The following is a 64,226-nucleotide window of genomic DNA, read 5'->3' as shown; positions in this document are numbered from 1 at the left end:
AAGAAAAAAAATTATAATTACAAATACAAATATGAACATAAAAATAATAATAATAATAATAAAAAGTTTAAACATAGGTAGGGTGGCTCCTACAACCACTAAATCTTGACCTATAGGGGGTGGCTCACATGGTCACTCCCATTTGGGATGGCCATGCTGGTCACGCCAAAGGTGCATGGTAGTGGCCCGGGCGGCCACCTCACCTCTGTTTTTTTTTTTTTTTTTTTTTTTTTTTTTTTTTTTTTTTTACATTATACTTTCTATTTTTTCTTCTTTTTATTTATAATTATAATTTTATTTTTTATTAATTGGAACATATGTCACCTTTTGATTGGGTATAACATAGTAATACCATTAGAAATTTAATGAAATATAGACAAAATGATCTATTTGATAATAATTGAAACCTTATGTTTGGGTACTCAAAAACAAATTCATTTCTCTTTATTTCACTTCTAAAAATAAAAAAAATCAACTTCAAAACATTCAAACTCTTTCACTTTTTATATCACATCAATAATTTTATATTATTATTCAAATAAAAAATTAATTCACTACAGTACAAAACTTTTTCACTTATTTATACAAATTCGTTCTACTTTATATCACATCAATAATTTCTTACTACTACTAAAAAAAAAAAAAAAAAAATAAACTCAACTATCTTTACCCATACATACCATAATTAATAACTTAACTTTTTAACCTCTAAAGCATTTTTTTTTTCCCAATCTTTTTCAGGTTCAATTGTGATTTAGTGGTACCTAGCTAGAAGCCATTTCAAGGGTTCTATGATTTGATAGCATATCTATATATACTAACAATACTATAGCATAAAGTAAAAAAGGAACTTTGAATCAAGATATATAATGTTCTTAATATATCATGAATTAGGAAAAAATAATTGTAATTTGGAATATATAATTATACTTTATTTACCTATTGAGTACTGCTATATATTACTAATTTACTATAAATCTCTTATAAATTGATATGACACATTTATCATGACATTAAAGTATTAAAATATAAACACGACACTTAAGATATTTATAAACTGATGTGATAATCTACGTGATCGTGGCCCTTATCACCTTCACGTAATTTATGATGAAAAATTCACGAGGCTCGCTTCTATGTGCATATAGGGAAATGATTTTTGAAGGATGATAAATCATCCCCTGCCAATTACTGCTCGTGCATATATAGCAGTACGTGTGGGTAGGCGAATTGACCGGTGCTCCGATCGAGTTGCTTTGCTTCCCAATCTGCATGGCCCTTGCTATGATGAGGAAGCTGACTCTTGTGTGCAGAAATGAATGGCTGCACTTCAACGTGGTGGTGCGGTTTGTTCAAGCACGACAATGGGGGTGTTCGGGTTTGCCACATCAAATGACGGCAGTTCTATTTGTAGCTGCTGGGGCTGACATGGTGTCAAAGTGTCAAGCCATGTTGTCATGGCTATTAACTCATCCTTCATTTATTAACATTTTGGAGTTTTTAAATAGACACTTAAAAAAAAAAAAAGATAGATATGATATAACATCCAACGTACGTAATGATAAACTTAATTTTAAAATAATGATAATAAAAACTAATCTTAAGCCTAATTGATAAAAACTAATAATAAAATTAAATAACCATTAATCGTTATGAAATAAAAACCATACTTTAAGGCAGCTTCTAAGTATTTCCGTCAAGTATAATCTGGCCGGATTGATCGAGTTCAAATTGTAAACCTATGGTTTAAAAACTTATATATCCTTCAAAATCCGAATAAAAAAGAAATATTATTTATGCGGAATAAAGAAGTGGGTTAATCAATATATACAGCCCATACTCATATAATTATGAGGCTCTTTTTAGTTTTTAGTACTACACATGATTGGAATCCGGTAGGTGGTCAATTTGTTGGATCCCAATCATTTGTTTCAACGTTAAATACAATCATATATAGAAGTGTTTATACGACTTAAGATTCTTACATAATGATATATGGTCAAGGGAAACCATACAAAGGAGTAGGTGAAACCTGAAAAATCATTGAGTTGGCCCCCCATGGGGATTAACCCATCCAATGCAATAACCTAATCTTCCTCTTATAATTACTAAACCATGGAATTTTCTCAATGATTTATAATTCAACTGTACATCAACAAGAGAGAACAATTAATTGTGTTACAACACAAGATGAGATAACTATGATTTCAAAATATATATACACGTACAGTTGTTGGAACTAGTAGCTTTAATTATATTTTTTTGGGCATAAAGAGTAATACTGAAATATTAGTATAGCTGGCCCGTTGTCGGAGTTTAAATAGTGAAATATAGTCGCACTCTCTTATGGATGTAAGAACATTGTCGAATCACGTAAATCTGTGTCACGATTTTTCTTTTACTCTCTCTTTTCGATTTTGCATTATTCATCATTATTGTACACGATAACAACAACAATGTTGTAATATTTGCAGAATCATGTTCTGCCAATATTTCATCTGTAGACACATCAGCAACTAGATCATCATTCATCTGCCACTCATCTTCCACATCAGCAATTGGTTCAAAGTTGTGCTGAATGAGAGGCCCAATAAATATCACAGGCCTCTCATTATACAAACAACGTACCCAATTGTATTAGCGACTGCCCAGCCCACTTGAATGCCAACTAAACTCAATTTGTTATCTACAACACTCACGTGTATGCTCTTGAACGGATTCTCACCAGCAAAACAACAAAAGCAGATTTGAGAGCAACCCCGAAACCTTGCGATTGAAACGAAAATCAAACACAGACTGAAATAAAAAAAATCAAGGTTGAATCAAAGTGCAGAAATTGGAAAGCGTAGCACTTTTTCTCTGATCTGTGCGGTGATTACGCCACCACTGTCTCCTCCATTGCCGCCCTGGCCTCTATGTGTTCGCGTCCCAGCCTCTTTTCTTTCTCGTTTGACCTCTTTCATGATGGAAGAGCTTAGAGCTGAATAGGGGATAGAAGACTCCCGTTAAAATTAGAACTTGTTTGAGATTGCTTAAGCAACTTAAAAAATGCTTTTAGTACCCCCCCCCCCCCAAAAAAAAAAAAAAAAAAAAAAAAATAGTTGTGCTAGACAACAAATTTAGGCCCCATGGATAAAAACTTAAAATCACTTATTTTACTTTTTTGTTCAAAAAAAGCTCAAAATTATGTTTTATAAAAAGCTCTTGATTTTTATTTTTTTTATTTATTTTTTATTCTGTAAACAAAAGCTCTATTTCAGAAAGCAATTTGAAACAAGTTTTTAGACATTTTTTTTTCTTAAATGGGCATCACATATCTTTTTACTATGCGGAAATTTTTAAGTCTTTGAACTTTTACAAGAGATCCTGACCCTTAATTTGCTCCTCTCCATTTGAAATGGATTACTAAAGATCATTTGTGCTTGATTTGTGAGATAGAGATGGAGAATATATGTCATATTTGGTAGAAGAATAATGCTATATACTCAAATTTTATCTTACTGGGCTAATGTGGTAGTACCATCAATATTTATTAAAAAATAAATAAAAAATTCAAGGGCTGATAGATATTGTTACATCAACCTAAAAGAATGAGAGAGGTGAAAGTTAAATATTTAGAATTACTCTTGATGAAGATGGAGAATACATGTCATATTTGGTGGCAATGTCCATCATCAACTGATAAGTGGGGAAATTGTATCAGAACAATTCAAAAAGTTTCAACAAAGGAGAGGATTTTCTACGAAAATCATGTGAGTTATTAGAAAAGCTTGAGAATGAGGAGTTTGAATTAATGGCTACAGTAGCCAGATAAATTTGGCTTCGCAAAAATACAATAGTATTCGGAGGAGATCTCACCCATTCCGTCCAACTTGTACGAAGTGCGAAGGAAACAGTGATGAAATTTTATGAAGCGGAACAAAAGAAGAAAAATAATGTGGAGCGTACCCCAGCCACATTTGTACCAAAATGGATGTTCGTCTTGTATAATGTGATCAAAACTAATTGGGATGTGGTGATTGATAAAAACAAGAAAGAAGATGGGTGTAGGAATAATTAAAGATCACGAAAGAAAGGTCTTGGCGACCAAGTGTTCGTCCAAGCTGCATATAATTAACCCAACTGTAACGAAGGCCTTTGCAACATATATAGTTGAGGAATTTGACAAAGATTTGAGAATACAAAATATTATATTAGAGGGTGATGCATTGAAAATAGGAAATGCTTTACAGAAAGAGGGCCAATCTTGAAATCGGTATGGAACTTTGATTAACGATTTGAAGACAATGTTGCACATCCAATCATTGTATAAGAAGCATGTTAAAAAGGAAGCAAATATTAGAGCACATCATTTATTGGAGGGGCACTCTAACAAATTTCAAAGCAAATATGAATGAGTCCATAATGGCCATAGTTAAATTTTTAGCCTAAATATAATAAATATTTGTAACTATACCCCCTGTGTCCCTCGGAATTGAATCATCTCCAATTCAAATCAACTAGAGAGGAGTTGGTTCCTTAAAAAATTGGTTAAAATTGTTATTTAATATTTTTTTGGATAATTTTATTCCACCTTTTTAAGGAACTGACTCATCCTCTTCCGTTAAAATGAATTGGAGAGCATCCGATTTCGTGTCAGATTACAGTTTGATGAGTTTAATAAAAGTTAGAAATTTTGACTCCAACAAGAAGGGAATAATCTAAGTGTGATCGCTGGTGTGTTTAGTAACCACTTTCCTCTCCCCTTTCCTTATTTCTACTTCTTCCCAAAATAGTCAACTTAAAAACATTAACCGGATTAACACATTTTTATATCACATTAATTATTTTTTTATTACTATTTAAATAAAAAATTCACCACAAAACAAATAATTTTCATTTTTTCATACAAATTCTTTATACTTTATATCACATCAATCACTCCTATACTATTCAAAAATAAAATTCATCTAATTTTTTTTTTACCAAACATACCCGGGCCCTCTCAAATTATCTGTCCGAATTTGAGAGAATTCGAACAGGTGATTGTGAGAGACCACTTATGGAACCCGCCTGACCAAATAAAAATGGGGCTGCTCAACCACTTATCCGGTCAGATGAGTCCCATAAAGTGGTCTTTCACAATCATCTGCCCAAATTCTCTCAAATTCGGGCAAATAATTTGAGAGGATCTCGATCCGCTCCAATGCTAGTCAATTTTGGCTACCACTGTAGCTCAACATAAAGATACTAATTGAAAAAAAAAAAAAAAATGATTCTCTCTCTTATTTGAGAATAATGAAAGTGGATAAAAAAATATTTAAATAAAAAAGTGAAAGTAGATAGTTAAAATAGAGATATATATGTGTTTTGAAAAAGTAGGTAGCTAAATTAGTAAAAAACAAAGGTGAGTCTTTAGCTAAACTTGGATGATTGCTTTAATGAATGAAAAATCCTTTTTATCTCGCCCTTCTACAAAACTATTATTCGTGGCTTTAAAAGTAATCATTGATGGAGGGCCTGGATACCACCATATTCATAATAGCCCAACCAGCCCCTGAACAATAGAAGCTAGGCTCGCCTGCCCCTAACAGCCAGGTAGCTCAATGATTCACGGCCCATGAATTCTGCTAACCACCAGGATCCGCCCTCCAGGCTCCAGCCACCTAGACCCGGATGCACCTTCAATGAAGGAAGACTAACAACCAGGCAATCCTTTCTTCATGCTTGGCTGACCCTTCTAACAAATTGGAGGCAGAAATCACAAGTTAGAAACCAACTTTTGGTGGGATCCTCCTCCTAAACCCTAGGCCTAGAGGAGTAGAGGGCACCAACTTACATAACGAGCTCAAGGTGAGAACAAAAGCCAAAGGTATGCAATTCTATCCTCCCTAGCCTTCACTAACTTGGGCGTCAGAGTGGTTCACCGCCTCGGTTCTTGCCGGTGAACCTTTCTAAACCCTCTTATTCTAATTTGTAGGCTCCTCCCTAGAAGGTGGCCGGTCTTGACATCACGGTAGGTCTGAGCACCGATAATTGATGTTTTTATTTGGTAACCTTTTTCTTTCATTAGGTTAATTATCAGCTGTCTTATAATGCATAATTTATAGTTTATTACATTATATGGTTTCTTGTTTCACTGCCTTGTTTTTTAGTTGATGAGCAAAATGTTCCTGATACATCGTGCCATTTACCGTTCATACTGCATTCGTTCTACCCACTGCCTTGTTTGTTTTGTTCAGGCCTTCTTAGTTTGTATCATTCTATGCTTTAGCAAATAGACTTTCGATGTGTATTCAAACTTTGATCAAACAAAAGTTTATTTTATTTCACCAGCTTTGACCATGCTAAATGCTGGTTAAAGTTCATATTTAAACCAAAAAAGAAAAAATTCAAGTCATAGATCGGCAAAACATTATTAATCCATCTTCGGGTTAATCTTTTCAAAATTACCATCTAATAATTATCACGTCACTATCCTTCAAAATCGGAACAAAAAAGAAATAGGGAGAACTTCACTTATAACCCTCGATCTTTCATCACTTTTCAAAAAAGATACCCAAAGTTTAAAAAGTGTTAATTTAGAATATCCATCTTTCAATTTTTTTTAATTTCAATACTCCGTTGGAATTTTTTTTTAAATCCTGTCAAAATTTTCAAAATACCCCTATTTTTATTTTAGAAAAAAAAAAAAAAATTGCAAGGATTTAGGTATTCGTTAGAATTTAACAGAATTTGCAAAAATACCTATGCCTGAATCTTTGAAAATGTGTGTATATATATTTTACAATAAATAAACATGGTTATTTTGGAAATTTTGATAGGATTAATGAAAAAATCTAATGAAGGGTTGAAATTGGAAAAAAAAAAAATTGAGAGATAAATACCTTAAATTGACACTTTTAAAGTTTGAGTACATTTGAGCGTGTGTGAAATAGAGAAGTGGGAGAAATTATATATGAGATAACTCAATACAGCCCATACTCATATAATTATGAGGCTCTTTTTAGTTTTTAGTACTACACATGATTGGAATCCGCTAGGCAGTTAATTACAATAATAGAAGTGCTTACACATGCACACATATATAGTTTATACGACTTAAGATTCTTACATAATGATATATGGTCAAGGGAAACCATACAAAGGAGTAGGTGAAACCTGAAAATCATTGAGTTGGCCCCCCATGGGGAACCCATCCAAGTACGTGTAATCTTCCACTAATAACTAAACGATGGAATTTTCTCAATGATTTATAATTCAACCGTACATCAACAAGAGAGAACAATTGTGTTACAACACTAGATGAGATCAATTTCAAAATATATATACACGTACAGATGTTGGAACAATCATAGAAAGTAATACTGAAATACTAGTATAATTGGCCAGTTGTCAAAGTTTGAATAGTGAAATATTCTCATGTAATCGTAGAAATATTATAGAACCACGTAATTCTGTGTTTCGATTTTTTCTTGCTCTCTTTGTGCCAATATTTTTTGCAGAATATTTCATTTGTAGACACATCAGCAACTGGATCATCCATCATTCATCTGCCATTCATCTTCCACATCAGCAATTGGTTCAAAGTTGAGCTGAATTTATGCAACTTGCAAAATCTTAGCTTGGTCTGATTAGCTGGAGGCAGTAGGAAAGCCAGTTGATGATGATAATTTGATTTCAGATGTGATTGGTGGTTTGATTAATCCTTCCTTTCATTCTTTTATCACTTGTTTCGTTTGATGAATTCCAAACTGAATTGCTAAATTTTGTGATGTTGGTTAATAACCATCGACAACAAAATGAGCAGGAAGTAGGTAATTTTGCTTTGTATTCTCATAAGCCAAAAACATAACATTAATCGAAGAAACAAGTATTTCCATGATTCTTCCAAACAGAACATTGGGAATAATGCTAGAACTATCTATGACTATGAGAATACCAAGGTTCTGAATGAGAAGCCCAATAACACAGGCCTCTTTTTATGCAAAGAACGTACTGCCCAGCCCACTTGAATGCCAACTAAACTCAATTTCTTATCTACACGCTCACCGACTCACGGGTATGCTAGCTCTTGATCGGATTCTCACTAGTTGTGTGATGCAACCGAACATTTCAAAACAAAAACAACAAAAGCAGATTTGAAAGCAACCTAAAACCTTGCGATTCAAACGAAAATCAAACACATACTGAAATGAAAATCAAGGTTGAATCAAAATGCAAAAATAGGAAAGCGTACCGCTTTCTCTCCAGCCTGTGTGGCGATTATGCCATCACCGTCTCTTCTATCACCACTCTCTATGTGTTCACCGCCTCTTTTCTTTCTCGGTTGACATCTTTCACGATGGAAGACTTCCGTTAAAGTTAGATTCTGTTTGAAATTGCGTTAAAGAACTTAAAAAATGCTTTTAGAACAAAAAATAGAAAGTTGTGCTAGGCAAAATTTAGGTTCGTTTGGTCAAATAAACTTAAAACCACTTATTTTACATTTTTGTTCTAAAATAGCCCAAAACTATGCTTTCGAAAAAGCTTGAAAAATGATGTTTTTTCTAATTAAAATGCTCTTCATTTCTTTTTCTTTAGATGAAAGCTCTATTTCCTAACGCAATATCAAATAAGTTTTTAGATATTTTCTTTTTCTTAACGGGCGTTAAGTATCTGTTTACTCTGTGGCAATTTTTAAGTCTTAGATTTTTTACAAGAGATCCTAACCCTTAATTTGCTTCTCTCCATTTGAAATGGATTACTAAAGATCATTTGTGCTTGATTTGTGGGGTAGAGATGAAGAATACATGTTATATTTGGTACATGAATAATGTTAAATATTCAACTTCTATCTTACTAGACTGATGTAGTAGTGTCTATCAATCTTTATTACAAAAGAAAAAAAAAATTTAAAGACTGATGAGCATTGCAACGTACATTAGCCCAATAGGAATATGAGAGTGAGATTATAGTTAAATATTTAGAATTACTCTTGATGGAGATGATGAATACATGTCATATTTGGTGGCAATGTCCATCAAATGATACATGGGGAAATTGTATCTGAAAAATTCAAAATGTTCCAGCAAAGGTGAGGTTTTTCAACAAAAAGCATGTAGGTTATTAGAAAAGCTTGAGAATGAGGAGATTGAATTAATACCAATAGTGGCTAGAAAAATTTGGCTCCTTATAAATACAATGGTATTTGGAGGAGATCTCACCCATCCTGCCCAACTTGTAAGAAGTGCGAAGGAAGCAGTTGTAGAATTTTATGAAACGAAACAAAAGGCAAAAAATAATATGGAGCGTACGCCAACCACATTTGTACCAAAATGGATGTTCATCTCTTATAGTGCGATCAAAATTAATTGGGATGCGATGATTGATAAAAACAAGAAAGAAGATGGGTGTGAGCATAATGGAAATCACGAGAGAAAAGGTCTTGGCAACTAAGTGTTCATCCAAACTATATATAATTAACTCAATTGTAACAAAGGCCTTTACAACATAGATAGTTGTGGAATTTGACAGAGATTTGAGAATACAAAATACTATACTGGAAGGTGATGCACTAAAATAGAATATGCTTTTCAGAAAGAAGACAATGTTGCACATCCAATCATAGCACATCTTACATTCTTTTCCATGATAATTTCGTAGAACATAGTCGTATGTTAACCACATCACAAGTAATTGTTTTGTCCGACCACCAATAATTTAGGACCCAATATCTAATAAAAATTTTCCCAATAATGAAGGCTTTAAAGCATATGATAATTTTAAGGGCATTGAAGAGCATATGATGCAATAATTAGGTGCAAGACAGAAACATGTCTTTATATATATATATGTATTCTTATTCTTTCTAAAATTCTTCCAACCAATTTTATTTTATTTTATTTTTCAAAACTTTCAAGTTTTTTTAATAATCACTGTTTAATTTAGTATAAAATTAATCTTAGTACTGATGAGAGAGAAAGATGACATTTTAGAGTCTTCCAATAATGCTAAGCTGGTTAAAGTCTTCACAGGAACATGCTTGTATGTCTCTGTACCTATAATTAAGGATCGTATTGGCGGAGGGGAGAGAGTGACAGGTTGACTAATGAGATTGCTCGTTACTTGTGATCTAATTAAGATCCCCTGACACACGCAGAGGACTCCTGACTTCAATTGAGGCTTTTCTTTTTTTCTTTTTTCTTTTTTTTAGTAAAGCTTCCCATTGCCGAAGTTTCATATTAAGCGCACATAACTTCTGTGCAGCCTATAAATTAAAGCTCGATCTCCTATAGCTTCACTTCCAAGCATATCTAAGACCAAATAGAAAAACAGTAGTACAACCATTATGGGTTTACCGCTTCCTCTCTTCATTTTCATGCCCTTCCTTCTCGTGCTTTCACTGTTGCATCTTGTACTCACTCATTCTTCTCCTTTTATGCAACCCCCGTGCCATCACGACGACAGCTCTGCCTTGTTGCAATTCAAGGAAAGCCTTGTTATAAACCAGTCTGCTTCTCCTTTTCTTTATTGTAAAAAAAATGTTTCGTCTTGGACAGTAGAAGGGGACAAAAGTGATTGCTGCTCATGGGCTGGGGTGGAGTGCGATGAGGACACTGGTCATGTAATTGGCCTCGACCTCAGTAACAACTGTCTATATGGCTCTATTAACTCCAACAGTAGCCTTTTTCGTCTTGTTCACCTCCAATGGCTTGACCTTTCCTGCAATGACTTTAACCAGTCTCATATCCCGTCCCAGGTACGTGATCTCACAAAACTAATAAATCTCGATCTCCATTGGTCTAGTTTTTCTGGTCAAATCCCGTTAGAAATTTCACAATTGTCGCACTTGTCATCTCTCGACCTGTCCAATAATTTTATGGGCTCTCCTGACTACCCCACTTTGGATCTCAAAAAGCCCACCCTCAGAAGACTAGTTGCAAATCTGACCCGCCTACAAAAGCTTGATTTGAGTTTTGTGAACATTAGCTCTACGGTGCCTAACATTTTGGCAAATTTGTCTTCTTTAACATCCCTCACTCTTGCTGATTGTGGTTTGCAAGGGGAATTTCCAATAGGCATCTTTATGCTACCAAATTTAGAGCATCTTAATGTAGGTGGCAATGAAGGCCTCACTGGCTATTTGCCTGACTTTACATGGAGTAGTCCGCTTGAGACATTAATCCTCAAAGACACGAGTTTCTCAGGTGAGCTACCAGCTTCTATAGAAAACCTTGGCAACTTGACGGAGTTGGATATGAGTAGTTGCAATTTCTCGGGGTTCATTCCATCTTCAATTGGTAACATCACTGAACTCTTTGCTCTTCACCTTTCAAGTAATTCTCTCATGGGTAACATCCCGCCTTCACTTGGAAAATTTGTTCAACTCTTTGACTTAGACGTTTCTCACAATCAATTGACAGGTCCAGTCCCTTTTGAGGTTATAAACTTACCACCACTGATGTTTGCTGATCTTAGCTATAATCTTTTGCACGATGAAATGCATTTTGAGCTTTTGAACGGGACAGAATTGATCTTCCTTAAACTGAACAACAACCGGTTAAGTGGCCCAATACTTACTTTTGTGCCTACAACTCTACTATATCTTGATCTTTCTAACAACTTTTTCACAAGCTTTGGTCATCATCCAACTTTTCTTCCATTGACTGAACTAATATTTCTTGATCTCAAGTCCAATTTGCTTCAAGGATCACTTCCTATTCCACCGATCTCCACTGTACATTTTGATATTTCCAACAACTTATTGACCGGAAATGTTCCAGAATTGTTTTGCAATCTTAGGTCCCTTCAAGTCTTTGATTTGGCTAATAACAGCTTAAGTGGTTCACTTCCTCAATGCTCGGACAACTTTGATGCTTCTCTATCAGTACTTAATTTGCAAAGGAACAAATTTCAAGGAAGCATTCCAAAAACTTGGATTAAAGGAGGCCAATTGAAGATAATAAATTTAAGTCAAAACAAATTTCAAGGGCATTTATCGAGATCATTGGCCAAGTGTACGATGCTCAAGGTCCTAGATCTAAGCAATAACGAATTCAATGACAGATTTCCCTCTTGGTTGGAAAATCTTCCAAGTTTAGAGGTTCTCATTTTGCTGTCAAATAAATTCCACGGCCCAATAAAGACTTCTAAGAGTGAATACATGTTCCCAAACTTGCGAATCATTGACCTCTCTCACAACAATTTTGTTGGAAATCTACCACTAAAACTTTTCGGCAATTGTAATGTTAAAACATCCGAGACTGCAAATCATTTGACATATATTCAAGTAAACTCACTTCTTACTGGTTTCAAGAGTTTTGAATATAATTACTCCATGACAATGACAAACAAAGGCGAGATTATGTTCTATGAGAAGGTCCAAGAATTACTCATGGTTGTTGATATCTCAAGAAATAGATTTGACGGTGAGATTTCAAAATTTATTGAAAATTTAAGGGGGTTTCAGTTGCTCAATCTTTCTAATAATGCTCTTACCGGTCACATCCCACCATCTTTAGGGAGCCTTACGGAGCTTGAAGCATTGGACCTTTCTCAAAACATGTTGTCGGGGAAGATTCCACAACAGCTAACACAGCTTACTTTCTTAGAATTCTTCAACATTTCTCATAATAATTTCACTGGACCGATACCACGAGGGAAACAATTTGATACATTTGAGAACAATTCATTTGAAGGGAATCCAGGGTTGTGTGGGAGACCATTGACAAAGACTTGCGAGAATTCTGATGAGCTGCCTTCTCAACCTTCCATCTCTCAAGAAAGTCAAGACTTTGAATCACCATTTGAATTTGGTTGGAAAATAGTTGTGATTGGGTATGGATTTGGATTTGCTCTTGGAGTAATCATTGGGCCCATTGTGATCGCAAGGAAGCATGATTGGTTAATGAAGACCTTCCGAATAAGGCCACTGAGTAGGAGAAGAGGCCGAAATTAAATAAAACAGTCTGGACAGGATGCCTTCCCAAAGCAATATATGTAATATTATACTCGTGTTTTTTTACTTGTAATCTTATTTTTCTGTGTAATGTGTTTCTTTCTATTTTTATTATTGTTTTGTGTATTTTGGATTAGCGTGGCATTATGATGTTGTATGTAAAATGTTTTGGTAAGATTTTTTATATATATGCTCTTTCTATATTGTTTTTGCAAGTTAATAATGAACGTGAAATCCTTTTTATCTCACACTTCTAATTGGAAACCTTTTTTTTTTTTTTCTTTACACTAATTATCAACTGTCTTAAATACTGGCTGAAGTTCAAATCTAATTTCTTTAGAATAGAAAGGAGATTTGTAATTTTCAAATTGTGAGTGAATTGTTTGTGCTATGTATTTCGTATGTGTAATTTAATTGCTGAACACCCTGTACTTTGTTTTCGCTCGGTATTCTCTTCAGTATATTCTTTGAAAGTTGTGGTTTGTTCAGCTAAGCGTTTGCTAGAGCTAACGGCGTTGAGCGTTGCTGAATGTTTGTATAGTTAATTTACATCTTCTATATGCAAAAATGTTGTGATAGTTTGCTCGAAAATCAACACCACTCCAATACCCATGATTCTCGGTCCTTTGCTCTATTGACCAACAAACCTCCAAAATCACTAGGCTTTTTTTTCCACACTTTACAGTTTTTCTATATTCTCCTTGTCCTTCTAGAACAATATACAACCATTGTGACATACCCGAATCTTGTCATATCAAAGCCCAACTCCGTCGTGTATTTTTTAGCCATGTATGTGCTCTTCAGCAACGACGCATCCAGTGGAAAACCTCATGCAACATTTCACGCATCTTGCTGAAATCATCATGTACTGACTTCCTATGAACGGGGGTGTTTGTAGCTTGATTAGAAGTAGCCCCAAATTGTTCACCATGAGCATACCAACAAGTGTAACCCTAACAATTCTCATAATTTATCAAATGGGCATGTACCATACCTCATACCCATGCTAAGCCATTGGCACACTCGTACATGGTCAACGAATCATCCCATTAACAATCCCATTGTTAAATGTGAACTCCAAAAAGTCATTGACCTCTCTAACATACTCTTTCGACCATTTGTTCTCTGTCATTTAACTCTTGTTCACTGCTTAACTACATCAAACGTGTAGAAACTTATTAACCATCGTCTCAAAGTTGAACCCCAATACACATTAAATCTTTTTCTTTTTCTTTTTTTCTAATTTTATTAAACAATAAACACCTACTACCTTTGATGTTTGAGTGGTTAATGAAGTTTAAGACATGTTAGAGAATGAAGGCATAGGGATCGATGTAAAATCTCCAAGATATGAAGATTTGAGCAAATCTAAAAGTTGCCTCAAATAGGTTCTTTTTACCTTTGATGAATGGGTTAAGTGCGATGAGGACATAAGTCATACAACTGGGAGTAATGTTGTCCGTCAATTTTTTATTACTCTTATGTCCCTTCAAGAATGTTGTGACTTTTAAAATCACCATTGAGCTTGTGATAAGTAATGCTAGAAATCTCTCATGTATCCCTCTATAAATGAAGTGGCCTTCAAAATTATCATTGAGTTTGTGATTGATCACTATTGAATTTTAATCAAATGGTGCTCTTAAAAGCCACCTTATTTTTGGAATGATACAAGAGTGACATATGAGGGACTTTAAAAATAAACTCGTTTGTTATTGATCACTATTTAATTTTAATCAAGTTGTTATTTTAAAAGCCACATCATTCTTAATTGGACACAAGAATAACACAAGAATGACTTCTAAAATTACTCTATAGTTGACCTTGGCCTTTGTAGAAGACTTTGTAGAAATTAACTCTAACACTAGCCTTTTCCGCCTTTTTCACCTCCAAAGGTTTGACCGTGCCAAAAATTACTTAAAAGGATTCTCAAATTCCATCCACTAATCTCCAAATTATTATCTTTCGAACAATTCCTCATTCACTCGAAATATTCCAGAATTGATTTGCAATCTACGTTCACTTGAAATCCTTGATTTGATAAATGTCTTCTTAATGGTTGACTTCATTGATACTTGCAACAATTGGTGATTCTTTAGTAATTCTTGATACACAAAGTAATAAATTTCGAGGAAGCTAAGCAATTCAGAAACTTGGACAAAAGGAAGCCAATTAAGTCTAATAAATTAAATCAAAACAAATTTCAAGGGTGGTTACCAAGATCATCGGCCAATTGTACCATGTTAGAGGTCCTTGACGTCTATATATATAATAACCAATAATTATTAGAAATTCAATTTGTCATGCCCCAATCTCATCTTGTCTCATTATTGAGTTGACGTAATAATATTCATTTTCTTCTTAAACAAGGGCTAACATGGTAGAAACAAGGGCTAACAAATAACAGAGAGTTCAATTATATGTTCCCTCATTGGTTGGAAAATCTTCAAAATTTAAAGGTTGTCATTTTTTTTTATCAGGTAAAGGTTGTCATTTTGCATTCAAACAGATTCAACTTCTACTACTGATCAATATAATTAAATTCCCTTAGAAGTTTTTTATTTTTATTAAAAGATCCCTTCCAATATATTATATATATAAATAGACCAAACGGCCTAATGTTCAGGGTTACAACAATTCTCTAATAAATTAAGTCAGAGGCAAGAAATAGAGTTTTTTCAATCCATGCACAGTCAGACTGAGATCATAACAGACCAAAACTGCTAAAAAGTAACCTAAACAATAAAAGATACATCTACATTACATGAATACCTATAAAGATCTCGGAAAGAGCAAACATTCTGAACAATAAATGATTTTTACAGACCAGATTCGAAACTAAAACCAACAGAGCAGACCGAAAAAAACAAGAAAGCAAAAAAAAAAAAAAAAACCATGGTTATCTCCCGAGAATTCTTCCCGTTGGAAATATCCCAAAGCCAGTTTGACCCATAATAGAAATGTCCCAAAACAAAGACCCGAAACCATGTTGTACCAGACGGTTGTGCCACCAGTAGGCAACAAAACCGCATCATTAGCCTTTGAACATGACGTTAGTTTATACGCAAATAGTTACGGCCCAAAAGCGTTCACACCCACAGAGACCCAAAACCAACACTTTCTCACAGCCCATTGTAGCTATACAATGCCAATAATCATTGTTTAAGCTAAGCTTGGCAATTTGGGATGACGGGTCGGGTACGTGTCGACCCGTCAGGTTGGCGGGTTGAAGTGCAACCCGATTAGCAACCTGAATACAGCTCGATTAATAATCGGGTTGGAACGGGTCAACCTGTCGGGTTGACGTGTCAACCCGATTGTGTTTATTTTTTTTTTTTTAAAAAAAAAAAAAATGTCATAAACGGGTTGATGTGTCGTAAACAGGTTGGTGAGTTGGAAAAAATTTAATCGGGCCGTAATCAGGTTGGCAGGTCGACCCACCAGACACGATTCTAATCGGGGTCATAATCGGGTTGACCCCATTATGACCCAAACCCGATTAGCCCAAACCCAAACCCTATATTTTTATGTCATGTTCGTGCTGGGTTTGCGGGTCGTGTCGAAAATTGTCAAACCTTAGTTTAGGCTTTAGCTTCTATGATAATGATAGATATAATGGGTTTAACTTTTCTACGAAGATACAATTTTTTCCTTTATTCTCTAACTAACATTCTTATATTTTATTATACAATTCTCCTCATTTATATTTAAATATGAAAACTAATTAATTAAAATATTAGGAAAAGTACCCACACATAGCCCTCAAACTACAAAATTTACAATGTACCCCCCTCTGTACCAAAAATAGCAAAAATACTTTTATACAAAGTTTCAAAAAACAAAATGAAAAAAAAAAAAAAAAAAAAAAAACAGAAAAATATTTATAAAAGTATTTGTCTTTTTGAGAAGTTTTAAAAGTATTTTTAGGACAAAAACGGTACGTTGCTATTTTATGGTAATTTGAAGGCAGCAATTAATTAAAAGTTTTGGAGGACATTAAAAATTGCCTAATAATTAAAAAAGGGTACTTATAGTTTCTCCTAAAACATTTAGGTTCGTTTGATTCGCATAATAGACCCATAAAATGGAATGACTATTCTCATGGAATAGTTTTTCTTTTATTTGGTAGAGTTCTATTTCTTGAAATTGAAATAACTATTCCCTTATGAAGAGAAATATTTATTCCTCTAAAAAATATCTATTGCTCAAGCTTTTTGCTCGGGGCTGCATGCCGCATGGATCAGTTATCATGCTCCACCAAATGCAGTGAGTGAACATAATAAAATAGTGGGAAAATAATTTTTGAGTTGGTAAAAAGTGATAGACCGTGATATAAATTAAAGTAAAAAAAATTTGTATAGAAAAGTGAAAAAGTTTTGTATGTAGTAGATTTTTTTATTTGAATAGTAATAAAAAATTATTTATATAATATAAAAAGTAAAAAAAGTTAAAATGTTTTCATGTTGATTGTTTTAGAAAAATGTGAATAAAGTAAGGAAAAAGACACGCACTACTCTGTTATGGTCTGTGCGTTGCCAAACACTGCCCTTGCTATATCCTTGAGGCAGGTGCGGAGGAAAAACCATGCTAGTTATGGAAACAACAGTCGCGGGCAAACAGTAACTGCTCCTTCTCGGATACCCTGTTTTCTAGAGCAAAAACTTGGCCCTCCAACAATTGTTAGGAGCAGATGATCCTACTATCGCCATCGCTGCAAGCCACCATGTGCAATCAAAGTATAGGGACCACCATTTAGTCCACCAGCATCATCTCCTTGGACACTAGATGGCATATCTACTATCTTCCCCGACTTGGCAACCAGCAAACTTCTGCACTACCTGCTTGACCACCCTGGAATAAAATCTATTTTCACCCAAGACCGTGAAAACATTCGTCCCAGATTGGGTGTCCTTCCTCGGAGAATAACCACAACCAAAACATAAAAACTACATCTCCATTCCAAAAAAGGACGAGACAAAACTACCTTCTTCTCCAAAGGAAAAAACGTCGCCCCAAGAAAGAAAACACGCTACCAATTTTGAAGAAGACAAACACGTACAAATCACCATGCCCTCCTCCTCAACAAACAAGGCTTTTTTCTTTAGATTCTCTTCCAGGAAATAACTGCTACAGAGTGTTTTTCTTTTACACTGGATTAGGCTCATATGAGTTACCTTAATTCCCTTAGAAGTCAGAACGTCCTTCTTTCCCCTTTGTTAAATTTTTATAAGTTATCAAATGCAACGCTTGCCTCCAATTTTTTTCTCCTTACCTTTCACGAATTATTCCTTGGCATTAATATGTTTTGTTAAGCATCTCCAAATTTTGTCTTCGTAAGGTTTCCACCCTCGTGCATTTGATATAGAAATTGGGGAGTGATCCTTACATTCACAATACACAACAATGACACAACACCAAAGCACAATGGAGTGGGGTTCATGTGTGGGTCTCACTCCATTGTGCCTTGGTGTTGTGTCATTGTTGTGTAGTGTGAGTGTTTTAATCATTTTTCTTAGAAATTACAAATTTACAAGCCACCGTAATATAAGAAGGCTAGGTCAATATATAAGAGTATTCTCATTAGAACATTTGGCTAGCCTAGCCTCCAAGTAAAAAATTGGCAAAAGTTCATCTCCATCCAACTAGCCAATTTAGCCAAAAAGATGTCTAGCTGCTTCAATAGAATTAGGATTCTCTCAAGTTATCTGTCCAAATTTGAGAGAATTCGAGTAGTGATTGTGATAGAGCACTTATGAGACCCACTTAACCTAATAAAAACTGGGCAGCCCAACTTTTATTGTTAGCGAAATAAGCTTAGACACAGCGGAGGACTTCATTGTTTTCAGAGTGGAAGACTTCTTTCGAAAGCTAGATTAGTTCGTAATAAATAATCAGCATTTCATAGTGTGGAGGACTTGTATAGTAAAAGTAATTGACTAATTTCCACGTCTCCCATTATCACCACTTCTGTCGAAAAATTCATTTTAAAGACTCCATTAATAATAATCACTTTTTAAATATATATATATATATATATATATATTAATAATATGAAAGGAACAATGCAAACTCTACTCCAACGTCGCCAAGGGTTACACTTTTTCCATAACCAAGTTGTGTTTTTTTTTTTTTTTGGTGAGTAACCAAGTTGTGTTTTTAATGCTGGAAAGTCGATCATTTCCATAATTCCATGTCTTCCAAGGTCATCTCTACGAAATTACTGCCTTGCTTCAGTTAGTCTTTTGTCCTAAAATTCCTGCGCTACATGCGCTACATTGCTGTGGACTCTTTTCACATTATTTTTTCTCCTCTTTCTTTCCACAAAATCCTCGAATCTCTGGCTAATGATGTGGCATCTTGACCACGTTCCCAAAGTCCATTGTGCTTGCTCTTAAACTCTTTCAAGTCAATAAAAAAAAAAAAAAAAAAAAAAAAAAAAAAAAAAAAGTGTCACTTGAGGTCAAGTCGTTTGCGTGTCAAGGGATGGATGTTAGATCAATGAGTTATGTAGCGCATGTAGCGCAGGAATTTTAGGACAAAAGACTAACTGAAACAAGGCAGTAATTTCGTAGAGATGACCTTTAATTTCTCCACTACTTGCGCGCGAGCATCTCACCAACGGGAAGAGAAAAATGTGCGCATATATTTGGAAGACATGGAATTATGGAAGTGATCGACTTTCCAGCATTAAAAACACAACTTGGCTATGGAAAAAGTGTAACCCTAGTTGGCGTAGAGTTTGCGTTGTTCAAATAAAGTTTAGCGTGCATCCCCCGCCATGACTCAAACACAAGTGGTTTGGAGTCTTTAAAATGAATTTTTCAACAGAATTGGTGATAATGGGAGACATGGAAATTTCTTTTACCAAACAAGTCCTCCACGCTATGAAATGTTGATTATTTATTACTAATCTAGCTTTCCAAAGAAGTCTTCCACTATGAAAACGATGAAGTCCGCCTCAATTTAAAGATATTCTTAAATAAAACATATTTTTTTTTTTAATTTTAAACGTTTTATTTTTGGAAATAATAGAGAGACTAAAAATAATAGTAATATTAAATTACGTTATGGGTAGAGTTTTTTTAGCCTTGTGATGAGCATTGACATTATTGAGCAACCAAAATTCCAATTAGAATTTAAAAGGAAAACAATTTTGTATCCCAAAAAGGGAAAAAAAATAATTTTTGAATAAAAAATATAATATTAATATTAAAATAAATATTATTTAATTAATACTTGAAAATAAAAAAGGCATCACTTAAACTTGTCACCTTAAGCCTCAAAATGTATTGAGCTGGCCCTACTTATACTCATGGCTCGACATGACTTAAACACAACATATGAACACGAATTGCTTACCCCAATAACCAAAAATGAAGTCGAAGCATCCTTTATTGACTGAACGAACGAACAAGTACGCATAGGAGTTATTTAATCCGTGTAGTTTATGAAGAGAAGACTTGGAAGAAGAACGGTAATTACCACATGACAAGTATTGTTATAGTTCTACACACGTGTCCTTTTAACGACCACAAGTTAAGTTTGCCCAATAACGAAGTGAATAAAGATTCTTTATAATTATTTACCCGAATTTGAAAAAATTCGGACAAGTAATTGTGAGAGACCGCTTATAAGACTCATCTGATCAAAGAAGTGGTTGGGTAGCCCAATTTTTATTTGGTAAGGTGGGTTCCATAAGTGGTCTCTTACAATTACTTGCCCGAATTCTCTTAAATTCAGACAAATAATTGTAGAGGATCTTAATCAATTATTTTTTTTTTGCTTCATCAACTTTCTTATTCTTTCTCTATTTTTCCTAAAATTTCTTCCAACCAATTTAATTTACTTTGAGTTCTTTTAATCATCAGAATTATCAGGTTTTACTTTTAGTATAAAATTAATTTACTCTCTGTCCGGTCTATAAATTAAAGCTCTCTCCAAGCTTCACTTCCAAGCATATCTAAGAGTGCCAATCACAAAAACATCATGGGTTTATCGCTTTCTCTCTTCATTTTCATGCCCTTGCTTTTATTACTTTCACAGTTCCATCTTATTCTCGCTAATTCGCAACCCTTGTGCCATCATGATGACAGCTCTGCCTTGTTGGAATTCAAGGAAAGCTTTGTCATAAACAAGTCTGCTTCTCCTTATGATCCTTCGGCTTATCCAAAGGTTGCCTCTTGGAGAGTAGAAGGAGACAAAAGTGATTGCTGCTCATGGGATGGGGTGGAGTGCGATGAGGACTCGGGTTATGTAATTGGCCTTGATCTCAGTAACAGCTTACTCTATGGTTCTATTAATTCCAGCAGTAGCCTTTTCCGCCTTGTTCACCTCCAAAGGCTTGACCTTTCCTACAATCACTTTAACTACTCTCCTATCCCACCCCAGGTACGCAATCTTTCAAGACTAACGTATCTCAATCTCTCTGGATCTTCCTTTTCTGGTCAAATTCCGTTTGAGATTTCACAATTATCGCACTTGTCATCCCTCGATTTGTCCGATAACACTTATCCCTTTTTGGAACTTAGGCCCAGCCTAAGAAGTCTGGTTGGAAATATGACCCGCCTACAAAAGCTTGATTTGACTCTGGTGAACATTAGCTCTTCGGTGCCTAATATTTTAGCAAATTTGTCTTCTTTAACGTTCCTCTCTCTTTCTGATTGTGGTGGTTTGCACGGGGAATTTCCAATCGGCATCTTTAAACTGTCAAATTTACGGTATCTTAACGTAGGTGGAAATAAAGGCCTCACCGGTCATTTGCCTAGCTTTACATGGAGTAGTCCGCTTGAGATATTGGAGATCACAGGCACGAATTTCTCTGGTGAGCTACCCGCTTCCATGGGAAACCTTGGCTTCCTGAATAAGTTGTTCTTGTGGGGTTGCAATTTCTCGGGGTCCATCCCATCTTCGCTCGGTAACCTCACTAAACTCACTTTACTTGACTTTTCAGAGAACGCTTTTGTGGGTAACATCCCACCTTCACTTGGTAACCTCACTAAACTCACTTATCTTTATCTTTCAAGAAATGCTCTTGTGGGTAACATTCCGCCTTCAATTGGAAACCTCCCTAAACTCTTTACTCTTTATCTTTACAAAAATGCTTTTGTGGGTAACATTCCGCCTTCACTTGGAAACCTTGTTCAACTCTTTGATCTAGACATTTCTCACAATAAATTGACAGGTCCTATACCTTTTGAGCTCATAAACTTGCCACAACTGACTAGTGTTGATCTAAGCAACAATCTTTTGAGTGGTGAAATTCATTTTGGGCTTAAGAACAACACACAATTGGCCTCCATTGTCCTGAGCAACAATCGGTTAACTGGTCCAGTTACTTTTGGGCCTATGAACCTCACTCAATTATCTAACTTGGACCTTTCAGGCAACAAGCTTCATGGTCAAATTTCAAACTCAATCTTCAACCTCAAGAATCTTGAATTTCTTGATCTCTCTAAGAACTACCTTGATGGCATTGTGGAGTTTGTTGAGTTTGTTAAGGTCCCAGTTTTACATTCTTTGGATATTTCTGGTAATCAATTGAGCGAGTTTCCGAATTTTCTAAGAAACCAACATGAATTGGAGTATTTGAACTTGTCCAACAACGAGATTCATGGCCAAGTCCCAGAATGGATGTGGAACACAAGCAGCACAAGCCTACAAATTCTTGATCTTTCCAACAACTTTCTCACAGGCTTCGGTCATCATCTAATTTTTCTTCCATGGACTCGTCTACAAGTTCTTGATCTCAAGTCCAATTTGCTCCAAGGATCACTTCCTATTCCGCCGGTCTCCACTTTTATTTTTTCTATTTCCAACAACTCATTGACTGGAAATATACCAGAATTGTTTTGCAATCTGAGTTCTCTTAAAGTCCTTGATTTGGGAAATAACAACTTAAGTGATTCACTTCCTCAATGTTTGGACAACTTTGGAGCTTCTCTATCGGTTCTTGATCTGCGAAAGAACAAATTTCAAGGAAGCATTCCAGATACTTGGATAAGAAGTCAATATTTGAGTATAATAAATTTCAGTCAAAACAAATTCCAAGGGCATTTATCGAGATCGTTGGCTGAGTGCACGATGCTAACGGTCCTTGATCTTAGTGATAACCAATTCAATGATAAATTTCCATTTTGGTTGGGTCATCTTCCAAATTTTGAGGTCCTCATTTTACGGTCAAACAAATTCAATGGTCCAATGGAGACACCTCAAACTTATTTCAAGTTCCCCAACATGCGAATCCTTGACATCTCCAACAATGATTTGATGGGAAAGCTGCCATTAGGACTTCTTGAAAATTGGAAGGCCATAAAATTTGAGAATGTGGCTTCTTCAACATATATTCAAGAAGACTTATACCTCAACATACCAAAAAATTCTGACTGGGAGTATCATCAACATCAAAGTACTTATACTTACTCTATGACAATGACAAACAAAGGCAATATTATGTTCTACGAGAAAGTCCAAGAATTGTTCACAGCCATTGATTTCTCAAACAACAAATTTGTTGGTGAGATTCCAAAATCTATTGGAAATTTAAAGAGAGTTCAGTTGCTGAATCTTTCGAATAACTATCTCACCGGTCACATCCCTTCGTCTTTAGGAAACCTTACAGAGCTGGAAACATTAGACCTTTCTCAGAACAAATTGTCAGGAGAGATTCCTCAGCAACTAACACAACTTACTTTCTTAGAAGTCTTCAATGTTTCTCATAATAGTCTCACAGGACCTATACCACAAGGAAAACAATTTGATACATTTGATAACAATTCATTTGAAGATAATCCAGGATTGTGTGGGAAACCATTGACAAAGAAATGTGGGAATTCTGATAAAGCGCCTTTTCAACATTCAATCATTGAAGCAAGCCAAGACTCTGGATCACCATTTGAATTTGGTTGGAAGATAGTTATGATTGGATATGGATTTGGATTTGTTGTTGGAGTAATAATTGGGCCCATTGTGATCGCAAGGAAGCACGATTGGTTAATGAAGACCTTCCGAATAAGGCCACCGAGTAGGAGGAGACGCTAAAATTAAGTAAAACAGTCTGGACATGATGCCTTCCCAAAGCAATATATGTATTATTATTCCCGTGTGTTTTTACTTGTAATTTTTTTTTCTTTTTTTTTGTGTAATGCGTTCCTTTCTATTCTCATTATTGTTTTGTGTATTTTGGATTAGCGTGACATTACAATGTTGTATGTAAAATATATGCTTTAGTAAGATTTTTTATATATATATACTCTTTCTATATTGTTTTTGCAAGTTAATAATGACCTCATGGTAATAAAGAAGGTAAAATCCTTTTTATCTCACCCTTCCATATAAGAGTATTATCTGTGGTTTTACAAGTTAATAATTGATGTTTACTTGGAGTTAAAACTTTTTTTTTTTCTTTACATTAATTATCAGCTGTCTGAAATGTATTATTTATAGTTTGAGGAATGCTAGACATCCAAACACTTTTTTCCAGAATTTGATTTCAACCTGCTGATGTGTCACAATCCCATGAGATCTATCATTTTTGGAAAGTGTGCCACAATCTCATAGGATTATGACACATTAGGTTGGAACCAAATTTTGAAAAAAAGTATTTGGATGTCTAGCATTCCCCTTATAGTTTCTTTACATTCTTTATATGGTTTCATGCTTCAATGCCTAAGCTTTTTATTTAATGAGCAAAATGTTGCTGATCCATCATATCGTGCTATTTAATTACCGTGCATTAGATATATATTAGGGCAAAAAATTGTACAGGGTAAAATATGTTCTCTAGATTATTGAGGATCTTTATTTGTTCAGGTCTTCTTAGTTTTTTTTTATCCTTCTAAGTTGACTACAAGCCGATTTAAATGATTTGATCGTGTAAAAAAAATGGAAAAGAAAATTAATTATAGCATATGTACTGTTAAAGTATTGACCAAATACACTCATTTTGGCGCATTCTTTAGCCAGACTCATTTGGCTACGTCGAAATGGTTTTGTGTTTGGGAACTCCTTTAATTCTCCCATGCAGGTGGCTCGTCAAGCATAAGAAGATCTCTACTCGTTTTTTGAGGCAAACTCTATGGAGGGGGAGTTATCCAGCCGCGTGCCCAGTGAGCCAAGGTGGTTGAAACCTTCACCGGGATGGGTAGAACTGAATTGGGATGCAGCGATTTGCTCCTCTACTAAGCTTGTGGGTACGTGTCGGGGTGGATGGGCCGAAATGAGAAGGGTGAGTTTCTAGTGGTTTTGGCAGCCCGGCCCCAATCCCTTTCGTAACGGACCCTTTGTTAGATGAGATCCTAGCGGCTTGGAGGGCAATGGAATTGGGAAGAGAGATGGGCTATCTGCAAATGGTTCTGGAAGGGGATTCGCTGGCTACTGTAGCACCTATAAACCAGGAAAATCCTTGCTTCAACAGGTACGGTCAGGTGGTGGATGATATCCGGACAAGGCTCTCTTCTTCTCCCAATTTTGTTATTCAACATGTGAGTAGAGGTGCAAATTCTGCAGCACACACTTTAGCCAAGTTGGCACTTACTTTGCCTTCTGATGTGGTGTGGATGGAGGAGTGTCCTCTTCCTATCCATTCTATTGTATTCAATGTTATCTTTGTCTGAGCAATGCAAAGTAGCATTTCATTCCAAAAAAAAATTACTAAATTTACACATTTCTATCAATTTAAGTATTTTGGACAAGTGATAATATAACATGGTATCAAAGTAAATGTCATTTTTCTTTTTTATTTATTTCATTTTCCGTAGTAAGAACCCATGTTCCGTCAAAAGATGTTGAATGTTGTATAACTAATGTCTTTACAAATTCATTTATAAATCTCAATTTGAATGACAATTGTTTTTAAAAAAATTGATAACAAATATTATCCCAAAACAAACGTCAAGCACAGAGTTAGGGGAAAGACTAGTGTGAAAAAGACTAGATTTTGTTAGGGAAAAAAGGAACAAAAATTTCAATAACTTCTAATCTTTCAAATAACTATCTCACCGGTCACATCCCTTCATCTTTAAGAAACCTTATAGAATTGGAAGCATTAGACCTTTCTCACAACAAATTGTCAGGAGTGATTCCATAGCAACTAACACAATTTACTTTCTTAGAAGTCTTCAGTGTTTTTCATAATAATCTCACAGGACCTATACCACAAGGAAAACAATTTGATACATTTGAGAACAATTCATTTGAAGATAATCCGGGATTGTGTGGGAAACCATTGACAAAGAAATGTGGGAATTCTGATAAGGTACCTTTTCAAAATTCAATCTTTGAAGCAAGCCAAGACTCTGGATCACCATTTGAATTTGGTTGGAAAATAGTTATGATTGGATATAGATTTGAATTTGTTGTTGGAGTAATAATTGGGCAGATTGTGATCGGAAGAAATATGATTTGTTAACGAAGACCTTTAGAATAAGGCCCCCGAGTGGGAGGAGATGCATAAATTAAATAAAATAGTTTGGACAAAATACCTTCCCAAAGTAATGCATGTATTATTATATATATCGGTGTTTTCTACTTTTAGTATTGTGTTCCTACCCTTTTTTGTTGTTGTCTTTGTGTATTTTGGACTAGTACTGTGGCATTAAGGTGTTGTATCTAAAATGCTTTGGTGGGATTTATATATATGTGTTATTATGTTCTTTCTTTCTTTCTTTTTTCTTCTTTTTTATTTTTTATTTTTTATATTTTTTATTTGTAGTAGAGTGCATTGCTTATCCTGTGATTCTGTATGTGATTACTTGAACTTGTAATCGAAAATAAAAATAAAATTAAAATTAAAAAAAAAAAAAAGGACTAACCTGTGTTAAGGTTGATTGGTGCTAGCTGCAAAAGAAATGTACGTAATTAACCATTTTTATATGAAGAAAAAAATTATTTATTTCTTTTGTAACATCAAAAGGAAAATGTATAAGCCTCGGAAAAGAATTACCACTTGGACAAATGTTGATCCTAATTTTCAATATGATTATATATTCAGGTGCCACCTCAAACGACCTCTGACATTGCCATTGATGTTCAGTCATTCTAATTAATAGATTCAACTAAAAGAAGTGGAAAAAAAAAAAAAAAAAACGCACGTGACAGATCACATGAGTGTCATGTGGTATAAGATGGGTTATAAAATATTAAAACAACAAATGTGCTGCTAGGGATACTACAATTTTTATATATTACAAGTCTTTTACAAATTGAAGTGGTAGTTCACATGAGTTTTTAAAGTAACAAAGTTTTTAACGTAGTTCACATGGTAGTACTTCACGCGTTTTCTAAACAATAAAATTTAACAGAATAATTTAATTGTTTAGTAATTGATATGATAAGTAATATATGGATTGGTGCATCCACAATGGCTTAATCTGGTTGCTTTGGGTAAAATTTATTTTTTAGATTTTAATTTATAAAATATTAAAGATATATTATTTTAAGGAGATGTGGCAAAAAGGCTAATGTAGCATGAACGGATGTAAAAAATTTCAAAAAATTTTAAGTGATTGGATGATTTCAAATCGCGCGTTGACTCAGAAATTTATGATACATTTATCCTTTATGGCAATCAAATAAACGAGTTTCCAAATTTCCTATGAAACCGACATGAATTAAGGTATTTGAACTTGTCCAACAAGAAGATTCATGGCCATGTCCCATAATGGATGTGGAACACAAGCAGCACAAGCCTAAAAATTCTTGATCTTTCCAACAACTTTCCCACAAGCTTTGGTCATCACCCAATTTTTCTTCCTTGGATTCGTCTACAAGTTCTTGATCTCAGATCCAATTTGCTCCAAGGATCGATCACTTCCTATTCCACCAGTTTCCACCCTTCTTTTTTATATACCCAACAATTCACTGAATGGAAATATACCATAATTGTTTTGCAATTTGAGTTCTCTTCATGTCCTTGATTTGGCTAAAACAACTTATGCGACTGAAGCCGGATCCATCTATTAATACTTGATCTACGAAGAAACAAATTTCAAGAAAGCATTCCAAAAACTTGGATAAAATGAGGTTAATCTAGGATACTACTTTCCAGTCAAAAAAAAAATTCCAAGGGCATTTACCGAGATTGCTGGCAAAGTGTGCGATGCTAAAGGTCCTTGATCTTAGTGATAACCAATTCATTGATAGATTTCCACTTTGGTTGGGACCTCTTCCAATTTTGGAGGTCGTCATTTTACGATCAAACAAATTCAATGGTTCAATATGGATTTAAAGTTTCTCAACATGCGAATCCTTGACATTAAGACTCATTGAAAATTGGAAGTTCAAAAAATTTGAGCTAGAATGTGCATCCCTTAACATATATTCATCAAAACACGGGCGTTGCATTTAAAAGGTGTAGTTTTAGCTGCAGGATATAGACTAGTATTATGACTGAGTGTTCCTTTAAGAATGTTCCGTTGGATTGGGACAATATTGAAAGTTGGGGGGCTGTTGAGCTACAAGGAAAAAGCCTTAAGGCTAGCTTGGGAAGACTGTGTCTTGGTGCTACTGTATACCACTTATGGCGGCAGAGAAATGATTTGCTGCACTGTAATAAGCCACGCACGGAGGAAGCTATTCTGAAGCAATCAGGTGGGATGTTTGATCTAGAATGTTGGCCAAAAGCAGATTTAAGTGTATAGGAAAGAACCTAGAGCTTGTGCATCGATGGAATCTGCATTCGTAGTTGGTCTAATGTTGTTCTGCTGCTTGTAGCAGCTTGAGTGTTCTGTTTTCTGCAGAATCTTGAGAACTGAGAAATGCTTAGTTGTTGTTTTTAGACCTGCATGGCTTTGTTTTCATTCTTAGCCTTATGTGATTGTAGTTGTTTGTTTGTTGCTGTTTTGGCCTTTGTTGTGAGTGGCCTGTGTTGTTGGGTGTATTCCTTGTCGGATTTGTGTTCCAGTTTTTTTTTTTGGTTTGTTGCTTCTATAAAAGCTTTTACTCATCGGAAAAAAAAAAAAAAAAAAAGGTACTCTTGGGTATTTCAATTTGGCGGAGACATACATGTCGCCGCTAATGCTCTATTATTAGCGGCGACACCAAAGTGGCCGCTAATCCTCTATCACTAGCGGCGACATACAGGTTGCCACTAATGATATTATATATATATATAAAAGCAAATCCCAAAAATAAAAAATAAATCCCAGTTGATCTTCCATCTTTAGAATTAACAGCCACATGTTGGAAAAATTCTTTGGTAGCATGTGCACATATCAACAAGCATGATAATGAATGATATGAGAGAGGTACTTACCAAAAACTTCATAGCTAATCTGTTTTCACATATCAAGTGTTAAATTTGAGAGCAAAATATATATATATATATATTAATTTTTGAAAAATCCGTGGTCATAAAATCAGGATATTTGACATATATTACCAACTCAAGCTTGATGTGGTTCAAAAATAGATCCAATAGTCATTTATCATCCTAAATTGTTTCTATACCTTCCGGCAACAAACATGGACCCAATATAGTTGCTACAGAGAAATTAAGAATACTTATGAAGTCCACCTTTTACCCGGGGCGACGTTTTTGTTGGACCAATCTAATGCCTTGATAAAGATTCCTATGTTTTTCATGTGACTGCTGCTATACATTAGTTTAGCACAAAGCAACTAGTCTTTCAACAATAGGTGTTCCAGATTCTAGGAGACAGAACCATTGCAACAGATTAGGGAAGTAGCCCAACTATATTACATAAAACAATATGGGCTCAATTAATATAGGTTTCGTCCCTTTAAGCTATTTGCTGCCTTAGAATAAAGATAGATCCTAGTTTTCCGGTTAAATGCAGAAAACAAATGCAAGTTCCAGGCTAAATGGAATATAAAATAAAATAAAAATAAAAACCCTTATTTGTAGGCTTTATTCATAGACACACTACATACGATGCTTCATTGTCGGCTTGAAACAATGATAACTAAACAACTCTTCCATCAAATAATGGGAACAAAAAAGAGAAAGAAATTGACTTACATGCATCAATGAAACTCTGTTTCCTACAACTGCAGTTTCACCAATAACCACACCTGTCCCATGATCCAATAATATTCCCCCTCCAATTTTTGCAGCTGTACAGAATCATAAAAAATAAAAAATAAAAATGGAGAAAATTAGCCTTACATAATAGAGAAATGACCTTCATTATCTCAAATAGATGTAAATTCTCTAGGTAACAACCATCTTTCTGCAGAAGAATCAAGTTTTGTACAAAACTACCTCACTGATTCGGCTTTGTAGTGTCAAGGCCAATACTTTGCGTCCTTGGCTCCACAATGTATGTGCTACTCGTTACACTTGCAAAGAATGATATCCCTGCAATAAAGCATGGCTCACAACATCAAGGATGTACTTGGTTCTTTTTTCTTTTTCATATATAGAAATAACAAATCATGCTTAAGCTAATCGTACTAAAATTAGAGTTTGATAATAATTTTGCAAACCCAAAACATTATTAATTCCAAATATAGAGTCTGCTACGGAAAATCAATAAATCAATTTCCTAATCCTGAACTCTTGTTTCAGCTTTCTTAGCAACCAAACAGATAGTGAAGATCCTCTCCAATTACACATGCATCCAATAATATCCTACAATCGGCACTGTTTTTAATTAATCAACAACAGATCTAACCGAACCTAATCACATATAGTAAGGAACCATCAACATGACCAAAATGTGCAGTACGTCAAACAAAACATCCAGAGAAATGACCGGAAAATCAACAAGAAAGTTGGGTTTCTCTACCGAGAACCTTCTCAAACAAAACCCAAAGAAAAATTTCAATACCCATTCAGTCTTACACAAAAATCTTATACAATCAAACCAAAAACTTCAACATCGATAAACCCAAAAGGATCCAACAGTACCCATTCGGTGTTACTGAAATCCACTCAAAATAAAACCCAAAATCACGATACCCATATGGTTTTTGTACTGAAAATCATTCCAAAACAAACTAAAAAAAAAAAATGGAAATCAAAGCCCTACTTACCGAAAAATGAATTTGTCCATGTTTGGGTGGCGAGAAAACGCCGGAAAAAGACATCCGTTGGCTTTACCGGCGTCGGGCCGTGACCCACCGGCCTCCGGCGCCGTTGCCGTCGCCCACCCCCAACGGTGGCTAGCCCACCGCGTGTCTCTCTCAGGTTCTCTCCAGCTCTCTCGGCCTCCCTCTCTCGGTCTCTCGGTGGAAGAAAAGAAAAGAACGAAAAGAAGGAAGCCAAGGGAGAAGGAAGAGAGGAAGAAGATCGAAAAGAAAAAGAAAAATGCGTGATTTCAAAAAAAAAAGACCTCGAGCATAAGGGAGGCAGCTGTGCGCGGGAGGAGGAGGGAAAAGGAAATAAATCTGAAATTTTGGGCCAAAATTTCAGATCGCGTCAATAACACGCGCCAGCTGTTTTTGTATAAGCTTTTTTTTTATTATTATTTTGATAAGAAATTACATTTCATATATGATCAGATAACAACAAATCATCATATACAATATTAGAAAGACATAAAGGAACAGATGAAAACCAAACATGGTTGAAAACATTAGAGACAGCATGCCGTGCAAGAGAATGGGCCGCTTGATTTCCCATACGACCCACATGGTGAACAGTAGCCGACATAAAATCTTGAAGAATAGCTTTGGTCTCCAGAACCAGATTGCTGTAATATCCATCACCCACATTTTCATGTTGTAGAGCAAGAACCACCTCCAGATAATCCCCTTCCAACACCACTGATTGAAGACACAGTAATCTTCCGAACTTAGCTCCCTGTCGGGCACCCATAGCCTTTGCCACAGTGGAATCAAATACATACGGGTGAAAAGAACACATTGAAGCTACAACAATTCCGCTAGAATCACGGGCAATAATCCCCAATCCTATCATCTTCTTCGAACGATCAACTGCTCTTACGGACCTCTAAGGGGGTGGCTCGCATGACCACTCCGGCACTCCCATTTGGGATGACCACGCTGGTCACCCCAAAGGTGCATGGTAGTGGCCGGAGCGGCCACCCCACCTCTGTTTTTTTTTTTTATTATTTATTAAATTATACTTTCTATTTTTTTTTCTTTTTATATTTTTTTATAATTATAATTATAATTTTTTATTTTTATTTTTTATTAAGTGGGACATATGTTGCCTTTTGATTGGGTATAACATGGTAATAACATTAGAAATTCAATGAAATATAGACAAAATGATCTATTTGATCATAATAATTGAAACCTTTGGGAGTAAATTGATAAAATTTAAACTTAACTTTCTAACCTCTCTAAAGCATTTTTTTCCAATCTTTTTCAGGTTCAATTGTGATTTAATTTAGTGGTAGCTAGAAGCCATTTCAAGGGTTCTATGATTTGATAGCATATCTATACTAATTATACCATAGCATAAAGAAATAACGAACTTTGAATCAAGATAATGTTCTTAATCATGAATTGGGAAAAAATAATTGTAATTTGGAATATATAATTATACTTTATTTACCTATTGAGTACGGCTATTACTACAAGTCTCTTATAATTTGACATGACACATTTATCATGAAAAGCACTAAAATGTAAACATGGCACTTAATATATTTATAAAATGATGTGATAGTCTCCGTCATCGTGGCACTTACCACATTAGCTAGTTCTTATGTGCCCACGTAATTTATGATGAAAAATTCACAAGAACGAGTAGATTTTTTATAAGATAGATCGATAATTTGAAAAATCTCAAGCTTTCCTGTGTACTTTAGGTAAAATAGTTCGAAAAACCCTAATTCTCCAAACAAATTTAGACATTTGATAAAAATGAACTCATCCTTCGTTTTGTTAACACTCTATAGTTGTTAAATAGGCACTTTGTCGTCGTTCCTATATTAAAACAACATTTGATAAAAATGAACTCTGCCATTGCCATTGATGTTCAGTCATTCTAATTAATAGATTCAACTAAAAGAAGTGAAAAAAAAAAAAAAAAAACCGCACGTGACAAATCACATGAGTGTCATGTGGTATAAGATGGGTTATAAAATATTAAAACAACAAATGTGCTGCTAGGGATACTACAATTTTTATGTATTACAAGTCTTTTACAAATTGATATGGTAGTTCACGTGAGTTTTTAACGTAGTTCACATTGTAGTACCTCATGCATTTTCTAAACAACAAAATTTGGCAAAATAATTTAATTGTTTAGTAATTGATATGATAAGTAATATATGGATTGGTGCATCCACAATGGTTTAATCTGGTTGCTTTGGGTAAAATTTATTTTTTAGATTTTAATTTATAAAATATTAAAGAAATATTATTTTAAGGAGACGTGACAAAAAGGCTGATGTAACATTAACGAATGTAAAAAATTTCAAAAATTTTAAAGTGATTGGATGATTTCAAATCGCGCGTTGACTCAGAGATTTATGATATATTTATCCTTTATGGCAATCAAATGAAAGAATTTCCAAATTTCCTATGAAACCGACATGAATTAAGGTATTAGAACTTGTCCAACAAGAAGATTCATGGTCAAGTCCCAGAATGGATGTGGAATACAAGCAGCACAAGCCTAAAAATTCTTGATCTTTCCAACAACTTTACCACAAGCTTTGGTCGTCACCCAATTTTTCTTCCTTGGATTCGTCTACAAGTTCTTGATCTCAGATCCAATTTGCTCAAAGGATCGATCACTTCCTATTCCACCAGTTTCCACCTTTCTTTTTTATATTCCTAACAATTCACTGAATGGAAATATACCATAATTGTTTTGCAATTTGAGTTTTCTTCATGCCCTTGATTTGGCTAATAACAACTAATGTGACTGAAGCCGAATCCATCTATTAATACTTGATCTACGAAGGAACAAATTTCAAGAAAGCATTCTAAAAGCTTGGATAAAATGAGGTTAATCGAGGATAGTACTTTCCAGTCAAAAAAAAATTCCAAGGGCATTTACCAAGATTGCTGGCAAAGTGTGCGATGCTAAAGGTCCTTGATCTTAGTGATAACCAATTCATTGATAGATTTCCATTTTGGTTGGGACCTCTTCCAATTTTGGAGGTCGTCATTTTACAATCAAACAAATTCAACGGTTCAATATGGATTAAAAGTTTCTCAATGTTGGGAATCCTTGACATTAAGACTTCTTGGAAATTGGAAGTTCAAAAAATTTGAGAATGTGCATCCCTTAACATATATTCATCAAAATACGGGCGTCGCATTTCAAAAAGGTGTAGTTTTAGCTGCAGGATATGGACTAGTATTATGACTGAGTGATCCTTTAAGAATGTTCCGTTGGATTGGGACAATATTGAAAGTTGGGGGGCTGTTGAGCTACAAGGAAAAAGCCTTAAGGCTAGCTTGGGAAGACTGTGTCTTGGTGCTACTGTATACCACTCATGGCGGCAGAGAAATGATTTGCTGCACTGTAATAATCCACGCACGGAGGAAGCTATTCTGAAGCAGATCAGGTGGGATGTTCGGTCTAGAATGTTGGCCAAAGGCAGATTTAAGTGTATTGGAAAGAACCTAGTGCTTGTGCATCGATGGAATCTCCATTCGTAGTTGGTCTAATGCTGTTCTGCTGCTTGTAGCAGCTTGAGTGTTCTGTTTTCTGCAGAATCTTGAGAAGTGCTTAGTTGTTGTTTTTAGGCCTGCATGGCTTTGTTTTCATTCTTAGCCTTATGTGATTGTAGTTGTTTGTTTGTTGCTGTTTAGGCCTTTGTTGTGAGTGGCCTGTGTTGTTGGGTGTATTCCTTGTTGGATTTGTGTTCCAATTTTTACTGGAGTTGTTTTTGGTCTGTTGCTTCTATAAAAGCTTTTATTCATCGAGAAAAAAAAAAAAAAAAGGCACTCTTGGGTATTTCGATTTGGCTGAGGCTTATACTTACTCTATGATGATGACAAATAAAGGCATGAATGTTTATTACGAGAAGGTCCAGTAATTATTCATATGATTGGTTAATGAAGACCTTTAGAATTAGGCTATTGAGTGGGAGGAGACAAAGATATTAAATAAAATAGTTTGGACAATATACCTTCGATCTCCAAGCAATGAATGTATTATTATACCCGTGTTTGCTACTTGTAAACTTATTTTTCTGTGTAATGTGATCAAACCCTTTTTCATTACTGTTTTGGTGTATTTTGGATTAGTGTGGCATTAAGATGTTGTATGTAAAATGATTTGGTGGGATCTTTTATATATATAAATGTTCTTCCTATGATTTCATATTATAATTTTCTATTACTTGAACTTGATCCATCGTTCCATTTACATGCATTAGATATCAGGGGAAAATTTTGTATAGGATAAAAAGTTGCCCATGTCAGAGTTGATCCCCAGAATTTTTTATTGTATTTGCGTTTACAATCAATAGGTATATTTCCTTTCAAAAGAAGCACAGGAAAAAAAAAAAAAAAAAAAAAAAAAAAAAGAAAAAGGAATGCCCTACAAAACCATACCCAATCCAAGAACAAGACTACAAAGGAAAAAATACAATCATTTCTTTTATAGATTCCACAATTCATCTCATCTAGCTAAAAGATCAGTTAGGGAAGGATATATGCCATTTATAGCACTGATTTCCAACTTTGGGTGTGATTTCATTGTTGGCCTTTTGGAGCACATGAACAAAGCGTGCAGCCAGCTCCCACAAACCATGCAATCCCATATTACATGCAGCCAATCTCCACAATCACGTATGCAATCACAGATTGCAACAGAGCAGGAGCAATCGCAGCAAATGAAGATTGCACAGAAATGCCAATTACAGTCCATCAATTATCAGGTATCCCGATCGATCATGTTCGTCTCAGCTCCTAGCTCCTAGCCGCCTGCCGCTCATTCTATGCTAGCTCAAGCAAACAGACTTTCGATGTATCTTGAGAAGTTGATTAAACAAGACTTTATTTTATTTCACCTTTGACCATCCATGATAAATGCTGGCTAAAGTTCATATTTAAACCCCAAAAAAAAAAATTATTCTCTACATAACTACTTGAACACATCTTGATCTTGATTGTCAATATATATATCAATAAGAGACACGAATGCAATTTGTTTTCCATCTTTTCTTCTTTATTTTTCTCTGTTTTTCCTTCCTGCTTAATTTGCTGCAATTCCAAGTTGCAAACTCAAGTGGCAACAAAAGTAGAAGAATGAATTTGTTATTAAGGGTGCTACAACTTTTATTACAAGTTTCTGACAAACTAATATAGTAGTTCATGTGACACGTGAATTTATTATAATAATTGCAGTACCTCACACATTTTCCAAGCAACAAAATTTGATAGGATAGTAAGTTTGAGTGTTGAATTCAAATATTATTCTAATTTATTGCGCGAATTACAAGGTTTGACTTTGTAAGAAAAAATTTGAACATTTGAATAAAATATGATTTATTTTCGTAATAACCAATTCAATGATAGATTTCCCTCTTGGTGTTGCCACTATTGATCAATAGCGGCAACATGTGGCCGCTAACGGGGTGGTCACTAAAAGTTTGTAGTTAATGATCAATAGTTGCAACCTCAAAGAGTCGCCGCTAATAATAGATAAATAGCGGCGATAATTGTCGCCGCTAAAAGTATTTATGTGGACACTAAAAAACTTTAAAACTTGACCCGTATGTCGCCGCTAATGCTCTATCATTAGTGGCAACATATGGGTCGCCGCTAATACTCTATTATTAGCGGCAATATACAAGTCGCCGCTAATGATATTAAAAAAAAATTAAAAAAAATAAATAAAACATTATTAGATGTCGCCGCTAATGCTCTATTATTAGCAGCGACACCAAAGTGGCCGTTAATCCTCTATCATTAGCGGCGACCTGTATATATATATATATATATATATAATAAAAAACAAATCCCAGTTGATCTTCCATCTTTAGAATTAACAGCCACAAGTTGGAAAAATTCTTTGGTAGCATCTGCACATAGCAACAAGCGTGATAATGAATGATATGAGAGGTACTTACCAATAACTTTATAGCTAATCTGTTTTCACATATGAAGTGTTAAATTTGAGAGAGAGAGAAGGCAAAAAAAAAGATTAATTTTTGAAAAATCCATGGTCATAAAATCAGGATATTTGACATATATTACCAACTCAAGCTTGATGTAGTTCAAAAATAGATCCAATAGTCATTTATCATCCTAAATTGTTTCTATACCTTCCGGCATCAAACATGGACCCAAATATAGTTGCTACAGAGAAATTAAGAATACTTATGAAGTCCACCTTTTATCCGGGCAACGTTTTTGTTGGAGCAATCTAATGCCTTGATAAAGATTCCTATGTTTTTCGTGACTGCTGCTATACATTAGTTTAGCACAAAGCAACTAGTCTTTCAACAATAGGTGTTCCAGATTCTAGGAGACAGAACCATTGCAACAGATTGGGGAAGTAGCCCAACTATATTACATAAAACAATATGGGCTCAATTAATACAGGTTTCATCCCTTTAAGCTATTTGCTGCCTTAGAATAAAGATAGATCCTAGTTTTCTGGTTAAATGCAGAAAACAAATGCAAGTTCCAGGCTAAATGGAATATAAAATAAAATAAAAATTAAACCCTTATTTGTAGGCTTTATTCATAGATACACTACATACCATGCTTCATTGTCGGCTTGAAACAATGATAACTAAACAACTCTTCCATCAAATAATGGGAACAAAAAAGAGAATGAAATTGACTTACATGCATCAATGAAACTCTGTTTCCTACAACTGCAGTTTCACCAATAACCACACTTGTCCCATGATCCAACAATATTCAATCTCCAATTTTTGCAGCTGTACAGAATCATAAAAAAAAATTGGAGAAAATTAGCCTTACATAATAGAGAAATGACCTTCATTATCTCAAATAGATGTAAATTCTCTAGGTAACAACCATCTTTCTGCAAAAGAATCTAGTTTTGTACAAAACTACCTCACTGATTCGGCTTTGTAGTGTCAAGGCCAATACTTTGCATCCTTGGCTCTACAATGCATGTGCTACTCGATACACTTGCAAAGAATGATATCCCTGCAACAAAGCATGGCTCACAACATCAAGGATGTACTTGGTTCTTTTTTCTTTTTCATATATAGAAATAACAAATCATCCTTAAGCTAATCGTACTAAAATTAGAGTTTGATAATAATTTTACAAACCCAAAACATTATTATTTCCAAATATAGATTCTGCTACGGGAAATCAATTTCCTAATCCTGTACTCTTGTTTCAGCTTTTTCAGCAACCAAACAGATAGCGAAGATCCTCTCCAATTACACATGCATCCAATAATATCCTACAATCGGCACTGTTTTTGATTAATCAACAACAGATCTAACCGAACCTAATCACATATAGTAAGGAACCATCAACATGACCAAAATGCGCAGTACGTCAAACAAAACATCCAGAGAAATGATCGGAAAATCAACAAGAAAGTTGGGTTTCTCTACCGAGAACCTTCTCAAACAAAACCCAAAGAAAAATTTCAATACCCATTCAGTCTTACAGAAAAATCTTATACAATCAAACCAAAAACTTCAACATCGACAAACCCAAAAGGATCCAACATTACCCATTCGGTGTTACTGAAATCCACTTAAAATAAAACCCAAAATCACGACACCCATATGGTTTTTGTACTGAAAATTATTCCAAAACAAACTAAAAAAAAAAAAAATATGGAAATCAAAGCCCTACTTACCGAAAAATGAATTTGTCCATGTTTGGGTGGCGAGAAAACGCCGGAAAAAGACATCTGTTGGCTTTACCGGCGTCGGGCCGTGACCCACCGGCCTCCGGCGCCGTTGCCGTCGCCCACCCCCAACGGTGGCTAGCCCACCGCGTGTCTCTCTCAGGTTCTCTCCAGCTCTCTCGGCCTCCCTCTCTCGGTCTCTCGGTGGAAGAAAAGAAAAGAACGAAAAGAAGGAAGTCAAGGGAGAAGGAAGAGAGGAAGAAGATCGAAAAGAAAAAGAAAAATGCGTGATTTCAAAAAAAGACCTCGAGCATAAGGGAAAAGGAAATAGATCTGAAATTTTGGGCCAAAATTTCAGATCGCGTCAATAACACGCGCCAGCTGTTTTTGTATAAGCTGATAATACATTATTAGCAGCGACATTTTGGGTTGCTAGAATTGATCCTGAAAAAAAAAATATTAACAAATTAGTTTGATAAAATTATATTAAAAAAAAATTAAGAAACAATTTACTTAATTATCACAACTTTTGCAATGTCCCCCCTAAATTTTAATTTATCTCAATTTAGTGTATTCATTTTTCAATTGTTTACAATATCACCCATCCATTAAGATTTCCCTTTCAATCTCATAAATATTACCAAAACACCCCTGTTAAAAAAATATTGAACTAAATTGAGATAAATTAAATTTTAAGAGGAACATTGCAAAAGTAGTGACAATTCAAAGGGTTAAGTGAAGTTAACCCCCAAAAAATTAAAACCTTCGCTATGTCAAGTTTGATCGATCAAATTAATGCATTAAGATTGATTGGATGTTCAATCAATCAAAGTAATACACTTGGATCGATCAGATCTTCTATCGATCCTACAATCCTATGATTTTCCATCAAACATAAAAGATTGACAGTTTGAAAGGTCAAAGCATGATACTTGTCTGTTTGTAGTACTTTTATAAAAAATGATTATTAGTTGAGGCTAAATTATATTTAACCCAAAAAAAAAAAAACAGTATGATTGTATCACATTCGATCGAACTAGTGCACTACAATCGATCATATTAGTTTTGCATTGAGATGATACAAAATCCAAATAGTAAGATTGGTCCTTCGATCATATCATGATTGATAGAAGGACCACACTAGGATCCATTGATTGATCTTATCATCATTTGATGGTATTACTATCGATCGGACTAATACACTACAATCGATTAGACGTTCGATCGAACATTCACTATGTCAAATTTGATCAATCGAACTCTATCACGATTGATTGAACTAATGCACTAGGATTGATCTGATGTTCGATCCATCAAAGTAATGCACTAGGATCGATCCGATCTTCTATCGATCATATTATCCTATCATTATCAATCGAACTAGTACATTAGGATTAATCGGATGTTTGATTGAACATTCACTACGTCAAATTTGATCGATCGAACTCTATCATAATTAATCAGACTAATACAATAGGTTCTATCGGATGTTCGATCCATCGGATTAATGCACTAGGATCGATCGGATCTTCTATCGATCCTATTATCCTATCATGATTGATCAGAGTAGTACACTATGATCGATTAGACGTTCGATTGAACCATCACTATGTCAAATTTGATCGATCGAACTTTATCACGATCGATCGGACTAATGCACTATAATCGATTTGATGTTCGATCCATCGAAGTAATGCACTAAGGTTGATCAGATCATTCACTACGAAAAAAAAGTTAATTCTGGACGGTTTAAAACCGTCCAGAAATGCAAAAAAAACTGTCTAGAATCAATTCCAGACGGTTTTTTCTAAACGGTTTTAAACCGTCTAGAATATGATGTCGCTAAATAAATTTATGGACGATTTGAACAAAACCGTCTGCAATTACAGACGGTTTTGTTCAAACTGTCCAAAACAGGTTCTGGACGGTTTGGGCAAAACTGTCCAAAATTTATTATTATTTTTTAATTATAATAATTATAATTTTTTTAATATATATATATATATTTTTTTTGGTCCACTAAAAATTAGCTTCTGTCACCACTGAAATTAGCTCCGGTCACCACCGAAAATCAGCCTCGGTTACCACCATCCACAATCCAGCCTTTCAGCCGCACCAAACCCCCCACCGAAACCCAGAAACACGAAACAACCCAAAAGCATCGAAACAACCCAGAAACACCGAAACCCACCCCAATTACCAACCCATCAGCTCCAACCCCAAACGACCCAGAGCCGGTTTCGGCCGAATCCGGCTAGAAATCCCGACTTCCTCGCCAGATACCCCGGAAATCCACACACTTTTAAACACAACCCAGAATCACCGAAACCCACTCCAATTACCAACCCGTTAGCTCCAACCCCGAACGACCTAGAGCCGGTTTCGGCCGGAAATCCCGACGTCCTCACCAGATCTGCCGAAAACCCACGCACACCTGCGTGGGTTTCACAGATTCGGCCCTCCATCTCCAGCACTCTCTCCCGCCGTTCCGTTCCAGTCGTCCCGATCCAGCGGTTCCGTCCAGATCCCGTCGCTCGACTTCAGTCGCCAGTCGAATTGAGAAGAAGAAGATCAACGAGACTTGCACGCCCTGCCTCTTGGGAATCCTTGGCCAAGTCTGTGAATAAAGTAATGTGGATTGTGGGGTGGTGTTATATGAGTCGTTGATAATTTTGAAAGAGACGGCTGAGATGTGGGGTGTTATTTTGTGGTGCGGATCGATGACATGGAATTAATAGGGATGAGTTTTAGTTATTAAAATTGCAGACGGTTTCATTTAAACCGCCTGGAAATTTCTTTTTTTTTTTCAGACGGTTCATCTAAACCGTCTGTAAATTTACTAACGGTTTTTTTAAAACCGTCGTAATTTATTTTTTTACGGACGGTTTTCAAAAAAACCGTCTGTAAAAATTTAATTTTAGACGGTTTTTAAAACCATCTAGAAAAAAACCGCCCAGAATTTGCGTTTTTTTTTTTTTTTTTTTTTTTTTTTTTTTTGTAGTGATTTATTGATTCTATTATCTTATCATGATCGATCAGAGTAGTACATTATGATTGATTAGACGTTCGATCGAACATTCACTATGTCAAATTTGATAGATCAAACTCTATCATGATTGATTGAACTAATGCACTAGGATCGACCTGGTGTTCGATCCATCGAAGTAATGCACTAGGGCCGATAAGATCTTTTATCGATCATGTTATCCTATCATGATCAATTGGACTAACACATTATGATCGATCAGACGTTTGATCGAACCTTCACTAAGTTGAATTTGATCGATCGAACTCTATCATGATTAATCAGACTAATGCAATAGGTTCTATCGGATCTTCTATCGATCATATTATCCTACCATGATTGATCAGACTAGTACATTATGATTGATTAAACATTCAATCAAACCTTCTCTATGTCAAATTTGATAGATCAAACGCTATCACGATTAATCGGACTAATGCACTAGGATCAATCTAATGTTCAATCCATCAAAATAATGCATTAGGATCAATTGGATATTCTATCGATCATATTATCCTATCATGATCGATCGAACTAGTACACTAGGATAGATCAGAAGTTTAATTGAACCTTCACAATGTCAAATTTGATTGATCGGATGTTCGATCGATCGAAGTAATGCACTAGGATCAATCGGATCTGATAAGCGCTTAATGTTGCACATTCAAACCCTTTAACTCGAATTTTTTTAGCCCTTTAACTCGCATTTATTAAATGTTATTTTCCCAGTCAACTATTAGCGACGACTAAAATGTCGCTGCTAATAGTAGATTATTAGCGGCGACATTGAAACATTTCAAAGTAAAAAAGAATTGTCACAAAAGCTACACCACTAGCATATCCCACTCTCTATCTCTCTTCTTTAAAATTATATTTTTATTGATAAGGTTGATGTGGTAGTTCTAATCAACCTTTAATTTTTTATTTTTTATTTTAAAAAAAAAAATAAAATAATGATTGATTCAAAGGTTAGTTGTACGGCCACGTCCGTCAACATTTTGAAATAATTATGAAAAAAAACAAATATAAATTTTAGCCTTACTCAATAACTTATAAAAATGGTTAACCTATTATGCGCACTTCACACCAAAAAGGTTGAAATGAAAGTCGTTGGGGGGAGTGAGTGAAATTGTGAAAATTCTTTGCCAAACTTTACGGGTTTCTTGTTGTAATCTTTCAATAATGGAATTCTGCTCGATCAGCAAAAGAAAGAATAGGGAACAGTGCTTCCTCTCTCTCACATGAGTCCAACAAACAAGTCCAACACAATACAAAACAACTCTCCGTGACACACTCTAAACTACTGCAGAAGCTTTTGGAAATTAAATCTAATGTCAAATCGAACCCCTGTGTCTTAATACATCATATTATATTGCGTGCTTTCTGTTTCAACGTACTTGGGGGTTTCCTTTCTTTGCCAAACTCCAACTCCATGAGACAACTGAATACCTACTGCCTCACCATCGTATCAACCCGGCCTCTTCCTTTTTCTTTGGTTTGGTCATTGGTTCCGACGACAGAAAAAGTTTTCCTAATCTGATGCAGTATTTTTTTTGTTATTAATTACGTTTGAACCACAAGCAAATTAGAATTGATTTTAGTGACTTAAGTACGTACAGAATTATAACAAACAAAAATATTATTTGGTAGACTGAACGAACGTAATACGACTCTTAATTATAAAAATTAGGTATTGATTATTCTTTTTTATGAGCCCTTATTACTTTAGTAAAAGTTGATTTGCACTGTTATGTCATTCAAGTTGTATAGCAATTTAGTCTATTAAATAGCATTATTCTATAACAAATGCTAAGATTATTTAGTGATATCCCCATCAAATGTAAGGTTCAAATTTCTTTGGGTGCAAATTAACAATTTCTTATGGTGACACCCATCAATGAAGCCAAAGTTTTATCTGATCCGTGTGAAAAAGGTGTTTTGCACGGGTCTGAAATTTCATAGACAATAATGGATTCACAAATTAAAGTATATATCCATGCCTTCTAAGAGTCCTCGTCATTTAAAACAAAAAAAAAAAAGAAAAAAAAAAGTTTTTAAAATTATATTTTGCTACACAGACTAGATATTTGGGGTTGAACAAAGTTTAAATGATAGATTTAACATGATATAAAGGACTTTTTGGAAGAAAATTTGAATCTACAGGTCAATCAAATTGTTATAATATTAATTAAATAATTAAAGTTAAACCACGTTTCATCTATCCAAGCTAGAGCCTAATTAATTAGCTGTGTTTTAAATAAATATCACATATATATATATATCCTAGGCCTGTATAGAATCAAGTAGGTAGATAGATATGGTCCACCACGCAGGTTAGGGTAAACATGCATGATGACAACATAGACTTTCAGACCACCCATGCACGGCTAAAACTATGCACTCCCCAAAGATAATGTGATTCCACAACGGCCCTAAAACGAAAGTCTTTGAAACAAGCAAACAAGAGGAAAAACCCAAACCAAACAAAAACAACAAACAACAAATCTGCTTAGCCCCAAGACAATATTTAAAAACAAAAGAAAAAAGAAAAAGCCTTGCATTGGTTCCAGTTCTTTGCCTTGGCCCCTTCCCTTTGGCCCCTTCTCCATCTCCCCTCGATCCCCACACACTGCCTCATCACGGTCTCACCCCCCCCCCCCCCCCCCCCCCCCTCTCTCTCTCTCCCTAGATCTCACACACACTGACACACAACACAATCAAAAACTCCTTTCATTATTTGTTTATAATAAAGGATGAAGAAAATATTTAGAAAACTCAGCTCTCTCTCTCTCTCTCTCGTCAAATCCTTCAAACCCCACTTTTTACTCCTGCAAAATACAAACACCCTACACATTACTCCTATATATAACACAATACAATACCCTCTCACAGCTCTCTCTCTCTCAACTTGAACACAGTAGTGCACCAGCAACCCCAGCCTGGCCATAGCCACCGCCAAACCGAAGCCATGCAGCAAAAGAAAGCAGAGGAGAAAGAGAAAAAACCCAAGTTCTGCATAAACGACCACACCGACATCCTCACTGAGATCCTGAAACGCCTCGACGGGCCGTCCCTCGGCGTCGCTGCCTGCGTTTGCCGACTCTGGAGCGCCATTGCCCGCAACGACTCCCTCTGGGAGCACCTCTGCTTCCGCCACGTAGCCTCTCCGGCCCCCTCCTCCGTGCGACCCGTCGTTCTGGCCCTCGGAGGCTACAAGCGCCTCTACATGGTCTGCGTCCGACCCGTCCTGAGTCGACTCGGCCACTCGGACCTTGTCAGACGCCGTTTCTGGACTCGCGACGAGGTGCAACTCTCGCTCTCTTTGTTCTGCGTCGACTACTACGAGCGGAGACTCGGTGGTGCGTCCGCATCGTCCCTCATGTTCCTCTGCAAGCCCGTGAACGTTTGATTTGTTTACTTTTTAGCACTTTGATCACTAGTTATTAATTAGTCTAGTATGAATCAATAAACCAAGAAAAGGAAATTTATTTATTACATTAATTATTTATTAGTATTATTTTTCCTTAGATTCAGTATTTGTAATTTTTTTTTTTCTCTGGAATTAATGTGAAAAATAATTTATTTTGAGATGTAATACATTTATATGGACACGATTGTGGAACATTTGCAAAATTAGCTGTCTTTGATAGTGAAGGTTCATTGTGCCAACACGAGTAAAATTCTCTTTCCTTTTGTCTCTATAAGCCCGTATGAACTTTGTCTTAATTAGTTGGTCCCATGAAAGAAAAATTGGGAAATGAAATAGTATTAAATAATATTTTCCCTCAAAATTGATTGATTGATTTATTTATTTATTTTTTTGTAAATACCAAAATTGATTTATATTTATAGCGGTTGAGCAGATCAAATGTTGTTCTTAATTGCTTGTCATATACAACAACAATATTCAAGTCATTGAGTTGAATTTTTTTGTTATCTAACTTTACAGTAAAAGTTAAAAGTAATTTTTGAATGTTTTAGATATTTTATGTTTTGAGCTATTTGTTAATTTTATTTTTTATTTTTTAAAAAAGTTTTTCTTTAAATTAGAAAAGTCCATTAGACTATACACGTATTTCTCACCTACATTTTTAATTTTTAATTTTTGAAGTGACTTTTACATTTTTAATTAGGTTGCCGTTTGAATTCCTGTGTTGTAGTTAGAGTTTAGGTTGAGGGTCATTTTCCATATATTATTTCTTTGTTACTTTGACCTAGATATGTTAATTTAACATCAATATAATTATTATTATTATCATAAAGTCACTATTAACCATTTGGAAGGGCTCATGAACTCTCAACCTCACGACCAAGAATAGAGGAATCACACTTACAGAAGGATAAAAAAAGAAAAAGATAAAAAGAAATAGAGGAATCACATGAAAAGCTAGCCCCTTCTGGATGCTACTTGGGTCAGAGGATAGTTTTTTATATATATATATATATAAAACGTCTTCTCTCTTCTGCTCTTTTGTTTCTTCTGCTTTTGTTATAACTATTTACGTCTCCAGTGTCAAAGTGAGTTAGATTTTGTGCAGTAAGAAATCAGATCTATATGGACCTCGAAATGCTGCTCGGGATTGGACATGCCAGATGCAAGTGGTCCAACATGCATCCTATCATTGACTCATTATGTTAAGATCCACACCCGAGTAATTTGCTCTTCAAATTGCTAATCAGAAAGACTTATGAGCATATGTACAAACAAAAAACGGGTAATTTTAATTTCTTTTTGGACAATTAGGTTCATATTAACTCTCTCAAAATTACTATCAATTCAGACAATAAATTTCTCGAAGATCTGTGTCTATATTTCAAACCTGAGCCACAGGTTTTGCCTTTTGGTTGTAACACGTTTCCAGGTTGATGATATTTGATTACTTTTAGGAGGCAGATTTATTCACACAACTTATTGCCTCTGCACTAGGAATCGTGCATGTTATCTAATAAGCTTTCTCTTCGCCTGATAATGATTTGATGACATGTTGTACGATGAGATAATGGTGTGAAGAAATTCCTCGATCTCTTTTCATCCATACAATATGACTTAGTGCGGCACTGGCCTCATGTAATGATCCCAAATTAGCACATCACAAGAAAATTCGGATCAGCTGCAATGAAAATGGGACAGGAACTTCGGTTTCCATCCCGTCCGGATATATAGCACTTGAGCACGTGTTCGAACTGTCTGAATATTTGTCCGAACAAATTGGAACGACCCAAATACCCTTTCACCGTGCCTTAAACAACTCTCATTGCAGGAGATTCCCATCCGATTCTTGACCTAACTTACATAGGCACAAAACAAGCTAAAAGATTTGGGTGGAAGACATCAGAACGACCTACTTTAGCACATCCCGGACTCTATTCTTTGCTTAGTCCACACTCCACAAGATACAAATTAAATTACAGAGGATAAAACAAATGTAGCAGAATCCTATGAGGGTCTTTAATTAAAGTAAAATAAAAAAAGAATAGAAACTCTTTTGTTGCTTGAAAATAAAATATGGAAGCACGTGCACTTTAAAGTGTGTATACACATTTTCTGAACCTAATTGTAGCATACATACCACCTCCATGACGCCACTAATTCTCAAAAGATGACCAAAATTTAGGCATGTTAAGAGTTTACATTGTCAATTTATATTTGGATTGTAGGTTTTATAATTCGTGAGCAAATTCTTTCCTTAAATGTGCATTTTTGTCGAAGAGTAAGATTTATGCTTCGTTTGTTTCGGTGTAAAATAGTTTCCATCGTAAAATAGTTTCAGGGAAGTCATTTTTCAGAAAAATATTTTCCGTCGAAATCATTTTTCGGTGTTTGGTGCGTACGAAAAATTACAAATATTTTTTATATTTTAATTTAATCATATTAATTTTAAAAAATTAAATTTTATTCACAAAATAAAAAATATTAATATAAAATAATATAAAAATATTTTTTTGATATTTGGCATATACATATTCCGGTAGAAGTTGCCGGAATCCGGCACAAAACGGCCGGATCCCGACCCGTCCAGGATTCCGGCCAGATGGCCGGATCCGGGCCGGGATCCAGCGAGATAGCCAGAGATCCAACCGCTCTGGCCAGAATCTGGCATGGTATCCCCGGAATCCGGCGACATCTGCCGGACGTCGCCGGATTCCGGCTTAATTTGTTGAATTCCGGCACCAACTGGAGTCGGAATTTGACTTGTCGAAATTCGGCAATAGTCAACTGCTTGAACGTAAAGGTCAACTGCGTTGTTTAAAAAAGAGTCGACTGCATCTACCATCTACGGAAAATGATTTACGCTTTTAAAAATCGTAAATCACTTTCCGAAATTTATTAAGTATTTTTGGTTAAACGAAAATCATTTTCCAGTTGACCATTATTTTCGCCCCTACCAAACACCGAAAAATTCAGAAACAATTTTCCAAAAATCATTTTACGCCGAAACAAACGGAGCATTAATGAACTTTATCTTGGTATCAAAGCTTCAGGGCCTTGGACAATGTTGGGTCTTCCCTTCCATTGTACACATGTTTGAACAATAGTGTCACACGTAAGGGGACGTGTTTAGAGTCCCACATTGTAAATGTATACCTGAATTATTGGCTTTATAAGCCTTGAGCAAACCTATAGTAAATATAAAATATCAAACAAATATTCTCAAGGCCGGTTGCACTTAAACTTCTATATTTATCATATAATTGTAGTATAGAAAGAAAGCCGAGATTCACCACATTGTATCTCTCCAAAAATTTATGGATCAACCTAGTGAAGGTACTACATTGCATCATCTCGATCCTTGGTCTAGCTAAACAGGTAAGTATGTATAGAATCGATCACTCTTAACAGTGTTTATGGAGATCAACATTAATTTGTTGGAGCCCTATTTTTTAAAGGTATTGAAATTCTACAAAAGTTTACAAAAGTACAAACTACTACCTTCACTTCTACTTTCACTATAGGGTAAACTAAGATGCATTCCTATCTCCTAGCTTTTTTTGTTCTTGTTCATGTGACTAGACAGTAGAAATGACCCCTCTTGATAGTTCTTGTTTTTACTATAACGTACAGTACTCTAGGCTACATCAAAGGTCAGCTTATTTAGAGCAGATTGGAAATTTTGTTGAGAGAAGTTCCAAATTCTGCTGCAATTATATATCCACTCAGTCAACTTCAAAAACAACCCATAAAATGAAGACTCACAAAACTATTCGACCATTGGACAATATCACAAGAATGATATTGTCCTTTTGAAGTGCCTATCTTCTTTTTCAATAGTTTCATTTTCACTATCATTTACCACGTTTATTGTGTGGGAGGAGTTAGAAGATGAAATATCATTTACCAATCAATTAATTTAAGACTAATTTCTGTATATATTGAAAGGTCACTCATAGATATTACCTAAAATTTAAGCTCTTTGAAAGAATGTTGTTATTACAATGGCCAATTTTCATCTTTCCTTTCCACACAATAACAAGTTCACTCTAGGTGACTAACTTATGACCACTCACATGAAACCCTACTTTGAATTAAAGCCTATAATTCATTCCATTGGACATCCAAACATGCTCAAAATATTAAAATTTTCGATCAGTAAATGTGGCTATCCTCTTCTTGTATACATAAAAAATAAAAATAAATAAATAAATAAATAAAAAGAGGAAAAAGAAAAAGAAAAAGAGAAATTGCCTTTTCTTTTTGTATTTTGGGAAGTAGACCTTACCTTTTTCTAATAAAACACTCTCTTTTCTTTTCTTTTTCCTTTTTTTTTTTAATTTTTTATTTTTATAAGTAAACACTCTCTTTTCTAAAATAAGCAGGTAGATAATTAAATAAATGAAAGGATAATCAAAGTCCACTTCTACCCACTACCAAACACACAACAATTTTTATTTATTTATTTATTTTATTTTATTTTTTTTAAAAAAAAAAAGAAAGAAAGGGAGAAAACTCCATGCCCACAACGCACCACAGCGCACATTAGCACCACCCCACCATTAAGTCCCCATTAACACACCGTTTACTCCCACTGAAAAATCACCACTTTTATTATTACCCACTAAAATCACTTATTCCCCTACACTACATTTTCCGATCGCCGATCCGACGGTACTTCCTACTCGTCGCCGGAACCGGATTCACCCTCCGACCCGGATCCGAAACCCCATCAACCCGGTCCCCCCAGCTCCAATTTTTCTATTACACAAAACCCTAACCTGTCCCATTTGGTACACTCCACTTTGTGTGTCTGTGTATAAAATAAAAAGGGGGTTTCTCTGTATCTGTGTGAGTGTGTTTGGTACAGTGAGATTCACAAGCAGCTCATCTTGATTTTTGCTTTTGCTCGAGCTCCCAAGTACACGTGGCGATCTGGGTCGGCTTCGCCTCCAATTGTTGCTCAAATCTCAGTGAGTTTTTAAAATTTTATTTTTTATTTTTAACTTTTTTATCTTTAATTTTTGTGCTAATTGTTACTGTAGGTTTTAATTTTGTATTTAGTTTTTGTTTTTTGAGCTAAACATGGGTTCAATATGTAGTTTTCTAGGGTTTTTTCGGGTGTTGAATTCTGATCGATGTGCATTGAATCTGGGTGGATTAAGTTGGATTCGGGTCTTGATTTAGAGAATTGAACTGGTTCTTTTGCTTTTTGGCGGGTTTTAAGAAATGGGTTTTCGGATTTTGGAGCTAAGAGTGTTTGGTAGGTGAAAAAATTGAGGAAAGTGAATGAAAATGAGATTTCGAAGATGTTTTACTTTAATGTTGTACGCATGCTAAGAAAATGAGTAAGTCAGCTCTGGAAAATGATTGTAGAGTGTTTAATTTAGTTGATCAATTCATTTCCTTGGGTCAAAGAATTAAATATTTAAGGGTTCGATTTGATCTTTCTTTTTCTTTTTTTTTCTTTTTTTTTCCTCAGGTTTTTCAGTAGTTAAACAAAGCGTAAGTTTTAAGTTGAGATCTAAATTTATTGGTATGAATTGAAATCGTAAGAAATTGTCTCCAAATTATTGTCTTGGTTTTTTCAAAATGAACAATGTATATCTTGATAGACTGAAATTCTAATGTAGATAACGGTATGTCAGAAGCTTCATATCAACCGAAACCTGAACATCTTTAGCCATTATTTGCAGACATAAAATTGATGTCACATACGAGAACTCAGCTTTGCGTTCAGTTAAGTATGTCGAGCTGGTCATAGCTTTTGTTTCAAGAGTTTGGTTTTGAAGTAATTTGAGTTCCTACATGGAAGCAAACCTAGAGGAGGCTCTTAAAGCCAAAGAGATAGCCGAGAAGCGATTTGTGGAGAAAGACTTTGCAGGTGCGAAGAATTATGCATTAAAGGCTAAAGCACTGTATCCAGCACTGGAGGGTATATCTCAAATGGTTACCACATTTGAAGTTTATACTGCTTCTGAGGCTAAATGTAATGGTGAAGTGGATTATTATTCAATTCTTGGATTGAAACCTTTTGCTGATAAAGATGCAGTAAAGAAACAGTACAAGAAGATGGCAGTGTTGCTCCACCCTGATAAGAACAAATGTGTGGGAGCTGATGGGGCATTCAGACTTGTTTCCGAAGCGTGGACGTTATTCTCTGATAGTACTAAGAGAAGCTCTTATGATATGAAGAGAAACAAGCAATTATCTTCTGGGGTTAACCAGACAAATTTGTCTTCTGTTCATGCTACAGGGGTTACAGGTTTTAACAACTGTTCCAATTCGTCGAATTCTCATGGTAGACTTGACACTTTCTGGACTGTTTGTACCTCTTGTAAGGTTCAGTATGAATATCTGCGGAAGTATGTGAATAAGAGACTTTCTTGTAAGAATTGTCGTGGTATCTTCATTGCTGTGGAAACTGGGACAGCCCCAGCAAATGGTTCTTTCCCTTATTGTCCTTGGTCACATGTGCCTGGTAATGGGTATGGAAGTCATGGATTCGATGGGGTTACTTATATTCCAGCGAATACTACCTATGTTACAGGAAATGGGGTCTCAGGATTTCATTCTGGACATGGATATGAATATGTTTCAAATGTGTCGTTCCAATGGAGCTCTTTCTCTGGAACTTCTGCTGGAATTGTGGGTCCTAATGGACCATCTACCATATCCACTGATGTCTATCAGGCTAATGGAAATGTTAATAGCGCAAGAGCCAAGGCTAAATCAGGAGCCAGCAGAAAACATGTGACGGAAAATGCTGTTGCTAATATTAATTCACCCACTGGCTGCAGTGAACCTCCAGTATCCAAGGCTGGTAGATCCGAAAAGAAAAGGAAGGTGATCATGGGAACCAATGTTAGAAATGGGTATGAAGACAAGGGATCAAAATCTGCTTCAGAAGCAAGATTGGCTGATGGAAATGCAAGTAATGGACATGATCCCAAGCTTAGTAATCCAAGTGAACTTCCAAGTAGACGTTCTGTTGCACCTGCATTTGATGCTAGAAAGTTGTTGATTGAAAAGGCGAGGACAGAAATTCGGAAGAAATTGGAAGAGATGAAGTTGGTGTCAGAGGCAGCTGCTGCGGTTAAGCAGAATGCAAAAGCACAGGCGGGACTTGATCAATCGGGAGGAACTGGAGAGGCACCTAAAATAGCAGATTTGCGTGCTTCTGGTCATCAATTAGAGCCAAATAAAACCCGACCAATCTCACTTGCAGTCCCTGACCCGGATTTCCATGATTTTGACAAAGATAGATCAGAGGAATGCTTCAAGCCAAAACAAATATGGGCATTATATGATGAAGAAGATGGTATGCCTCGCTTGTACTGTCTGATACGCGAGGTCATCTCCGTCGAACCATTCAAGATTCATATCACTTACTTGAACTCTAAAACTGATAGTGAGTTTGGGACAGTGAACTGGCTGGATTGTGGGTTTACCAAATCATGTGGAAATTTCAGAGCATGGAACTCAGATGTTGTTGACCAAGTTAACGTTTTCTCTCATGTTCTTAGCCGGGAAAAAGCTGGTAGGGGAGGCTGTGTTCGATTATACCCCAGAAGTGGAGATATTTGGGCTGTATACCGGAATTGGTCACGAGATTGGAACAGATCAACCCCAGATGAAGTGAGGTACAAGTATGAAATGGTGGAGGTTCTTGATGATTACTCTGAAGAGCTTGGTGTTTGTGTAGCTCCCCTTGTCAAGTTGGCTGGATTCAAGACAGTATATCGAAGGAATACAGACAAAAATGCCATTCGATGGATCCCACGAAGAGAGATGCTACGCTTTTCACACCAGGTGCCATCTTGTCCACTCAAGGAAGAAGGAAGTAATTTGCCAGATAAGTGTTGGGATTTGGACCCGGCTGCAACTCCAGACGAGCTGCTTCATGTTGCTACAGACGCAGGCACATAATATACTATTCATGCGGGAAAGGAAGATCAGTTTGGAGTTCGTTTTAGCATTCTTTAGACAAATTTAGATTTAACTGTACAAATATGTCTCTCTCTCACACCTTGGTTAGAGGCCAATGTAACATTAACCCCATATGGTTTTAGGGGGTGCAGTGTTTACGGAGTGAAACTTGTGTCTAGAATATTGTTAAAATTCTAATTGCTGTTGTTTACAGACATTTCTATTCAATGATAGCCGTAACACCTAATGACAAATGAGTAGTCCTGGCAGATCAAGAACTCTACACATTGCATTGTGTAAGAATTGCAAGGGTGAATGCAATAAAATCTTCTACAGCACAACTAATTAGAGATGGTAGCAATTTGAGTTTGCTTGTTTGATTTGGGTCATATTTTACATATGTCAAATCTTAACTTGAGCAATTTAATGAAACAGGTTCAACTTTTTAATCCAAATTTGTTAATTTCTTTCGTGTTGAGTTCACTGGTCATGTCAAAAATTACTAGTCTTTGCGTTGTGTGTCGGGTTTAAATAGTGTCAAAACACGTGTATAAAACTATATAGGTCAATTTTAACTCGACCTATTTAAGTAAATGAGTCAGACCACTCAACTTAAACTTGTTTATTTTGTATCAGAACCTAACGCTCCTAGATCTTTTAGATTAATAGCAAGGCCTTTAACAATTAGTATTAGAGCAAATACCAGTATACCATATTATATTAGAAAAGGAGCGACATAAATTGGATTAAAATGTTTCGATATATACATAAAAAAAGATAAATGACTAATATCCAATATCGATAGAATATACCACCGTAAAAATCAGATTTGCAAGCGTGATAGAATATTATGATCTTAAGGGTTAAGAAATTAATCAAACTAGTATTCAACAGTCTATTAGTACATGCATGGAAATGAGGATTCCATTTTCTCCTTGCATAATTTGTTCTTTTAAGAAATGAATTCTTGAATATCTTTCCAAAAATCTGAGGCAGATAGCAAGCAAATCTTCTGGGGACTTTCGAGGACGATATTATTGAAATAAAAACTGCACAAACAGAGTTTTCTTTTAAATTGAGTCGGAAGAAGTTCCTCCAACTCAGTTATAAAAATGATATATTTTCATTAAGCATGTGAAAAATACATAATTTTTTAATAATAAAGAGAAAGTTAGAATGAATTTTATTAAAAAAATATGCATCTCACGTGTTATTAAAACAATAAACACGTCATTTTTATACATAAAGTTCAAAGAAATTCTTCCAAACTGCTTTATTCAAACTTCATGCGGAACGTCCAACAGCAAATGACTACTGCATCAGGCCGTCAGCCCCAAAAGATACATCTGAGCTACAAGTCGTTTAACGCCGGCGAATTAGACGAACCCTTAAAATGACTCTTTCTTTCTATGTTATCAAACTACGTCGTTAGGAGAACTTTGGCCGTGCGTGAGGGAGTGTCCGAAGAACCCAAGCGGAACCGGAAAACTCATAGCGAAGCAAAGCAAGCGGGTGAAGAAGATTAATCAAATGAATCCTCAACTCTGGCACAAAGTTGCTGCGCTCTCTGGTAATACCACTACTACCTTCTTTCTCTCTCTCTCTTCCATACTTTGATTTGTGTGTGTATGTGTTTTTTTTTTTTTTTGGGTAGAATTTGGGTGATAAATACATACATTTATTGGTTTGTGCTGATGGATTTATCTGAGAAGACCCTGTTGTTTGATTGAGTGAAACAGGAATGGCAGCTCTTGGTTTGGGCACGTATGGTGCTCATGGCTTCAAGCCCAAAAACCCAACTTACAAAGAGGTCATTTTTGCTCTTTCTGTTGCTTTCTTGTTTTTAAATTTCATTACCCATTTTGATTTCAGTCCAATTTCATGGTAGATTTTGGTTACCCTTTATTCTTAGGTGTTTTGTTTATTCTACTCTGGTTTTGATAGTTTAGTTTGTTGTGCTTGAATGTTGAGAAGGTCTGGCAAACAGCTTCTCTTTACCATTTGGTTCACACTGCTGCTTTGGTTGCTGCCCCAATTACCAAGCACCCGAACATTGTGAGTTTCCCATTCCCAGTTAAATGAGTTAATATCTCATTGTTTTGCTTTTTATTTTTTGAAGTATTTGATTAGGACAAGTGACTTGCAAGTATTGTTTGCTTTTCTGGTCCAAAATATAACCAATCATTTGGATTTGGATCCAAATATTTGTCAATTGTAGATATTACAATTCTTATTGTCCTGCTTGACCTGAGTCCTGAGTACAATCTTAACCATGTGTATATAAGCTTTTGAGCACACTCCCTTGCAAACCGGTTTTCAAGGTTCTTCGTAAGGTTTGTATCATTTGGTATCAGAGCAAGCATCACGTCAAGGGTTCGAGTCACGGAGGGGGCAACCTACGGGATAGAGTGAGCCCTCGTGGATGTCCGAATCAGAAGCGTGATGATATGTTACGATCCTAAGTACTTCACATGGCTTAATTACAATCTTAACCACGTGTATATAAACTCTTGGGTGCTCTCTCCTTGCAAGCCGGTTTTCAAGGATGAGTTCTATCTGATTTTTGTATTAGTAGACTATGCAAATTTTGTTACATAGTATTTCGCTTACATTTTGTATCTGGTGTATATAAATAGTGTTTGTGCATAAAAGTCTAAGTGGTTTAATTTTGTTTCTCTTGTTGGCTGTTTCAGTTTGGAGGCCTTTTGACAACTGGAATTCTTGCATTCTCTGGAACGTAAGTGCCAATTTCTACCCTTTGATACTCACATATGATGAAATGGATTTGTTTTCATTCAGACAAATCATACTTTCATTAAGGATACTTGCCAGTGGAATCACAAATCTAGTTATGTAGTATAAATCCCTTTGGCCTTCTCTAGGTTAATGATGCTACAAATTGGGGAAAAGGCCAGTTCGATCCTACTTAAGACGGAAGGTTTGTAGATCTGACATCCCAGAGAGGACTTGTTTTGAGACGACTCTTGATAGTTTTTCATATTAACACGCCATCATTATTAAGCAGAATTTTTTCTACTGTGATTAGTGTTTTTTTTTTTTTTTTTTTGGGGGGGGGGGGGGGGGGAGGGGGTGGGTTACGGGTGGAGAAAACCTTATGAACATCTTACTTTTATCGTGACAAAATACTGCATGTGTAAATAGGAAACTTCTGTTGATGTCTTTTATTGAAATAAATGGAGGGTAGTACAAGTTCTTCAGTTGTATCACAAGCAGACATGATGTATGAGTCAATTTGGAGAAGCATAGGATCCAAATGCCTTGGTGTAACTTAACATCATTTGACTTAAACAACAGTATATAGATCCTGATGCAGATTGCATCACAGAAATTACGTGTGTCTTCGCGTGATCAAATAGTCACATTAAAGGGGTCTTTAATGTGACTATTTGATGATGTTCAACCTAGTTGTATATCACATGTTGAGTGGAAAGTTTTGGCTCCCTATGTTGCATTCGTTCATCATGTAACAACCTTGCAACTATATATGCCTCGTCTCCAGCAGTAGAGGGATCTTGTTTATGATAAATGGTAGTGGGTTTGCTGTGTTAGGTTTTGTGTTGGGATAATTCTGTGTCAAAACAAGTTGGTGTAATTCTAGGTTGGTTAGGCTAAGTTGGTACTCAAAATGGAATACTGAAACTTGGTCAAAGTTGGAGAACCGAATGGCTCAGTTGGAGTTCCGGTTGGTGGACGTCCGAACAAGGTACTTTTGTAAGGATCAAGTTGTTCAATGGCAGAATGCTTCGGTTGCACTTCCGTTCTGAAGACTTTTGAATGAGCCCATCAAAAAACTCGTTCTTACTTCCAGAACATATCGGTTGGTATGGAGGGTGCACAGCGTTTGAACGAGAGGCTTTAGTGAAATAATGAACGTTTCATACCTGCATAGTCGGACAGCATAACTCCAAAGCTGTCACAGAGTTGCTCAGTTGAACTCATGGTTGGTCTCAATCCGAACACAAGAAGAATTGCAACTTGAGGGATGCTCAGTCGGATTCAATTGTTCAAACAGAAGAAGGATTGAATACAAGCAGAGTTGCTCGGTTGGACCAGGGGTTGGACCACGTACGAACGCCTCTAGCTTGTAGACTGTGGAAACCCTAAGACATTTATCCATTCAAACGCCGCCTTCAAAAATTTATTTTTTCAATAACCCACTTGCACGAAAAGACTCTGTTCCCATGGTTTATATAAACCTTAGAGTGCACGATTTTTCAGCGACCTTGTGTGCCATTATTTTGTGTTCTTGGAGAGAATTTTAGAACTTCTATGCCTTTATTCTAATACCTCTCACTGATCTTTGTTTCAACTGTTCAATCATGGAAACAAACCTACAACCACCGGAGTTCCAAGATGTAAGAGGAAGCTTAATAGAAGATTGACTAGAGTATTAGAGCTATTACGGTAGAGACAAACGGGTCGTTTATTGAGGTACAATTTAGGTTTTACTACAAAAGTTTTATAAGTATAACTGATTGTAATTAATCTTCTATTGTGGATAAGTTTTCTGGATTTGGCTGCCTCGAAGTGGTTTTACTTTTTAAGAGTTCTTCAAAAGGTTTTCACTATGTCACCAAAATCCATGTGTTTGATTTGTTTTATGCTTTGGTTGATTTTGGTGATATTATATGTGGTTCTTAATTTTAATTTGCTGATATTTGTTGTGCTTGAATTGAAAACACCTATTCACTCCCCTCTAGGTATTGTTTGGAGTCGTTAGGCGTAATTTCATGTTGAAATTAAAACTGATTACAAATCAAATTTGAAGCCGATGACTAAAGGGAGGGGTTCTGCTGTTGTTTTAGAATTGTTTATTCAAATGTCTGTTTTATGGAAACAATCGTTCATACTGACTCGATATGATTTAAAGGTCAATGTTGATTGTTGGAAAACGCCTTGGGATTTTGTAGGTGTTATACTGTAGCATTCCTCGAGGACAGAAAGTATTCTACCTTAGCTCCATTTGGTGGCTTTGCATTTATTGCTGCTTGGGCAAGCTTGCTTTTCTAAGGATTCAAAGTTCCTTAGATGGTACCATCGCTTAAGATGCTGCACTTATGATTTCATGCGTCTCTGAGATCTTGGAGAACATAACTCCCACATGCACTTTAGTTACTGTTGAACTTTTTTGTCATATACCTCCTTCCTGATTGTCCTGTCAATGTTTGTTGATGTAAAGATCAATGTACTTATTCTGCTACTCAGTTTCTATTTCGGACAAAGATCCAGTGCAATACCCCTATCCTATTGCATTTGCATAGATCCTTATCCTTCTATTTCATATCTTGTACTTGGGATATTGGAAATATATAATAAATAGATAGTACGTTTCTCAGTTTCTGCATAACTCTCTTTGTCCTTACTTGGAAGAAAGTGAAGATCAGCTAATCTAATTTATCAAAAGTTAGAACAGATACTAGTTTATTTGTTTATGTATATCTATAGCTATATTTGAGAAACCAAATTGCCACTAATTGTAAGAGCACCAGCTCTTAGGTTGTGAATATATGATGACCATGCCTGAAAGCCCAAAATCCCATTCACAGAGGGCTCATCTGTTCAGTCTCATTCCAGTTTCATTGGACAAATGTTCCGTCTGTTCCCCATTTATCACTTCAGTTTCTATGATTTGATTTTGATATATTTGTTGTGGCATAGAATGGGAAATTTTGCCACACAACATCCTGAGCTCCTCTCACTTTATGTTGAAATTATTTTGTTTCAGCTTCATAATGTGTCTTTTTTTTTTTTCTTTTCAGTTTCTATGATTTGATTTTGATATATTTGTTGTCACAAAATGATAATGCTTCCAGTGTAATAAGTAGAGCGATTCATCTAACAAGATTACGCAGAAGCTAGTTGGCGTTGCGATGAACTTTCCAAGAGACTAACCAAGAACAAGATTTTCAGGACTGGCGAATTTCCGATTATCGGAAGGGAGTTCAATCTCCACAGCATGTTGATCTTCGAAACTCCCCTTCCATATTGTGTACTCATGACGACACCTTTTAAGGCATGATAACATCGACTCAACAATAACGTAGAACGCATCCTAGCCTTCAGGCCTCAACATATCCTATTGTCCTCAACGCTCTTCTCCATTACCAAATTTTCAACTCACCAAGCTGTGACCTCTCTTTCTCTCTCTACCAGGAGCCAACTTGGTCAATGGAAAAGTAACTTTTCTTGTAGATCGTAAATAAGAGTGTTGTTAGGAGTACTATAACTATTAATACAAGTCTTTTACACAGTAATGTGGCAATCCACCACAGCCACTTACCATGTCATGCATGAAACAATTAAATTTGATTGTTTCTGACACGATAGTTTCATGCGGACTGTCACGAAAGTTCGTAAGTTCACGTCAATTATTAGACAATTAAATTGTAGTAAAAACTGTAATTTTCCAAATGTTTTCCCCGTAACCAAACATAGTCTAGCTTTGAAATTAAGTTTTGCAAAAACAAGGATTCAGGAAATCAGAGAGCGAGGAGGATCACATTGTCATTATCACAGGCTCACAGGGTGGGTATCTTTTGTATTTGTCATTATTGTCAACTTTCGCAATCATCCTCGGCAATGTGTTTGGGGTATAGCAATGTGTGGGGAAACATGTACTGATGAGAATTAAAAGACTTAATAGGACCACGTGACACAGAGATAGACGTACCTTAAAATACTAAATGTTAACATTTATAATCAATTCTTAGTTTCGGCTTAGAAGTTTTCTAGAATCCCAAATGACAAGCCTTCCTCGTAGCTCCCTTAAAATACTAATGCTCCATTATTTCGGCGTAAAATATTTTTTAGAAAATATTTTCGGCATTTTTTCGGTGTTTGGTAGTGGCAAAAATAATAATCAACGGAAATCATTTTCAGTTTGACCGTAAAAGCCTATTTAACTTTTAGAAAACTAAATCGTTTTCTGGGATTTAAACTCTTAATTCTTGCATGCACGTTTGTAGAAATTCGCCACCGCCGAGCATTATAGTTTGTTAATAGCCCGACTTTACCACTGAAGATCTCCAAGTTTTGGTATCTGATTGCCGGAATTTGACAGCACTGGCCGGATTTCGAAGATAGTCCCAGGAATTCGGCAACCACTGTTGGAATTCGGCTGGTGCCGGAATCCGATCAATACAGCTGAATTCCAGCCAAATTGTCTAGATTCTAGCTAGTTTGGCCGAAATCTGAAAATTTCAGCCGGATTCCAACCAAGCTATGCTAGATTCCGGTCGACAGCAGTCGAACATTGCTCGACTGCTGTAGCCAAAAAAAATGATTTCATTGAAAATATTTTACGACGAAAAACATTTTACGCTGAAACAACCGAAGTATAAGATAAAAGAGAAATGATCCATACACTCCTTTTTCACAACAGCTCCACAACAAGCTGACGTGGCTGGTAATTTGTTTGTTTTCTTTTCTTTTCTTTTTGTAAAAAAATAATAAAATATTACCAGCCACGTCAGCTTGTTGTGGGGCTGTTGTGAGAAATGAGTGTAGGGATCATTTCTCAAGATAAAAATATTTGAGAAATGTTACATGTACATCTTTTGTACATCTCTGGTACATCTTTTGAATTCAATAATTATTATTATTATTTAAAAAAAGAAAAAGAAAAAAAGAAATAGAGTACAAAGATATAAAAACATAATTTCTCGAAACATAATAGTCAATAGAGAGTGCAGCGGTGTGGTGCCGTGGCTGGCTGGCTTTGTTGTTTTAAACTAATAATGGTCCTTGTGTGTTATTTAATATGAAGTCTTTGATGTCACTGTCCCTCCCTATGCCGGCACCATCATGTGACAATAACTTGCATATTTCTTAAACGGTCTCCTTTGTATATTTTATATTTCTTCGGTCCTCAATTGCCAGCAAAATCCCATTTCAAGTTGTTGATTGATGGTGCATTTTGCCCAAATAATTCGGATTTTATAAATCTAGAGACTACTGCTGTCAGGGGGATTGATAGCTTGAGAAGTCTTTTAGTAAGGCAATAATATCACATGTTGGAACTTTAGTCGGTTCAAAAGTTGTGGAGAAAACTTCATTTATAACCTCTTCATTATTTTTTGCTTTTGCCAAAAAGGTGTCCAAACTTTAAAATTGTTAATTTGAGATATTCATCTTTTAATTTTTTTTCAATTTTAACCATCATTTATAATTTTTCGTTAAATCTTATCAAAATTTTCAAAATACACATGTGTTTATTTTAAAAAAAAATTATAAAATTTCTAAAGATTCATGTATGAGTATTTTTGCAAATTCCGTTAAATTCTTACTAATACCTAAAAAAAAAATAATAAATAAAAAAAAATTGAGGGATATTTTGAGAATTTTGACAAGATTTAACAAAAAATTCTAACAGAGTGTTAAAATTGAAAAAAATAAATAAATAAAAAAAAAAAATTAAAAGATGGATATCCTAAATTCATTTTTAAAGTTTGGATACTTTTTTGTAAAAGTGATGAAAGATCAGAGATTATAAGCAAAGTTTCTCCAAAGTCATATTAACCATCCTTTCAAACGATAAATTTTTTACCAGTCTTATGGGATGTCTCTAAAATCACTTGTGTGGTAAGTGGGTTGTCTTATGCCATTAACCTATGCCCCTTATTTCAAGGACTCTACTCAAAGTCTCATAGGTATTTTTAACAGAACATTTAAACAAATCCGTAAACCGTGCAGGGCTTCTAGGAGAAGAGTGATGATGGCTTAAAAAGGCCCAAATTATGGAATCCACTGGTAAAAAGTTTCCATTTACAATCCAGTGGAGGATTTGATTTGGAGGGATGAGTTGCTGCACAAACTTAGCTGTAAAATACAAACTGGATGATCATATCAATCAAGTCGTTCACTACCTAACAGAAGAGAGAATGCCATCAAGGGTCCACAAATCTGTGCTGAAATCAAAAGCAGGGCCACAACTCTCATCATATTTCATCAAATACCCACATCAAAGCCGCTTTAAGAACATGCGTTTCATGGGGTCACTCATTGGAAAAGTACAATACCTTATTGGCTGTCAATGGACTGTATCATGATACAACAGCTAGGCTTAGATGGGGAGTCTTTGGTTGTTGGAATAGGTATAATAATTGTAGGGAAAAATAAACTAAAAATAAGTAAAATTAGGTTAGGCACATAGACACCACACAACAGACAATAATTGTGCACCTTTGGTTCCAGCATTTAAGGGTCTTTTGTACCGGACATAGTTGGAGTTGGTGGACCTTTGCTGCCATAATGTTTTCTGTTCTGCTAAATTGTTTCTGCAGAATGTGATTTCTTATGTTAGGACTTAGGATAGTTGCTTTGTTGATAAAGATTTTCAGAAAACTATATTTTGCAAGCATGATTTTTGAATCAAATTGTCACTTTCAATTTGAGTGAGAACTAATCCTCACTGTTTAAATCATTGGTTATATCAAAAATTGTGATTCAACACGTAAAATATTTAACTGAAAAAGATAGTAAATTATGAAGTCTAAGTTTTAACAACTTATATTTAGGATTTCAATGGTGAATTATGCTGGTATGTAGGAAAATTATGGAAAATCATTTTGACATTCACTATCATGTGCATGTCTTCTTCGACTTTAATGGGAAAGGGGTTAGTGGTGTCATGACATGCTCCCCACTTAGGACATGCAAAAAGAATATCAGCTGGTCGGCCGAAGAAAAACGATTTTGATATTAAGTCATAAATATGGCACATAATCAACACTATTCTGGCACACCCACAAATAAATAAATGAGGAATGTTAAAACTATTTTTAGCGTTCTTCTGGAGTTCTTCTATACTGGCATAACACCCTGTATTTTTTAATAAAAACATGAAAGATAAATCAATCTGTAGTTTTTTTTTTATTAAAAACAGAGTGTCATGTCGACATAAAAGAACCTTAGAAGGACACTAGAAAGAATTCTAGCATTTTTCTAAATAAATAAATAAATCTACTAATGTAAACGCTGACGCTATGTATAGATAAAGATTTATTAGCATTTGTGTCCCCAGTGTTGCAGAGATCTTTACACCTTTCTTCTTTCCCTGAACTCTGATTTTCTTGTTCTTTTTCTTTTTCTCTACTTCCTTTCTTCAGCTAAGGAGACTATATTACATACTATTTCTAAAGACCCACAAGCTCTCTTGTTTGCCTTTGTGATTACTTTGAAAATAAAAATAAAAGAAACTTGTTTACAATATTAGCTTTTCTGTATCGTTCTTTGCAATCTCCTCCACCAAAAGTAACATGGAGAAGACTTCTTCTAGTGTGGCTCTCACTCCAATGAGTCCAATGGAGTTGACGGTCGAAAAGGAATATGGAAAGAAAATGTAAGTCCTGTTGTATCAAACCCTTGAATTAGTCTTGGAACTCATTCCTCTACTTCTATACTTCCTGTGTCTGAATCTCTATATAACTGTTGAAATGCCATTTCCTATAGCAGATGCAAAAGGGCTCTCTGGAAGGTTAAGTCCATGGGTGCTGCAAGGAGTTGATCTAAATTTTTCAGGTCCAATTTGAGCAATAAATTAATTTAACTGTATCTAAATAAAGAAATATTATTTAGTAGACTGTTATACTACTGTCATAAGACTGGGTTAACGTGGCAGTAAAAATCAGCCATTGATTTTTCTTTGAATAATGCTACTCTTCACACTCATTTTACACCAATTGACATGGAGTGTTTTAAGTGGCCTCTAATATTAGCCACTTAAGCTACGTCCCGCTAGCCGACGTGAAATGGGTTTGAAGAGTAGCATTACTCTTTTTCTTTTTACAATTCCTTACTGATCCAAAGGCTGATTTTCACTGTCACGTCATCCTAATTGTATGACAATCTAATAACAATCTACTAAATTTGCATTATTCATCTAATTTCTAAATATTGCCAAAAGTATACTTCTTCATACCTATCCTGGTCGATGTAGTTGGTGTTTATATGCCTCCTATTGTCCTCACTGGCGGAACCATTGTTCAAAACATCCAGCAAATAATTAAACTGTTCAGCGGATGGAAACTCTGCTTGTTCTGCACAGGCTGCAGTGTTGCATAAGAGAAAGTTTTGGTCATCAAGAACAAAACAGGAAAAGGAAACTGCTACATTTATTATGTACATAAAGAGTTAAATTAAACCTTCTGAGAGCTTCAATTCATCCATTGAGTAACCAAAATAAGAGTGATGGGACAAGGGTTTAGAAGCTAGTTTTAACTCTGAG

General features: G+C 35.5%; 6 protein-coding genes and 2 long non-coding RNA genes across 22 annotated transcripts in view; 5 read left to right on the top strand and 3 right to left on the bottom strand.

Annotated features, from left to right (window-relative positions):
• The first annotated feature begins 10,309 nt into the window (after nucleotides 1-10,309).
• Nucleotides 10,310-13,134, top strand: LOC133861859 (receptor-like protein 9DC3). The gene has a single exon (XM_062297675.1). It carries the CDS (start codon nucleotides 10,310-10,312, stop codon nucleotides 12,917-12,919), a length of 2,610 nt encoding a protein of 869 aa, XP_062153659.1. The 3' UTR covers nucleotides 12,920-13,134.
• Nucleotides 13,135-20,893: 7,759 nt separating this feature from the next.
• LOC133860084 (receptor-like protein 6) lies at nucleotides 20,894-24,145 on the top strand. The gene is made up of 2 exons (XM_062295732.1): nucleotides 20,894-21,902; nucleotides 22,098-24,145. Exons 1-2 carry the CDS (start codon nucleotides 20,903-20,905, stop codon nucleotides 23,951-23,953), a joined length of 2,856 nt encoding a protein of 951 aa, XP_062151716.1. The 5' UTR covers nucleotides 20,894-20,902; the 3' UTR covers nucleotides 23,954-24,145.
• Nucleotides 24,146-24,797: 652 nt separating this feature from the next.
• Nucleotides 24,798-31,270, bottom strand: LOC133859836 (uncharacterized). 8 transcript variants are annotated; one of them, XR_009898814.1, is made up of 6 exons: nucleotides 30,908-31,270; nucleotides 30,135-30,230; nucleotides 29,892-29,986; nucleotides 26,856-26,967; nucleotides 26,725-26,749; nucleotides 24,798-25,523 (listed from the first exon to the last, which is right to left on the bottom strand). It is a non-coding gene; the product is annotated as an uncharacterized LOC133859836 (long non-coding RNA). The 8 variants fall into 8 exon arrangements; XR_009898812.1 differs by having other exon boundaries at nucleotides 24,798-25,414; nucleotides 26,856-26,950; XR_009898813.1 differs by having other exon boundaries at nucleotides 24,798-25,414; nucleotides 26,856-26,922; nucleotides 30,908-31,269.
• A 4,054-nt stretch (nucleotides 31,271-35,324) lies between these two features.
• On the bottom strand, nucleotides 35,325-38,915 carry LOC133861272 (uncharacterized). Of its 3 annotated transcripts, none has more exons than XR_009898988.1 (4): nucleotides 38,607-38,915; nucleotides 37,838-37,933; nucleotides 37,604-37,698; nucleotides 35,325-35,843 (listed from the first exon to the last, which is right to left on the bottom strand). It is a non-coding gene; the product is annotated as an uncharacterized LOC133861272 (long non-coding RNA). The 3 variants fall into 3 exon arrangements; XR_009898987.1 differs by lacking the exon at nucleotides 35,325-35,843 and adding an exon at nucleotides 35,868-36,831; XR_009898986.1 differs by lacking the exon at nucleotides 35,325-35,843 and having other exon boundaries at nucleotides 37,461-37,698.
• A 5,489-nt stretch (nucleotides 38,916-44,404) lies between these two features.
• On the top strand, nucleotides 44,405-45,222 carry LOC133861711 (F-box protein SNE). The gene has a single exon (XM_062297506.1). The coding sequence runs from the start codon at nucleotides 44,591-44,593 to the stop codon at nucleotides 45,029-45,031; it is 441 nt and encodes a 146-aa protein (XP_062153490.1). The 5' UTR covers nucleotides 44,405-44,590; the 3' UTR covers nucleotides 45,032-45,222.
• A 4,380-nt stretch (nucleotides 45,223-49,602) lies between these two features.
• LOC133860924 (uncharacterized) lies at nucleotides 49,603-53,338 on the top strand. 3 transcript variants are annotated; one of them, XM_062296594.1, is made up of 2 exons: nucleotides 49,603-50,025; nucleotides 50,749-53,338. In XM_062296594.1, the coding sequence occupies exon 2, from the start codon at nucleotides 50,861-50,863 to the stop codon at nucleotides 52,979-52,981; it is 2,121 nt and encodes a 706-aa protein (XP_062152578.1). In that variant the 5' UTR covers nucleotides 49,603-50,025; nucleotides 50,749-50,860; the 3' UTR covers nucleotides 52,982-53,338. The 3 variants fall into 3 exon arrangements, with proteins under 3 accessions (XP_062152578.1, XP_062152580.1, XP_062152579.1); XM_062296596.1 differs by having other exon boundaries at nucleotides 50,736-53,338; XM_062296595.1 differs by having other exon boundaries at nucleotides 50,686-53,338.
• Nucleotides 53,339-54,317: 979 nt separating this feature from the next.
• Nucleotides 54,318-58,349, top strand: LOC133859537 (uncharacterized). The gene is given in 6 exon segments (XM_062294961.1): nucleotides 54,318-54,488; nucleotides 54,490-54,551; nucleotides 54,721-54,791; nucleotides 54,956-55,036; nucleotides 55,675-55,718; nucleotides 57,913-58,349. Coding segments are annotated over 6 exon segments (456 nt in total). The 5' UTR covers nucleotides 54,318-54,390; the 3' UTR covers nucleotides 58,013-58,349.
• A 4,617-nt stretch (nucleotides 58,350-62,966) lies between these two features.
• Nucleotides 62,967-64,226, bottom strand: part of LOC133860976 (zinc finger CCCH domain-containing protein 18) — a 5,895-nt gene continuing 4,635 nt past the window's right edge. For 3 of the 4 annotated variants that reach the window (XM_062296665.1, XM_062296664.1, XM_062296662.1), the window contains exons 6-8: nucleotides 64,144-64,226; nucleotides 63,921-64,047; nucleotides 62,967-63,507 (exon numbers count right to left, since the gene is read on the bottom strand). The exon at nucleotides 64,144-64,226 is cut by the window's right edge and continues 91 nt beyond it. In XM_062296665.1, the coding sequence (XP_062152649.1) occupies nucleotides 63,420-63,507; nucleotides 63,921-64,047; nucleotides 64,144-64,226 (298 nt within the window). In that variant the 3' untranslated portion in view covers nucleotides 62,967-63,419. The remainder of the gene's footprint in view (nucleotides 63,508-63,920; nucleotides 64,048-64,143) is intronic. The other variant, XM_062296663.1, reaches the window with a different exon arrangement.

Source organism: Alnus glutinosa, chromosome 2 (genome assembly GCF_958979055.1).
Source record: "Alnus glutinosa chromosome 2, dhAlnGlut1.1, whole genome shotgun sequence".
NCBI classification, from domain to species: Eukaryota; Viridiplantae; Streptophyta; class Magnoliopsida; order Fagales; family Betulaceae; genus Alnus; species Alnus glutinosa.
This window is presented reverse-complemented; position numbering and strand designations above follow the sequence as displayed.

Excerpts from the sequence above, each read along its gene's own strand:
- LOC133861711 (XM_062297506.1), top strand. The coding sequence starts at position 44,591 with ATGCAGCAAAAGAAAGCAGAGGAGAAAGAGAAAAAACCCAAGTTCTGC.
- LOC133860924 (XM_062296594.1), top strand. The coding sequence starts at position 50,861 with ATGGAAGCAAACCTAGAGGAGGCTCTTAAAGCCAAAGAGATAGCCGAG.
- LOC133860084 (XM_062295732.1), top strand. The coding sequence starts at position 20,903 with ATGGGTTTATCGCTTTCTCTCTTCATTTTCATGCCCTTGCTTTTATTA. Across the intron at positions 21,903-22,097 it reads TAACATCCCACCTTCACTTG|GTCCTATACCTTTTGAGCTC; the intron begins GTAACCTCACTA and ends ATAAATTGACAG.
- LOC133861859 (XM_062297675.1), top strand. The coding sequence starts at position 10,310 with ATGGGTTTACCGCTTCCTCTCTTCATTTTCATGCCCTTCCTTCTCGTG.